This window comes from Nicotiana tabacum, chromosome 22 (genome assembly GCF_000715075.1).
Source record: "Nicotiana tabacum cultivar K326 chromosome 22, ASM71507v2, whole genome shotgun sequence".
NCBI classification, from domain to species: domain Eukaryota; kingdom Viridiplantae; phylum Streptophyta; class Magnoliopsida; order Solanales; family Solanaceae; genus Nicotiana; species Nicotiana tabacum.
Genome location: NC_134101.1, coordinates 117,039,335 through 117,111,423, shown reverse-complemented (window position 1 = coordinate 117,111,423; position 72,089 = coordinate 117,039,335). Strand labels below are relative to the sequence as shown.

Below are 72,089 nucleotides of genomic sequence, written 5' to 3'. Positions count from 1 at the left end.
AAATCAATGAGTCCCATAGCCTTTGCGCTTCAATGCAGCCGCTGGCCTGAGGCGCATCCCCTCCCACCTGGATATACTATCAGGATCATCCTCATCAAGTCGCCTCTTTATATAAGGATGTGTTTCAGCATGATCGTCACTGGGGCTGGCAGGGTCGGTAAAAGGGGTCGTCGGTCCATCAGCAACCTACAAAACAATAAGTAAGCTTAGTATATGAAAATGTATATTAGTAATGTACGTGTTAAGTCAAAAATATTTTCTTACCATGGTTTCTTCAGGCTCCTGAATATAAGCATCCATGGTGTCCTCAGCATCGCACAAAGTGGCCTCCATGACGGGCTGGGATAGAGCCTTAATAAGAAAATTAAAAATTAATTTATGGCAAATCATTGAGAAAAAAACAAATTAAAATTTAATAGTAATACAAACATACATGTGCCTGTGATAGATCCGCCGCACCCGACGACGATGAGCCAAAACTCAACCTGCGCCCACCATCCACGTCTCGGGTCGGCCGATCCTCAGCTACGGTCGATGGGCCTGGAAAGAACTGCTCCCAACCTCTGGTGAAGCTCGTGCCCGTAATCAACAATGGATCTGACGGGGTCACCTGCGATGCTGGCAGCACCGACTGAAGGCTGTATGACGGCATGCTGCTAGGATGCTCGTCTGGCTGAGGAATATCACCCGGCAAATCAGCTCCAACCTCCTCATTAGGTTCCTCAACAGGTGCCTCAACGCCCCCTTGCTGGGGACCACCTCCTCGCCGGCCCCTAAGACCCCGTGGGGCACCCCTGCCTCGTGGGACACCCCCGCCTCATGGGACAACCCTGCCTCATCCCTGTCCCCTCGGGCGTGCGGCAGGCCTACCCCGCTAGTGGTGCTCTAGCGCCACATAATCAGATTCTTGATCTAAGCGCTCGCCCTCTCTGGCTCGCTGTAGTGTCCGGAGAGTAAGCTCTGTCACCTACCGGCCATACTCAGCGACCGCAAGATCGTCGGCATGCTGCTGCATCTGCAGTCCCAACTGGTAGAATAAATGATGACTAATAGCCTGCACAACATTTAAAATATTAATTACAGAACGCTATATCACAGTTATAATTAAGAATACCAAATAACATACCAGTGCCTCGTGCCTCCTGGTGTATGGTCTGTACCGACCGCCAGCTTGATGAATGGGGTTCCCGATAAAAAGTCAGGTAACGCGGATGTACCAGGACATATACATCTGAATAGTCGCCGCTTGGATCTGTGATGGTGGGAGGAGGAATCAGGTCCTCTCGCTGGTCCCAAGTATGGACCTGCGCCTCTTGCCATGCTATAAATACGTCACCCTCCCTCGAACGATCATCTCGCTGATAATATGTAGCCTCCCATGTAGGCCCCCTCGGTATAGTCTGCGGACGACCAAACTGGCAAAGTACCCGCTATGTGGCATGATGCTCCACAATATCGAGGCACATCAGCGGGACGAAAGTGCTCCAAATTAGTCGGCCGGCCGAGCAATAATCGGGCAGGCCACCTATCAAGTTGTCGATGTATGGTGTTCAGATGAACTATCAAATAATAACATAAAAGTGAGTATGCACAACACAAGTGAATTTATAACAAGTAAGTTTAGGTACACATTTACCTGTGCGCCCTCCAACATATCCGACACATCCCTGATAAGGGGAGATTATGATGAGCATCAATGGCTCGGTAATTTCCATGCCGGAGAACCCACCTCATAGCTAGAGGGAGAAACAGAGGTTCTATATCCGGAGGTAATGGTGGTAGAGGTGACTGCAATTGCAGGAACCGCTCCCAAGCCCAAACCTAACATACAAGGTTGACGTAAAGCTTAAGAAATTTTTTGACTAGATAGAGTTGGAAGTAATGAACATAGTATTCGAATATGTTGTCATCTGTAAAGGCGGCAGAAAATCACATACGTTGCTCAAGGTGCCCATGCTCACCCGACACATATGCCTGTACAGGTAAGCGAGAACAACAACACCCCATCTGTACTGGGATAAATCATCTAGCTACTGAAGATGATGTAGAAATCGCAAACTCACTAGATTTACCGAAGTGTTCAGGAACAAGACACCCCCCAAAAGAAGGAGCAACACCAACCTCGTGTACCAGTGAATATGTAGATCATTTGTCTCGCCGGTGATGTCGGGGTGCAATATCTCCAAATGTTGTCTAATAGCTGTCAAAGCCATGCGACTGGCCCCTGAAGCTGCAGTCTTATCCTGTGGCCTGAAACCAGTGAACTGCTGCAGAAAGTCCAAATACTGGGCACACGACATAGATCTCATATACTGAGGCAGTGCAACGGGCAGTCCATCAGCAGGCAGTCCCATATAAAACCTCAATATCCTACAATGTGATGGTGGCCTCGCCAATGGGCAGGTGGAAAGTGTGCGTCTCCGATCGACACCGCTCTATCAAGGTCGTGATCTGAGACCAGTCGAGCTGTAGCCGCCCAATCTGAAAAATCCTATAGAAGCCCGTATTCCGCATGCGCTGGACTAGACGAGGGATGGAAATCTCTGCCCCTCATAAAGTCCCACAAGTCGTTTACTCTCCTGGCGCGGAGAGTCTGGTCCAGTAGCTCTCCCTCCCATATGTAGGCGGACCTATGATCGCCATGTAACACTAAGAGATCATCGGAGAAAGGTCCAGGATGCACAGGTGGCACGTCCATGTCATCTACTGTAAATTAAACAGTATTAATTGTGTGTTTGTTTTGTAAATAATTAATATTTAATTATTTAATTGGATAGAGTATATATCTATGGGTTCCAGACTCGATATTTGAGGCCCAGTAGCACCAAGCTATCCTAAATTCTTATGTGTGTCAATTTTAATTTTTTCATTTAATTGTGTGTTTGTTTTGTAAATAATTAATAGTTAATTATTTAATTGGATAGAGTATATATCTATGGGTTTCAGGCTCGATATTTGAGGCCTAGTAGCACTAAGCTATCCTGAATTCTTATGTGTGTCAATTTCAATGCTTTTCATAATTTTGTTTGTTTTATAAATTAAATAATTAATTTTTAATTGGACAACGTATATATCTATGGGTTCCAGGCTCTATATTTGAGGCCTAGTAGCACCAAGCTTTTCTGAATTCTTATGTGTGTTAATTTCAATATTTTTATAATTTTGTGTTTTTATTTTGAAAATTAAATAATTAATTTTTAATTGGACATCGTATATATCTATGGGTTACAGGCTCGATATTTGAGGCCCAGTAATACCAAGCTTTCCTGAATTCTTATGTGTGTCAATTTTAATATTTTTAGAATTTTGTGTGTTTGTTTTGTTTTATAATAATTAATATTTAATGGGACATAGTATATACCTATGGGTTCCAGGCTCGATATTTGAGGCACAGTAGCACCAAGCTATCTTGAATTCTTATGTGTGTCAATTTCAATATTTTTCATAATTTTGTGTGTTTGTTTTATAAATTAAATAATAATTTTTGTAAATTGTAATTGAACAGAGTTTGTGTTTGTTCTATCAATATAGTAGATACTTAAACTACAGAGATTCTACGCTAAAAGGCTCTATATTTTACTACGCTAAAAGACTCTATATTTTACTACGCTAAAAGGGCACTAGTCTTTAAGCAAATAAATAATCTAAACTAAATAAAAATAATAAAAATATTTTAATAATATAACATTCACGAAATTACATATAAAACAGTAAAAGAAATTTATGAACATTTTTATTAACAAAAAAAATTATTTCTCAACTTTTAACTATTTGTTTAAAACACTAATATCTTAATCCAGATAAAAATAACATACTAATTTAATCGCAAACAAAACACAAAACAACATGGAAACACATTCAAGACAACTAATATGCATTATTATACGAGTTTCGACATAAACTAAATCGGAATACCTCGATTTATTTTTTTAGAAAAGTCGAAAAATTAAAATTTTGAGCCCGAAACGAGGAAACCACAATAGTAGTGATTCTTATGTGCGTCAATTTCAATATTTTTCATAATTCTGTGTGTTTGTTTTATAAATTAAATAAGTAATTTTTGTAAATTGTAATTGAACAGAGTTTGTGTTTGATCTATCAATATAGTAGATACTTAAACTACAGAGATTCTACGCTAAAAGGCTCTATATTTTACTACGCTAAAAGGGCACTAGTCTTTAAGCAAATAAATAATCTAAACTAAATAAAAACAATAAATATATTTTAATAACATAACATTCACGAAATTACATATAAAACAGTAAAAGAAATTTATGAACATTTTTATTAACAAAAAAAAATTATTTCTCAACTTTTAACTATTTATTTAAAACACTAATATCTTAATTCAGATAAAAATAACATACTAATTTAATCGCAAACAAAACACAAAACAACATGGAAACACATTCAAGACAACTAATATGCATTATTATACGAGTTTCGACATAAACTAAATCGGAATACCTCGATTTATGTTTTTAGAAAAGTCGAAAAATTAAAATTTTGAGCCCGAAACGAGGAAACCACAACAGTAGAAGGCTTGGATTGGATGCGGGACCTACAATCTTATCTTTTTGTGTGACGGGTGGGGTCCACTCGAATTTTTTTTGGAGAAAAAGAAGGGTCGGGGGGGGGGGGAGGGAGCTTCTGTTTCTGTCGTGGGAAGAAGAAGTATTTTTTATTTAAGAGGTATAGCATGGTATTACTCCGCGCTATATATAATGCGGTACTACACTGCGCTATATATAATGCGATATAACACCGCGCTATACTTTAACGGCAGAAACACCGTTAAAGTATAGCGCGGTATAATACCGCGTTATATATAGAAAAGTATCTTCTTTTTAGGCAATAAAAACGTATTTTGAATCCAAAAAGTTGGCATTTAGGTTTCGGACTCAGCATTATAGATGACCTCACATCAAATAACATTTTCTTTCTGTTGTTTCCTGAGAAGCTTCATTCATGTAGCAGTTTTATGGAACTTACCAACAAACTAGTAATGTCACGACCCCGGTTCTCCCTCTGTGAACCATCGTGACGGCATCTAGTCTCTACGACTAGGTAAGCCTAAACTTGCTGAAGACAAAACTTGCGGAAGTAAAACAATTTAAAAACAGAAATAAGGCAAATAACAGTGTAAAATGTGCCGCTCGACATACACCATATTTATATAGATCTCAAAACCAATATCTAAATCCAAGACCCGGAAACCCACGAATCACAAGCTAAGAAAAAGAAATACTACATAGCTCTAACTCCGGAATTTGTCTAATAAGAACAAAAAGTACAGAAGGTCTAAATACTAAAAGGCAGGAATAGAAAGGGACTCCTCGGTCTGCGGACGCGGCAGATGTACCTCGAAGTCTCTAAGTAGTCGCCTCCCTCAAGGATGGTAGACCTGAGTAGAAGTACCTGGATCTGCACATGAAAAACATGCGCAGAAGAGGCATGAGTACACCACAGCGGTACTCAGTAAGTGCCAAGCCTAACCTCAGTTGGGTAGTGACGAGGAAAGTCAGGGCCCTACTGAGGTTAAATACAATATAAGGGTTAACAGTGTGGAATAAAACAGTAAATAAGTGTAACAGTAAGAAATAACATAGAATTGACAGAACAACAAAAACTAGAACAGAGACAAAACAAACCACGAAAAGAAATACAGCTCAACACAGAGACAACAACCGGAGCACCTTCCAGGATACCGTCCTGTAGTCCCAATTACAACTGTCCAGTGGATCTCCCGGGATACCGTCCCGTAGTCCATCATATATATGTCTGAAGGATCTCCCGGGATCCCGTCCCGTAGTCCAACTTGCGCGGGGATCTACCGGAATCCCGATCCGTAGCCCCAAATGTAAATACCCAATACTGGGGGAATCTACCGAGTGCATTCCCGTAGTTCCATATAATTGTGCAGGGGGATCTACCGAAAATCTAACCCGTAGTCCCAAAGTAAATGTGCAGGGGGGTCTACCGGGAATCTAACCCGTAGTCCCAAATTAAACAGACAAGGGGGAGCTACCGGAATCCCACATCCGTAATACCAAAATAAATACACAGCAGCAGCAAGAAGATAAATAGAAATGGCAAAATTTCATATTAAGGAAATAAGTAATTCTAGCCTAGCATTCTGCACAAAATTCAAGTAAGGCAGGTTTAATCAAATAAAGTAATTAAGTCACTTAGACATGCTTTCCAAAGCTAACAACAGGCTTAATAGTGCAAGAAATAGAAACATGAAAGGAAACATACTAGTATTTACTTAAAGAAAACCAGATTTCCAACAATTAGCACAAGTACGCACTCGTCACCTCACGTACAAGGCATTTCAATTACCAAATATATCAATCATAAGGGGAAGGTTCCTCACACAAGGTTAGACAAACTACTTACCTCGAACCGACTCAAAATCAACCCAACACCACGTCTTTGCCACGAGTACTCGACTCCAAATGGCCTAAATCTATTCAATTCAATTGCATAATGTAAATAACACTTCAAGTAACTGATTCTACAATTAAATTCTAAGCTAATACGCGAAATTATGTAAAATAACTAAAACGCCTCTTGAGCCCACGTCTCAGAATCGGGTAAAATCCGTATCCGTTGCTCTTAGCCTTGTTAGAATCCAATGTTAGAAGGAAGAATTCAATAGGCATCCCAATATCCATTTTCTTAGATAGATAAGAGATCAGCTAAAGTAATGGTCATTCCCCTCCTCCCCCTCCGTTTGAGGAAGATATCTCAGGTATTCACCTACGAGGTCTTCACATAATAGGTTGAAAAAATTCTTATTAGGAAGAAGACTTGGACAAATCCCACGTCTCGTAATCGGGTAAAATTCATATTTTCAGATTCCTCATACCCTTACGAGTCTAACCATACCAAAATTATCCAATTCCGATACCATTTGGTCCTTCACATCATCATTTTACATTTTTGAAAGATTTCACAAGTTTTCTTTCCAAATTCCATCGCAAATCATGAATTAAATGATGAATTCAATGATGGATTCATGCACTCTAGCCAAATCTGAGTTAGAATCACTTAACCCGATGAATTTCTTGAAAAGCCTTTGAAAAATCGCCAACATCCGAGCTCTCTAGATCAAAATATGAAATAAAACCCAAAATCTCGTATTTATAGAGCACCCCCCGGATTTCTACCACTTCGGACCGCACAAAAACGAGTGTTGTCCGCACAGGTTTTGACTGCAGTGACAGGCTTTAGTATTTTGGCCATAACTTTTCTCTACTGATGTCCAAATTGTGATTTCTTTACCATTCTGGAAACTAGACATGAAGGGATACAACTTTTGTTTTTGAATCATCCCAAAATGCCTTGTAAATCAAAAGATATGAGCTTCTGAAGTAGGACCGGTGAAATTTTCCTCTCCGCGGACCCCACTGCGGACGCACTGAATTTTGTCCGGACCGCACTGGTGGTTTCCGAGGCCTGCAACTCTTCTGGACCTGCAACAGCTATGATTTTCGACCTAGAACATCTCAGAACCTACCCGGAACTCACCCGAGTCCCCGGGACTTCAAACCAATTGTACCAACACATCCCATGATATCGTTCAAACTTGTTCAAAACTTCGGAATGCTCACAACAACATCAAATCACCAATTTAACATGAGATTCAAGCCTAAGAACTCCAAGAACTCTTAACTTATGCTTTCGATCAAAAAGTCTATCAAATCTCGTCCGAATGACCTGAAATTTTGCAAGCACGTCACATTCAACACTACAGAGCTACCCCAATTCTCGGAATTTCATTCCGACCCTTAGATCAAAATCTCACTATCGGACCGGAAACTTCAAAAATTTGACTCTCACCATTTCAAATCTAAATTAGCTACGAACCTCCAAAACACAATCCGATCACGCCCCTAAACCCGAAATCACCCAACGGAGCTAACGGAACCATCAGATTTCCATTCCGAGGCCGTCTTCACACCATTCCGATTACGGTCAACTTTCCAACACTTAAACTCTCATTCTGGGACTAAGTGTCCCAAAACTCTCCGAAACTCAAAACCGAACATCCCGGCAAATCAAAATAGCAGAAATAAACTCGGAAAATCAATTAATAGAGAATCGGGACGTTAATTCTTAAGACGACCGGACGGATCATCACAAGTAAATTCAGAAAATATAATTTTTTAATTAGTTAAACTTAAAAAAGTAAAATGTTCAAGAATATAATATCTTTTATTTGTCGACTTCTCAAGTTCATCGACCTTCAAATTGAAATTGGGTTCAATATAGACGTAGAAGCTGAGTGGCGCGATAGCAAAGTTGTTACTCCCTCCGTTTCAATCAATTAGATGACACACCTTTCTTATTAGTCAATTTCCAAAACGAATGACATATTTTTAATTGAAAATTATTCAACTTTAAATTTTTCATTTTTTACTCATTTTATCCTTAATGAGAAACTTTTATAATACCACAAAGCTTTTATCCTTTAAATTTTTAAGACCATAATTTTCAAAAGTATCCCTTTTTTCTCTTAAACTCCGTGTCGAATCAAATTACCTCATCTAAATTGAAACGGGAGGAGTATTATTTTTATTAAGTTGAACGCAAAACTAACCAAGTTCAGAAATGGTATGAGTAAGTAGTAACATGTTAATTCCTTCTAATCACATGAATGTTAAATATCAAAAGAAAAAGTGTCAATAGAAAAGTCATACGTAATAAAAAAAAATGAAACATTTTTTTCTAAGTAGAAAATTAAGAGGGGTCGGAGTGATCTCATGATAGCAAATTAACTAACTAGTTAATGATAATTAGCTTATGGATTGACTTAATAAACAACAATTATATTAGCATCCTTTCATGTCGGTTGTTTAATGCTCTGTTTTAAAAGGCAGAATTAGGATTCCCCGGTGCTCGCTCTGGGACGGGGCACTCGTAAAACGCCTCGGAATTATGTATGGGGCTTAGTTCCGTAAGACTTATGCCTCGGCTTTCGGGGCTTACGCCCAATGCCCAGCTTATAGGGCTCGCCTAAGAGAATTTTATACAATTATGTGTAACTAACCTTGTAAATCCTCATATTTTCTTAATAAATCGTTGACTATTCAAAATTACTTTTTTTAATCATAAATCATTAAGTTAGAGTATTTTATGTCATAATTAAAATAAAAATTATTGCACGTTATCCACTAAGACTGCTATGATAGTAAATTTTAAATAAATCTTTCATTTAAAAAATATTTATTTATTAACTTTTATTATGTCTTTATTATATAATAGTCCATAATTTTTTTATAATTATTTTTCTAAATATTATTTTTTTCACATTTACAGCTTTGACCGCGTGCCTGTTGAAGAATGAGCCGGCGACTCATAGGCAGTGGCTTGGTTAAGGGAACCCACCGGAGCCGTAGCGAAAGCGAGTCTTCATAGGGTAATTGTCACTGCTTATGGACCCGAACCTGGGTGATCTATCCATGACCAGGATGAAGCTTGGGTGAAACTAAGTGAAGGTCCGACCGACTGATGTTGAAGAATCAGCGGGTGAGTTGTGGTTAGGGGTGAAATGCCACTCGCACCCAGAGCTAGCTGGTTCTCCCCAAAATGCGTTGAGGCGCAACAGTTGACTGGACATCTAGGGGTAAAGCACGGTTTCGGTGCGACAGAGCGGTACCAAATCGAGGCAAACTCTGAATACTAGATATGACCTCAAAATAAGAGGGGGGCAAGGTCGGACTAGTGATACGATGAGGGATAAGCTTCATCGTCGAGAGGGAAAGAGCCCGGATCACCAGCTAAGGCCCCTATGCAATACTTATAATTTAATAGCTCAGTATTAGCTAGTAACTATTTACAAATAATTAGTTATCATGGTATAGTATGGTGAATTATGTGTCACTCAATTAACTTGTTGAAACTTAAAAATCAATGATACTAGAGAATCATATTTAAATTGTGAATTATGTTTTATACAAACTCTCTTTCAAATAGAAAGAATATTAAATAAAAGGAGTATTTAAAATAATTAAATTATAATAGAGAAATTCTTTCAAGATTCATTACTCCTTAAGAAATACATATAAGATTTCGTATCAAATACATCACTTTTGATGTTTGAGTTGTAACGACGTTGTAGTTAATTTACATATTATGATATATATATATCATACTTTTCGTATTATTCATAGATGAATTGTAATTTATAAATATTTTAAATAGATTATTTGTTATAATTTTGTGATTTTAATATAATTTTAATAATTATTTTTTATTTTATACTATCTTAAAATTCTTAAAATTAATAAAATTTAAAGATCCGTGGGACTTACGCCCCATGTCTCAAGGCTTACACCTCGTCTCGCCTCGTCAGAGGTAAACGTCTTTACTCATGTTCTGCATTTTAAAACATTGGTTTAATGTGTTGTTTTCACGTTCACAATCACATTGATGTTTTTGGAGGCTACTTATTATGTACTATACTACTCCTTTGAACCAAAAAAAAAAATAAAATCACATCAATGAAAATTGGACCAAATATTTATATGAGGGTCCAATAAAAGATAACGTATTTGTTCAAATCTTATCCACACAGTCACAAGTGGATAAGTTTGGCAAAAGAAGAAAAGGCAAACGAGGGAGTAATAACGACTTTTCTTGATTAGCAATCCATAAGTTTCCTTTAATAGTAAGAAAAGATTCTAGTCATGCTTCTTTATGGAGCATATGTATCTATACCCGCTTTTTTGTGTCACGTTTTAATTTGTGTCTGTTTTGCAAAAAAATTTACAAGTCTACCCGCTTTTTCGCATAACTTCAGCATACGAGGCTGAAGTAGTAAAGACAATCACGCAAAATTTTAGCATTTCTAGTAGACGGACCTGAAGTTCAGCTCTAAATCTGAAGTTTTTGTTTTGTAACTGGCGAAAAGTTTTCGTAGAGCTGAAGTTTTCTTAAAAGAGATCCCTTTTTCCTCTTGAATGTATGCTTTCACTGCAGCTATTGTATCCTCTTGAATGTATGATTTGCTTCGTTCGACTTAGTGACCATGGATCTATGACAGTAAACAAAAGATATAAGTTACTATTCCAATGAATAAAACAACATACATTAAGTGAATTATCTTTGTCTTTTCAGACACACAATTCCCTGCCAACTTTTGGACTAAAACTTAACAAAAGAACATGTAGAAAATTCGGACAGCAGCAGAAGAAAGAAGAAGAAGAAAAAGAAGAAAACGAAGGAGGAGAAGGAGGAGGAGAAAGGGGCCAAAATTATTTAAAAAATGGGTACAAATTAAAATTTTAAAAAAATGAGTATAAATTAAATAGGGGCGACCAAATAGGGCACCCCGTGCAATTTTTACCTTCTAATCAATCCATGCCAACCCTCCAAAAAGAAGGAACGAGAATTAAAAGGTTCACAGTATTTTTCTTTTGAGAATAAATAGTTTTCTCCGAATTGTCTTGGTAATTTGTAACAAGTTCTTTTGTTTATTTATCATTAATGCAAAAAATTTGAATCAACTCCTTGTTACTCCCTCCGTCTCTCATTATTTGTTATAATTTTTTTGTACATGTTTTTTAAGAAAAATTAATTAGGATGAGATTTTGACTACTTTATCCTTATTCTTATTTTAATATTCAATCTTTCTTCATTGGTATTTGAGCAAAGTTATCCACAATTAAGGTGTTTGTCGTCTTCAATGATAATTATTACTAAGGATAAACTATTTTTAGTAACTACGGCTAATAATATGAAACGAAGAGAGTAGTTATTAAATTCTAAGAATATCCTCTAGTAAAAAAAGTTCTTCTATAATATACTCTCAATGGTCTACTTTAATTGTTTTTTTTGTTACTTTTTTGTGGTCCATAATATTTGATTTTTTCAGATATCAAAAGAAATTAACTTCTTCTTTTCAAAGTTGCCCTTGGAGTAAAGAACCTAGGAGTATTTGTTATATTTTCAAGGAACAAATTAAGGTTAATATGGTTAATTTTATTTATAATTAATATTAAAAGGTGGATTCCTTAATATGTATGAAAACAGCCAAAAAATCAATTAAAGTGGACCGAAGCAAGTAATATATTAATTGCCTTCTTATAAGTAACCTACAATAAGCTTATGATTCGATTCCATTTGACTTGCACAAAAAAGATTTTGCGTATTGCATTGTTTCGACTAATGATTCAGATAGTTTTACATTTCTTGACATAAAATATATTCAAGGTTTATTCTCAAACATATCTAGCCAACTACTAACACTTTTGCTATCTCAAGCTTCCTTTTGTTAAGGAATTCTTTCCAATAAAATAATGACTTTAAATAATTGTAAATGTAAAGGCTGAAACAAACCTTTTTTTATTATTCTCTTCAATTTCTTTTAATGTGGTAAGGTAAGTAGGTAATGAAATGGAGTTTTTAAGGGTCTCTGCTGAGGAGTCTCAATAGAGTGATGCTGAATTGAGACATGTAAATGGCACATATATCAATTCTATATTGAATTTTGGTTAAGTCGTTCACTTACTATATCATGCATAAATGTAGCAATAAAAGAACCGTTTACGACGAGGCAAAATTAATTTAATATTTGGTCAGCTCAGCCACCACAATTAATTTACACCTAAATTGGAGAGGAAGTAAACGTACAAGACTTGAACATGTTGACTTTGTTATGGGTCCTTTTTGTACAGAGAAAAGGCACGTTTCCTCAATTGATTACCCTTTCTGCTCACTTTAATATAAGGATTTTCAAAAATTGTTAGCCCTTCAATTATGTCTTGTCAGCAACTCCTGTGCATTCAAAGTTTTACTCTTTACTTCAACTCAACGCGACCATTCTTGACTTTTCAAAGGTCCAATTAAACTTGATATGGACAGAAGGTGCATCACAGGCGCATTACATCATATACGACTGTAGATGATGATATTTTTTTTTTTTTTTTTTAATAAATTGGAGTGGGACGCGATTGGCACCAGAAAACTCCCAGATATAAGGATAAAGTGTGATGCACGACATATACATAACTTGTAATAATCAGTATTTGAAAAGAGGGCATAATTGTCCTTTAGCTAGAACTTAATTAAAAAAGACAAAAGAGGAAAATAAGATAAATAAACAAATAAATATATAATGAAAATTAGTTGGGTCAAGCCCACAAGAAAGAAAGGAACGTACTTCAGCACAACAAAGAAAAAGGATTAGGGTCTTTGGAATTGAGGTCAAAAATAACAATTGAAGATAGAGTTCAAAGAATTGAAGAGAACCAAAAACAGTGAAATTATCCCTATTTCACGAAGGAGAAAAATGTGCAAAACTTGACTCTGCAGAATTGTAAAGCCAGGAACGATATCAACACTCGGCAACATCTGCGAATTCAAATAACTTTTGATTTCTTCGGGTAGCATTTAAACTCCTTATTTGAGCCTTCATGATAAATTCTTAAATTTTCTTATTTGTGATAAAACAATAAAAGTAGAAGAACAATATTGCAGAGAAAGAGAGAGTAATTCTTATTGAATTTTGGGATGCTTTACAATGGGGTAAGACCCCTCTATTTATAGGGGAAAAATGACTTAGCCACAAAGTAAAACTCTCTACAAGATAGACATTCACTCTAAATAGAATTCTATTCATAACACTCCCCCTTGAATATCTACTCGATAAGTAATGTGCCTCATTAAAACCTTAACTAAAATAAAACCCAATGAGAAAAAATTCTAGAAAAGGAAAAAGAGTACACATGTTTAATAATACGCCTTTTGGTTGCCTCGTTAAAAACCTTACAAGAAAAATCCGGTGGGACAAAACCTTGTAAGGGAAAAAGAGTGCAACGCGCATTAACTCCCCCTGATGAGAGCATCAATTCACATCCTTGAGCCTTCACATCCCGATTTTGTACACTAGCTTCTTGAAGGTTGACGTTGGTAGAGATTTTGTGAACAAATCAGTCATATTATCACTTGAACGAATCTGTTGCACATTGATATCACCATTCTTTTGAAGATCATGTGTGAAAAATAACTTTGGTAAAATGTGCTTTGTTCTATCTCCTTTTATGAATCCTCCCTTAAATTGAGCTATGCATGTTGCATTATCTTCATACAAAATTGTGGGTAACTTGTCACATTTCAAACCACATTTGTCTCGAATAAGATGTATTATAGACATCAACCACACACACTCTCGACTTGCTTCATGAATAGCAATTATCTCAGCATGATTAGATGAAGTAGCCACAATTGATTGCTTAGTCGATCGCCAAGATATGACAGTGCCTCCAAAGGTAAATACATAACCTGTTTGAGACCGATCCTTGTGTGGGTTAGATAAATACCCAACATCAGCATAACCAACCAGATCGGGACTGCAATTATTGCCATAAAATAAGCCCATATCGGTAGTCCCTTTTAGATACCGCAATATGTGTTTGATTCCATTCCAATGTCTCCTTGTAGGAGCAGAGCTATATCTTGCTAAGACATTAACTGAAAAAGTTATGTCAAGCCTTGTAGTATTAGCAAGATACATTAGTGCACCAATTGCACTAAGATATGGTACTTCAGGACCAAGTAGCTCTTCATTCTCTTCTTGAGGCCGGAATGGATCCTTATTCACATCAAGTGATCGAACAACCATCAGAGTACTTAATGGATGTGCTCTGATCACGCCCAACTAAGCCTATTAAAAGACTACGCGGCGTTGCAAATATAATCCGGGGTATTATGCCCCAAGTCAAATCCCACAGGGAATTAACGTATCAAGAGAAGTCTTTGAAGTACTAAATTCTTATTAGTCAACCTCCTCAAACTTTGTGAATACAAGTGGTGTTATAATTACTACGACATCTATTTGAATTAATAAAATAAAGGTTAATTAATACGCAAATGTAGACAATTGGAATAAAGGCCTAAGGTAATGGCTTACCTCGTTGTAGATTTCCTTAGTCGTATATTTCTTATAGCTATGAATTAGTTATATCTATCAATCATGAACTCTCCAACTATCATAACTCTCTCTCAAGTAATTATGATAATTTACTAGACACACTCCCTCAAGCTACGCTAGCTATATTCGCATTACAATTCACTTAGATTGCACCCGAGGTATCGTTATCTCTACTCCAACCTCTAAACCCTCGGTTATGACTTCGCCTATACTCCGGGAGTGATGTTGTTCAAACAATTACCTAAATATGCACTCTTTCTCAAGTAGATACATAATAAATAGGCATGGCTAATTGAGGATCCTTTCAACTAACCAAATATCAAAACATAGTTGAACAAATAGAGATTAACAACTAACTCAAAACTATATTAATATCACAATAAGTTCATCCACAACGGGTTCAACCAAAACCTTAGATTAAAAGCGTTAGCTACTCATAACAATGATAAACATCATAATAAATAACTTCATTACAAATAATAAAAACAAAAGGAAGAGGAGAAGAACTTGACGTAGAAAACTCCTCTTAGCTCCTTGCCTTTCCTATTCTTGTTCTTAGCTAATAAAAGCTGCACACCTCTATTTTGGGAGAGCTTGACCTTCTATAGGTTAAGTGAATTTGCCCCCCAGACTTCCAAAATTACCCCTGACGATTCTGTTCCGGAATCTGGACTAGCGCGATCGTGCATGTGGGCGCGCTAGTCCAGGTCTCATTTGTTTGGTTCTTTTATTCTCGTCTTTTCGCTCATTCAGCTCCTAGGGGTCTTTCTTGCTTCAATGTAGCTCCAATCACAGCTTTAAGGCCTCATACAAGCTCTCCATTCCTCCAATACAATTTAGAGCTCATTTTTCATCATTTAATTATATTAGAGCATTGAAACATAACCAAGTTGGGGCAAAAACCATTGTCAAATGACAGATATCAAGCCTAATATCATGCTCCATCCATGTAAAACCGTTTCAATACCTTTTCTATGTAGGCATATTGATGAATAAAAATTTCGTTTGCCAAATGTTCAATTTGCAAACCAAGACATAATTTTGTCTTTCCGAGATCTTTCATCTCGAATTACTTCTTTAAATAATCAATTGCCTTTTGGAGTTCTATAGGAGTTCCAATAAGGTTTATGTCATCAACATATACGACAAGTACAACAAATTCCGATGTTGTTTTCTTTATAAAAACACATGGGCAAATGACATCATTTATATAGCCTTCCTTTAATAAATACTCACTAAGACGATTATACCACATTCGTCCTGATTGTTTTGACCATACAACGATCTTTGCAATTTGATTGAAAACATTTCCCGGGACTTTGAATTATTTTCGTTTGGCATTTTAAATCCATCGGGAATTTTCATATATATCTCATTATCAAGTGAGCCATAAAGGTAGGTGGTAACCACATCCATTAAATGCATTTCAAGCTTTTCATGGACAACAAAACTAATGAGATAGTGGAAAGTTATAGCATCCATAATGGGTGAATATATCTCTTCATAATCGACACCAGGCCTTTGTGAAAATCCTTGTGCAACAAGGCGTGCCTTATATCTTTGTACCTCGTTTTTTCTCACTCCTCTTGCGTACAAAAACCCATTTGTAGCCAACAGGCTTAACACCATTAGGTGTTTGGACTACAAGCCCAAAAACTTCACGTTTTGCAAGTGAGTTCAACTCTGATTGGATTACTTCTTGCCATTTTGGCCAATCAAGTCTTTGTCGACATTCTCCAACAGATTGAGGTTCAAGATCCTCACTTTCTTGCATAATGCTAGATGCAACATTATATGCAAAGACATAATCCACCACTATATCCACTCGATTCAACTTTGTCTCAATATCGATTGGATTTATTGATAGTTCCTTATTTTCTTGATCCTCAGGCTTAGTGGATTCCTCATGAATCTCAGAATTTATTAAATCGTGGATTTCTTCATGAGGTTCTTTAGTAGTGTCATTTTGATCATTTGTTTTCCTTTTTCTAGGATTTAGATCTTTGGAACTTAATGGTCTGCCACGTTTTAGGCGTGCTTTTGACTCATTTGCTATGACACTAGAAGATTGCCCAATAGGGGCATCAATACAGATTGGAACATTCTCTGCAAGGATATGTGATTTTGTTATCCTTTTCAAATCCGTAAATGCGTCTGGCATTTGATTTGCGATTCTTTGCAAATGGATAATCTTTTGCACCTCTTTTTCACAAATAGAGGCACGTGGATCAAGATGAGATAATGATGGATTTTTCCACAAAATTTCCCGTTTTGTTTCACCAACTTCTCCTCCTAATTTTGGGAAAAGTGTCTCATCGAATCGACAGTCTGCAAATCGTGCAGTAAACAAATCCCCTGTCAATGTTTCTAGGTAGCGAATGATGGAGGGCAATTCAAACCCAACATATATTCCTAACCTTCTTTGCGTACCCATTTTGGTGCGATATGGCGATGCTACAGGCACATATACTGCGCATCCAAAAATTCTTAAATGGGATGTATTAGGTTCATGACCCAAAACTAGTTGCAACGAGGAATATTTATGATAATTTGTCGGTCTGAGACAAGCTAGTATTGCTGCATGCAAAATGGCATGACCCCAAACAGAAGTGGGCAACCTCGTTTTCATGAGTAACGGTCTTGCTATCAATTGCAGACTTTTAATTAAAGACTCTGCAAGACTATTTTGAGTGTGAACATGAGCTACATGATGTTCCACTTTTATCCCAATTGATAAGCAATAATCATTAAATGCTTGGGATGAAAACTCAACAGCATTATCAAGTCTAATAGACTTAATTGGATTATCGGGAAATTGTGCCCGTAATCGAATTATTTGTGTCATTAATTTTGCAAACGCGAGGTTGCGAGATGACAATAGGCACACATGGGACCATCTAGAAGATGCATTTATTAAGACCATAAAATATCTAAACGACCCACTAGATGGGTGAATAGGTCCACAAATTTCCCCTTGTATACGTTCCAAAAACGCAGGGGACTCAATCCCAACCTTTTTTGGTGATGGTCTAATAATTAACTTGCCTTGATTACAAGAAGTGCAAGAAAATTCATCATTTAAAAGAATCTTTAAATTCTTTAATGAATGCCCATTTGAGTTTTCTATAATTCGTCTCATCATAATCGATCTAGGGTGTCCCAATTGATCATGCCAAAGTACAAAAGTATTGGAATCAGTAACCTTTGTTTTACAATAGAATGTGCCTCAATTGCACTAATTCTTGTCCAATACATGCCACAAGATAAAGATGAGAACTTCTCAATAACCCTCTTTTGGCCAGATACATTCTTGGTAATGATGAGATATTCAAGATTATTCTCATCTATTGTCTCAATATGATATCCATTTCGACGGATATCTTTAAAACTCAACAAGTGTCTCTTAGACTTGGAGGAGAACATTACATTCTCCATGATAAGTATTGTTCCCTTAGGCAGAGTTATAGTAGCTCTTCCAGAGCCTTCAATTAATTTACTACTACCAGAAATTGTAGTAACATCTGCCTTACACATGTTTAAAAGAGAGAAATATTTCTTCTCTTTGAATATTGTATGTGTCATACATGAATCAATTAAACAAATATTTTTACAATTGAACTTTGATCCAAGTTTGTTGTGTGGAATATTCATATTTGCTTCCCATTGTTTGACATACAAAAGAAATATACGAATAAATATTAGTATTTTCAGAGAAATAAACTAAGCTTACAAACAATTTGCTTGAACAAAACTATTAGAAGTGCAACATATTTTTCCGAATTACAATCGGCTTGTTCACTATTGTTCTTTTATCTCACAGAATTTCAATAATCCGAAACTTCCAAAATCAGGACTATGAAATGAAGTGAAAATAAATAAATAAAATTCGCGTGACCATTACGAAAATTCACATGGTCGAGTTATGTAGATTGACGCCTTATACCTTAACAATCAAAAAAGAGAAAACATCTACTTGGACAATTGTGAAATTTTTTTCTATTAATTTATACACATAATCAATTATACATAATTGATAACAAGGGTAAGAATTCACTAATTGAGTTGCTATTGTACATCTTACATCTGTAAGTTCCGGTTTTCGCTAGATTTTTTTTTCCGTTCCTCGATAAAAATAAATAAGCAGAACTAACTTTCAAAAGACTTACTTTAACAAGGCAGAACTAACTTCTATTGTTCAACTCCAGTAACTGATTTTTTTTCACATCACAATTACTTTAACAAATAATATATTAATCCTTGAAGACTAAATAAATTGAAACATCGTTTGCAACGAATACTAGAACTACATTTAATCAAAACGAACTAATACAATTTTATAAAACAAATAAAACTAATAACTACTACTCATGTAAAGAACTATGATTACATGATATTTATTCACTAACTACTATGAATAGGCAAAAATAAAAATTAAACTACCCAATCATCTTTAACAATGGATCCATCACCGATCAAGTGGTATATTTTCCCATCAGGGCACTCAAAGAAGTCTGCCACATCCAAGTGGGTGATGTCAAAATCATTGTCAGAGACAAAATTAGCTTCAGAGCCTTTATTCTTTAAAGATGTTTGGTAAAGCTCAACCAAATATCTTGGTACACGACAAATATTTGCCCAATGGCCTTTTCCACCGCAACGATAACATTCAGTTTCTGAACCATTTGTCTTTGGTTTCTAATCTTTCCCTTTCCACTTTTGGTGGTTATTTTTCTTTGGGGGGATATCAACACCAGGAAAATTTCTTCATTGTCCACGGCCACGGCCACGACCATGACCACGACCACGACCACGAATAGGGTCACGACCTTTTCCATGCTTAGCATAATGGGAATACACCTCATCCACTTCAGGCAATGGTGTAGACCTAGTGGGTCGATTTTCGTGATTTCTCATGAGCAAGTCATTGTTTCGCTTAGCCACAAGGAGAAGAGAAATCAACTTAGAGTACTTTTTGAAACCTTTCTCTCTGTATTGTTGTTGCAAGACCATATTGGAAGCATGAAACGTTGTGAACATTTTTTCAAGCATATAATAATCAGTGATAGTATCTCCATAGAGTTTCAATTTAGAAGTAATTCTGAATATTGCAGAATTATATTCAGAAACAGACTTAAAGTCTTTGAGCCTCAGATGAGCCCAATCATATCGTGCTTGTGGAAGAGTGACCATCTTTAAGTTGTCATATCTTTCCTTTAAGCCATTCCACAAAACAAATGGATCTTTGACTGTGATATATTCTATTTTCAACCCTTCATCAAGGTGATGACGCTAGAAAATCAAGGCCTTAGGACAGTCTTGGGTGGATGCTTTAGTTTTGTCTTTAATGACATCTCCAAGACCCATTGCATCTAAATGGATTTCAGCATCCAACACCCATGTCATATAGTTCTTGCCCGAAATTTCAAGGGCAACAAACTTTCTTTTCATAATATCAGTCATAATTAAAAGAGGAGAAAAGTTGTACCTTAATATTCTTGAGACGGTAGAGTCTCTTGCTGATAACGTGTGATAAAACAATAAAAGTAGAAGAACAATATTGCAGAGAAAGAGAGAGTAATTCTTATTAAAATTTGGGATTCTTTACAATGGGGTAAGACCCCTCTATTTATAGGGGAAAAATGCCTTAGCCACAAAGTAAAACTCTCTACAAGATAGACATTCACTCTCAATAGAATTCTATTCATAACATTATTCAGTTTACTAACTACATATTAGTCTATCTATATATTACAAAGAGGGCCAAACACACAGGTTTTTAATTTGGTGTAAAATAATGAGTAAATTTTATAAATAGTTAGAATTGACAGATTATCGACTGGTTGAATTACCCTTCGCATGGGTAAATATGATTAGATGAAGTTAGACTCAAACATGATTCCCGATGATTGGGTATTCTAAATTAGCTATGAATTAATCTAAATAAGAAAATTAACATGAGATCGATATTATATAATTATAGATATATTGGAGAAATTTATACGAATTGCTTGAGGTGAAGCAGCTGGTATTTCGGCACGAGTACTGGTGAGTAGTAACCTTACCGCAATTTGTGTTTTCATAACTTGCATGATTTACACATGACTTTTAATATGAATATGTTATCGATTATTTTGAGTTGTGTGATGACCCGAAAGGTCATCACTTGTTTAAAAATGAAATTCCACGTTCTAAGGCTTTAAAAACCTCTTTTAGCATCACCTCAATTTGCGTGCGCAGTCCGAACGCATAGTCGGAAAGCCTATATGTGAAAATCTGTGAAAAATGATAAATTTTGACTATAAAATGAATTAATTTGACTTCGGTCAACTTTTTCGGTAAACAGACCCGGACCCATGATTTAATGATTCCGGAGGGTCCGTATGAAAATGTGGGACTTGGGCATATGCCCGGAATCGAATTCCGAGGTCCCAAGCCCGAGAAATGAATTTTTGAAGAAAATTATTTTCTGAAATTGTTTATAAGGGTTGGAAATGAATTTTGATTAGAACATGTTGGTATCGGGCCCGTATTTTGGTTACGGCATTCGGTACAGGTCTTATATATGATTTAAGATAATTCTGTGAAGTTTGGTAAGAAACGGAATCCGTTTGACGTGATTCGGACCTTAAATGCAAATTTGATGTTTAAAGGAGTTTTGAGAAATTTCATTGATTTTGAAGTTTAATTCGATGTTCATGATTTTATTTTGGTGATTTGAGTACATGAATAAGTCCGTAGAATGTTTTTTAGGTTGTGTGTATATTTGGTTTGGAGCCCCGAGGGCTCGGGTGAGTTTTAGATAGGCCACGGGGTGCATTTTAAACTTAGAAAAATTGCAGAAAATTTGTTGGTATGATCAGGCCTGCAGGCTTCGCATTTGCGAAGTCTGTCTTGCAAATGCGATATCGCAAATGCGAGGGCTTGGTCGCAACGTATGCTGGGAAGGCTTGAAGTCGCAAATGCGACTTATTGTTCGCAAATGCAAAAAGCCCAGATTTCCTAAGGGTTCGCAAATGCGAGCTTCCCTTCACAATTCCCAAGCCAGCAGAGGTCGGGGTTTGCAATTGCGAATCCCTGTTTGCAATTCCCACATCTGAGACCTTCAACTTTTATACTTAGATGATTTTAAACTCATTTTTCACATCTTTTCAAAATACAAACTCCTTTGGGCGATTTTCCAAGAACAACTCTTCTTCCAAATCGATTGTAAGTTAATTTTACTCATTTCCCTCAATCATTAACATCTTCTAACATGATTTCAACTCAAAATCAATGATTTTCATGGGGGAAATTGGGTGTTTTGGGTAGAACCTAGGTTTTTCAAAAATTGGGGATTTGGACCTCGATTTGAGGTCCGATTTCAAATAAATTATATATTTGGGTTCGTGGGAGAATGGGTAATCGGGTTTTGGTTCGAACCTCGGTTTTGACCATGTGGGTCCGGGGGTGATTTTTGACTTTTTGAGCAAAACTTTAAAAACTTACTTTTATGCATTCAAATTGATTCATTTGGCGTTTATTGATGTAATTAAGTAACTTATGACTAGATACGAGCGAATTGGTGGTGGAATAAAGGGGTAAAGCTATAATTGAATCGTGAATTGTGTTCTTGGCATCGGGGTAAGATTTTGGTCTAACTTTAGCTTGAGGGATTAGGAGTTGAGTCCTATTTGCTATGTGGTAATTGTTGAGTACGATGTATAGACATGGTGACGAGTATCTATACGTTGGTGTCTAGCATGCCCACGAGTCTTTATATTGTGAATATCATGACTTCATTGTATCTTTCATGCCTTAGTGGCAGCTTTTATTTGTTGTACAAAGAGTGTGGAAGGAAATTGTGACCTATGAATATTGAGGAGCGTTGGCTCAAGTTGCATAACGAATTGTGAAAGTGCAAGAGATAGTTGAACCTCTAGAGCATTGGCTCGAGTTGTGAAGTGAATTGCGAAGTAAAAGTGAGTAAAATAAGGGATTATTATGTTTTCACCCTTGCCGGGCTATTGTTGACTTATTTGTTATCTCCCTTACCGGGATGTTGATGTTATTGATGTTGTTCCCTTGCCAGGATTTAATTGTCGACTTGTTGCTCCCTTGCCGGGATTCTTATTGCAAATTTCCTTTATTCCCTTGCCCTATTGTTTGTGATTGTTGTTTGGGTGAGGAAGAAAGTTAAAGCACGAAGCGTGATGCCGTGCATTATTTGTTTTGTGAGGAAAGAGTATAAAGCACGAAGGGTGATGCCGTGTATGATTATGAGGAAAGAGTGTAAAGCACGAAGGGTGATGCCGTGCCGCACGATGTACTATTCTGTGCAGATTATATTGATTATATGGTAAGGAAAGAGAGTAAAAGCACGAAGGGTGATGCCGTGTACATTTTTATTATATGATTGCTTTGGTGAGGATGAGAGAAAAAGCAAGAAGGGTGATGCCGTGCATTTGTTGATTTCTGATTCTTTGTTGATATCCGAGTTATATTGTTCTTTTCATTACTTGATGTCTTTCCATTCAAAATTGTTATCTCCCCTACAACATGCTACCCCTCCCATATTGACTGGTTGTTTCTGTATTTCTTTCCGCTGTATATGTATTTGAACTGCACAAGTTTATTTGGTAGTCTTGTCCTAGCCTCGTCACTACTTCGCCGAGGTTAGGCTAGACACTTACCAGCACATGGGGTCAGTTAGGCTGATACTACACTCTGCACTATGTGCAGATCCCGGAGAAACTTTTGGACCGTAGTGTGGAAGCTACCTTCAGTCCACCTGGAGATCCAAGGTAGACCTGCAGACGTCCGTAGGCCCTGACGTCTCCCTCTATACCTATTTCCTGTTTCATCTTCCTTCTATTCAGAAATAGTGTACTGTTATTTCTTCAGACTTTGTATGTAGCAATCTTAGACAGTCTGTGACACCAGGTTGTGGGTGGTTACGGCTTAAGTATTTTTATTAGATACATTTTTCATTTAGACAAGTTGGCTTGCTTAGCTCATATTAGTAATTAGACAAGTTGGAAAGGTAGAACTAGCATACCGTTACCGATTTTCCTCGAGTAAGGACTACCGTTATATATGACTTCTTGCAAAGAAGTCCACAGTTATACCGATTACATGATTCGTTCATTGAAACCTCCCAAAATTATACTACAAGAAAAGCGTGATGAGACTGAAAATTATTTATTGTTTCTGAAGGGACATTTTTATGTTATTTTTTTGTTTGAGATACTAGCATGTTTCTGACTTGTCCCCAATAAAAACGGTTGTAGTTAAGTGTTATTACTCACTGAGCTAGAAACTCATTCCCCACTAATTTTTTTTACAAAGACAACAATTGACGCGAGCGAGGATTTCGTTAATTAGAGCACACAAGTTGATAGTTCTTGGTGAGCCTTGTACTTGTTCGCGTGGGCGGAGATTTTATTTATTGTTATGGTCTTTTTTTAAACTCTTAGAGTCGCTCCATAGTCAATATTTTAGTGTCATGAGTATTATTTTGTTATTATAGTTTTATGTTGAGTATCGTTCTTTAGTATGAAAGTTGGAGATAATTAATATTTCTGGTTGTTAGTGGGTTAATTGGTAATGGTGGAGACTTGTTTTGGTAAATTGATAAGTTGTCAATTGTTTGGTATGATATTAGGATATTTGGTTGTTGATTTGAGACAAGAATTCTTTGGGATAGTCCAAAAATAGGGAAAACTCTGTCCGATTTTCTGTAAAATATCGATGAGGCTTACTTGGGGGCACTTGCTCCTAAGTGTCGGTCATGATCCTAAATTGGGTCGTGACAAAATTGGTATCAGAGCTTAGGCTTTAAGTCCTAAGTCATAGAGCAATGTTTAGTAGAGTCTTGTTCATGGGTATGTAGGCGCCCATACTTATGATCTCGAGGCTACTGAGCATTTAGGAATGTTTTCCCTTCTTTCATTCTTTGATCGTGTGTTGAGATAACTTGAGATTGACTTTGGAATATTTCTTTCGCAGATGGCTAGGCCTCGAACACCCTCATCTACTGGACGTGGTACTCCCCGGGGTGGAGGTCAAGTTGGGGTTCATCAAACTAGAAAATAAACTGCTCCTCAACCTCAAGTTGGGAACAAGGGTCAACTCCAAGCTGTTATGCTAGATCAAGTGCAAGGGCAGGGAGTTTAGGATGCTCCACCACCAGTGCCAACTGTTGTACCTACTGTTGCGTTACATGCAAATGCAGTGGTAAGGTTATTGAATGTGTTAGAGGCATTGGTGCCTACTCAGGGAGGAAGTTCATCTCCTCAGGCTACTTTACAGACACAAGCACCTGCACAGACTTGGACTTTGGGGAATAAGGAAGTATCCCTACAAGAGTTCCTGAAATTGAAATCACCAAAATTCACAAGTTCTGATAATTTAGCTGATCCTCAGAGTTTCTTGGATGGGACACTCAAGGCATATATGTGCTCTAGGATGTTCTAGTGAGAGAGCTGTGGAGCTCGTAGCATACAAACTAGAGGATATGGCCAACACATAGTATGAAACTGTATTGCTAGGAAGGCCAACAGGAGCAACACCACTGACATGGGATGAGTTCACTAAGTTGTTCAAGAATCATTTCCTTCCTGACAACCTGATGCAAAAATATGCTAGAGACTTTGAGAGATTGGTTTAGACTCCAGATATGGATGTGTCGACATATAACACTAAGTTTTGTAAGCTGGCTATATATGCTCCTTACTTAGTGCCTACTGAAGAAGCTCGAGTTCAGAGATTTGTTGATGGATAGGTTGGTCACCTATACACTGTGGTAGCCCCACAGATGAAGACTTTATCCTACTCTGATGTAGTTGACCTTGCTAGAAAGATTGAAAACAAGGGACGTGATGAGTGTGCAACTAGTGATTTACGTAAGAAGGCCAAGACATGAGGTTCTTTCAGTGGAGGTTTTAGTGAAAATTGAAGACTAGGAAATCAGGGACAACAACAACAGGGTTCTCAGATAGGGACACACATGTCTTCACAGTCCACATACAGGACACATTATAGGCAGGGTACTAGGGGACCATCAACATCTGGACATCGTAATTTTGGGCAGATATATGCCACTACTCCAGTCTGCCAGACCTATAGCAGATCACATTTGGGCCAATGTTGTATTCTAACTGGAGAGTGCTTTCAGTGTGGGCAGTTGGGACATCACTTGAGGGATTGCCCTCACCCTCCGAGAAATTTCAATCAGGCTTCTATTCAGTCAGCTGCACCGACTCAAACTACTCGTAATACTTCAGGTGCTACAGGTACAAGAAATAGAGGTCGATGTGCCAGAAACCGTGCTACTTTGAATCAAGGACAGGGGAATGCTAGTAGAGGCCAGGCAAGATTTTTTGCATTTACTAGACAGGATGCTCATGCCTCAAATGTGGTGGTTACAGGTATTCTTTATGTTTGTTCATTTGATGCACTTGCGTTGATTGATCCGGGATCTACTCACTCATATTTGTCATCGTACTTTGCTTTGAGGTTTAGTAGACAGCCTGAGCTATTGAATGATCCTTTTCTAGTTGCTACTCAAAGACTATGATTGTTCTATTTTATATCATCCTGGAAAAGCCAATGTGGTGGCTGATGCATTGAGCAGAAAATCTATGGGGAGTTTGGCATATTTAGCCCCTGCAAAGAGACTTTTGGCCAAAGATATTCAGAGACTAGAAGATATAGGTATCAGATTTAGTATCGGAAATTCAGAGGCATTGTTGGCTTGTGCTCAGGCTAAGTCTTCATTAGTTGAGCACATTAAGGCCACCCAATATGAGGATGAACGATTATGTAAATATAGATATGAGGTCTTAACTAGTACAAGCAAGGATATGATTGTTGAAAGTGATTGTGTTCTTCGAATGGGTGACAGGCTATGTGTAGCAAATGTAGATAGGTTGAGACATGCTATTCTTGAAGAAGCCCACAACTCTAAATACAATATACATGCTGGATCCACAAAAATGTACCATTACCTGAAGCAATTTTATTGGTGGGAAGGTATGAAGAAAGATGTTGCTAACTTTGTTTCTAGTTGTTTGACTTGTCAGTAGGTCAAGGCTGAGCATCAACGACCCGCAGGACTACTACAACGAATTGAGATTCCAGCGTGAAAATGGGAAATAATTACTATGGATTTTGTTACCAGGCTACCACGAACCCTTAGAGGTTATGACTCTGTATGTTTGATTGTAGATCGACTGACGAAATCAGTACACTTTTTGCCAGTGAAGACTACCTATGGTGGAGTGAGGTATGCACAGTTATTTAGTAACGAAATTGTACGACTTCATAGAGTTTCAATATCCATCATCTCTAATAGAGGATCACAATTTACTTCACACTTTTGGAAATTTTTTCAAGAAGCACTGGGTACACAAGTAGATCTTAGCACTGTATTTCATCTACAGACAGACGGGCAGTCTAAACGTACTATACAGATCTTGGAGGATATGTTGAGAGCTTGCATTCTTGAGTTTGGAGATAGTTGGGACGCTTATCTACCTTTAGTTGAATTTGCTTACAATAATAGCTTCCTCTCCAATATTCAAATGGCACCGTGCGGAGCATTGTATGGTAGAAGATGTTGTTCTCCTATCGGATGATTTGAAGCTGGTGAGACTAACTTATTGGGACCCGACCTAGTACAAGAAGCTATGGACAAGGTCCAGTTGATCAGACAGAGATTGCTTGCATCTCAAAGTAGACAAAAGCCTTATGCTGATAAGAGAATAAGTGATTTAGTGTTCATAATTGGGGACAAAGTGTTCCTTCGAGTCTCCCTTATGAAAGGTGTGATGCGGTTTGGAAAAAAGGCAAGTTGAGCCCCAGGTTTATAGGATCGTATGAGATACTAGACCGAGTGGGAGCTGTGACTTATCATTTGACACTTCCTCTTGAGTTGTCCTTTATTCATCTAGTGTTTTATATCTCAATGCTAAGAAAATGTATATCAGACTCATCGCAGGTGCTTGAAGTACCTGCTATACCGCTTGATGAGAAGTTGTCTTACGAGGGGGAACCGAGGGCTATTGTTAATAGGCAACTAAGAAAACTACGGTAAAAAAAATTGAGTTCGTAAAAGTCTTATGGTGAAATAATACAATTGAAGAAGCTACTTGGGAAATAAAAGATGCTACGCGAGTCAAGTACCTCCATTTGTTTCAGTCTACAGGTACGTACTTGAGTTAAATTCGAGGACCGAATTTTATAAGGTGGGAAGAATGTAATAACCCACATTTAAAAAGAGGGCATAATTGCCCTTTAGCTAGAACTTAGTTAAAAAAGACAAAAGAGGAAAATAAGATAAATAAATAAATAATTAAATAATAAAAATTTGTTGGGTCAAGCCCACAAAAAAGAAAGGAACGTATTTCAGCACATCAAAGAAAAGGGATTAGGGTCTTTGGAATTGAGGTCAAAAATAACAATTGAAGATTAAGAGAGTTCAAAGAATTGAAGAGAACCAAAAGCAACTCCATATTTGAGCCTTCATGACAGATTCTTAAATTTTCCAATTCAGTTTACTAACTACATATTAGTTTATCTATATATTACAAAGAGAGCCAAACGCACATGTTGTTAATGTGATGTAAAATAATGAGCAAATTTTATAAATAGGTAGAATTGCCGGATTATCGACTAGTTGAATTACCCTTCGCATGGGTAAATATGATTTAGATGAAATTAGACTCAAACAGGATTCCCGATGATTGGGTATTCTAAATTAGCTATAAATTAGTCTAAACAAGAAAATTAACATGAGATCGATATTATGTAATTATAGATTGATTGGAGGAATTTGTACGAGTTGCTTGAGGTGAAGCAGTTGGTATTTCGGCACGAGTACTATGAATAGTAATCTTACCGCAATTTGTGTTTTCATAACTTGCATGATTTACAAATAATTTTTAATATGAATATGTTACCGATTATTTTGAGTTGCATGTGGGATAAGTCTTTTACTCGATATGATACCGAAATAGTTATTTGAGATGAATACCGTGGTTTTAAATATTTTTGTTGTCACTAGATCTGTTTTACTGTTACTTGAATTTACAGTTATCAAAAAGAAATTATATGATTTGATTAGAACCGAAATGCCCTATATTATTTTAAAATATTTTCTACGAGTATATACGGATTATAGAGACAAGTATAAATGGGAGTAGATATTGAAGGATCCTGTAGCTAACGGCGGGCTCGTTAGACCTGGTGCACCTTGTAATTATCGATTACCATTATAGCCTCGCTAGTGAAAAGGTACACTACTAGAAAAACGCTAATTTCCGACTGAAAGTTTTTGTCAGAAATCTCCGACGGAATCCGTCGGAATTTTCAAAAAAATATTTCATATATATTTTTAAAAAAATTTCGACCATATTTCCGACCAAATCGGTCGCAACTTTTGGCGGAAAAGTTATTTTGACTGGTTTGACTTCATTTTCGACCGATTTGGTCGGTAGTTTTTTTTTTAAAAAAATAAAATAATATTTCCGACTGAATCGGTTGAAATTCTTTTTTAAAAACCCTACAACCCTCTCTCCAAAAAATAAAAGCTCAGTTTTCATTCTCTCATACCTCCCTCTCGTCCCCAAGGTCCTCTCGTCCTTCTCCCCTATCCCAAGCTCGTATGTTTGCCCTCTCTAGTTTCCTCCTCTCTTCTCCCTCTCCTTCCTCCTCCCTTTACCCCTTAATTAATTTTTTTTACTTTGTTTTGCAGGTGCAACTCGCGTGGTTGTCGGTGACGACAACAACTCCTCAGTCGACTTCTCTAGTATTTTTTCCGTCGAGGTAAGTGTTTCGTTGAATAACATTAAGTATTAGAAATCTCATTGTTTGATTGATAATAGAATTTTTTTGGTAATAATTATGAAAATTAGCATTAACAAAAATAAAATAATACACCTATAGAGCACTTTTTAGAATGATATTAAATGAGTCAATGAGTCTCTGCTGTTACTTTTTGGGAGGTTGATTGAAAATTTCACAAATTCTTTAAAAGTTTTGTTATTTGATTTCTAAGAATTTATGATCTTTGCGTTTGCGTGTAACAAGTTTTTTCTATTGGTCTTTATTACTGAAAGTTTTGCCATGTGTTATGCTTAGAATGTTGGTACGAGTTTTTCATCATATTCTTTGACTTTGATAGACTTGTAATTTTTCGGCATTTTTAGTTTCCTAGAATTTTCTTGTACATTTCCTAGTTTTATGTACTTTAAGACTTTAATCTAACCTTAAGGTTCTTCAACCACTTCCCCACCACAAAAGAATTGTACTGATTTTCTTAAAATCTAAGAAAGGTGTGTGAAGCTATATTTAACAGAGAATGGAGGTTTGTATAGTACTGTTTATACTGCTAGCTATAACTAGTTGATGGTAGTCAAACCATGGTATCATAAAGAACTTTCTTTTCGCCATGTCCTGTCTTCTTCCCACTATAGTGAAAGATCTTTCACTTCACCATAGCAGGAACCATTCCACTTGGAGTAGTTGTATCCTTCTATTTCATTTCGTTATCCCACATTGATAGTTGTAAAGATTGTGAAACTACATACTATGTGTAAGGATACTCTTAATGGTTTGAGGGCTTTTGAGGAGAAAATGACTGATGAATATTAATTTTTCCAAAAATTATAATAAAAAAACATATAAAATAATATAGTAATATTTCTATATTCACTTTTTAGAATGATATTAAATTTAATTTTTTCAGTTTCAACATTAACATTAATTTGTAAATTTGAGAAATCATTAATTAATTTGGATTATATGAACATTTAAGAAGCTATTCAAATTTAATTAGTATATTAAAAGACCTATATTATTTAGAATAGGGATTAATGTGAGATTTCTTGTGTTAAAAAATATTAATTTAAAAAATAAAATATATTAATTAAAGTGCTTTGAAAGAGTATAACTATCACGACCCGGATTTTTCACCATCGGGTGTCGTGATGGCGCCTACTATCGGAGCTAGGCAAGCCAAATGTTTAAAACACCTTTCCTGCTTTCTTTCAACAATATAATAAGTGAGACAAAATCTAAGCGGAAGACTTTAAATTTAAAACAACTGAAAACCAAAAGTGCGGAAGTTTGAACCAAAATGCTGCCCAGAGTTTGGTGTCACTAGCTCACGGATTACTACAGAATGCTACAAACAATGTCCGAAAGAAAAATACATCATGTTTGTCTGATACAAGATAAACAAACAAAAAACATGGAAAGGGACTTCGGCCTGCGAACGCCAGCTAGGCTACCTCGAGAGTCCCTGGACTGAAGATAGCTCCCAAAAGTCCTACTGCTGCGGTCCGAAAGCTGCTCCCTGATCTGTGCACAAAAATGCACAGAGTGCAGCATCAGCACAACCGACCCCATGTGCTGGTAAATGCCTAGCCTAACCCCGACGAAGTAGTGACGAGGCTAGACAGGACCTACCACAATTAACCTGTACAGATATATATAACAAGTGCAAGAAAACAATAACAAGATAATACAAAGTAACGCTGGGAGGGGACATTCTATCGGGGAGTAACAGATAAAAATGAAATATCGGAAATAAACAGAAGAAACTCCGGTTTCCATAATATCATATATAAGTGGACGACGTGCCACACGATCCCATAATATCATATATAAGTGGACGGCGTGCCACACGATCCCATAATATCATATATAAGTGGACGGTGTGCCACACGATCCCATAATATCATATATAAGTGGACGGCGTGCCACACGATCCCATAATATCATATATAAGTGGACGGCGTGCCACACGATCCCATAATATCATATATAAGTGGATGGCGTGCCACACGATCCCATAATATCATATATAAGTGGACGGCGTGCCACACGATCCCATAATATCATATATAAGTGGACGGCGTGCCACACGATCCCATAATATCATATATAAGTGGACGGCGTGCCATACGATCCCATAATATAGTATATAATATCTGACTTCATATAGTAGACCCCTTCAGGGGAGGATAAGAACTCAATACCTTTAATCCGACAAGGGTACAACTAACAACCCAAAATATCCCGACAAGAGAGAGTATATATCAGTCTACACACCCCGGCAAGGGAGTACTCACAACACATTCTCTTTTTAAATCACTTCTTCCTCAACTAACACATTCATGTTCGAGCTAACGCTCCAAAAGTACACCAATCACAATTCTACCTCAATCGTTCACATTATATGAAACTCATCAAGTAAACAAGGAGATTGTGTCACATTATTCGAATTAAAAGCAATTAAGACTCACGGTCATGCTAGACTCCGGTGCATAGATAACCGTCACCATGCCTATACACCGTACTCCACATTAGCAAGTAGCAAATAACATCTTAATCCTATTCCCTCAAGCCAAAGTTAGAACAAACACTTACCTCGATGCCTTGAACACCACTCAAGTCTCAATTATAGCTTTACCTCTTGATTCCACCACCAATCCGCTCGAATTTAGTCATAAGTTACTTAATCACATTAATAATTACTAAATGAATCACTCCCAATGCATGAAAATAGATTTTTACAAGGTTTTTCCCCAAAAGGTCAAAAATACCCCCGAACCTACGTGGTCGAAACTCAAGGTTAGGACCAAAACCCGGTTACCCATTCCCCCATGAATCCAAATATACGATTTGTTTTGAAATCGGACCCCAAATTGAGGTTCAACTTCTCCATTTGTAGAAAACCTAGGTTCTACCCAAAACACTCAATTTCACCCATGAAAATCTTTGATTTGAATTTGAAATCATGTTAAAAGATGTCAAGGAATAAAGAAATTAAGTTAGAAATCACTTACCAATCGTTTTGGAGAAGAAAAGTTGTTTGGAAAATCGCCTCTTAGGTTTTGGGTTTTTGAAAAGTGGAAAAATGACTGAAAATCCTGAGTTTATATACTATGCTGGGGGCTGGCACGGACCGCACAGAAATGCACCGCGGCCGCGTGGCTGCCAGCACGGACCGCGCGGAAATGTACCGTGGCCGCGCCGAGGGAGGGAAGAAGTGGGCTCTCTCTGAACCCACCCAGCGCGGACCGCACTGATCTGGTCGACCTGGCCACCCCCCTCTGAACCCTACCACGCGGACCGCACAGAAAAGTGCCGCGACCGCGTGGCCGCCAGCGCGGACCGCGCGGAAATGGCCGCGGCCGCGCCGAACCTGCAACACCTGAACCTGCATTTTTTTTAAGTTTAAGACCTCCCGGGCCCCACTCGTAACTCACCCAAGCCCTCGGGGCTCCAAACCAAACATGCACACAACCTTAAAACATCTTACGGACTTACTCGTGCGATCAAATCTCCAAGATAACATCATATACATAGAATCAAGCCTCAAAACACATGATTTTCTCTCAACTTTCATAAAACTCAAATTCCCCATTTTAAGTCCGAAACACGTCATATGACGTCCGTTTTTAGCCAAACTTTACAGATAATGCTTAAAACATATGTAAGACTCGTACCGGGTGTTGGAACCAAAATACGAGCCCGATACCACTGTTTTCCGATCAATTTTCTTCTTCATTTTCCTTAATTAATTTCAGAAAATAATTTCACACAAAAATTCATTTCTCGGGCTTGGGACCTCGGAATTTAATTCCGGGCACACGCCCAAGTCCCATATTTTCCTACGGACCCTCCGGGACTGTCGAATCACAGGTCCGGGTCCGTTTACCCAAAATGTTGACCAAAGTCAATATTATGCATATTAATATCAAAATCCATCAAATTTTTCACATAATTCATATATTCTAACATAAAAACTTTCCGGCTACGCGCCCAAACTGTGCATGCAAATCGAGGCAACTAAAAGCGAGGTTTTCAAGGCCTCGAAAGCATGGAACAAGGAAGAATTACGGTGATGACCCTTTGGGTCGTCACAATAACTTTGTAACCATTTTAAATAAATCAAATTACTTCAAATATCTCATTTATAGATTTCTATTTGTGTAGAGGGAATTTGTGCATCGTAGATGGATATATAATAGGAATCATCCTAACCGTGTGGGGTTGAGGGATGTATTTATTGAAGGGGTTGCTGAATTTATTGCTAAGGCCTAAACACTTGATGATTTTCTTATTGGAGGAAGGATTAGGTGTCCTTGTGTGAAATGTAAGTATGTTAAGTTATTGAAATCAGACAAAGTTAAAATCCATCTCTACAAGAAAGGGTTTGTAGAAAATTATTATATATGGACTGTTCATATTTTGTAATCAGAGAACTGTAAATTTTGTAATCAGCCTCGTTTTAAGGAAGTCACAAATGCCAATACAAAAAAGAAAGTTCCAATTAAAGTGTTGCATTACTTACCTCTTATACCTAGGTTAAAGAGGTTGTATGCATCAATGAGCTCTGCTCCTCATATGAGATGGCACTACGAACATAGAAGGCCACATGGTATACTCTGCCATCCGTCAGATGGAGAAGCGTGGAAGCTGGCAAAAATTTTCCTTCTTGGTTTTTTTGATGTAATGGAACATCTTCCAATTCACCTTGCACAAGAGACACGTCTTGGAGGGCCAGTTCAATGTAGATGGATGTATCCCTTCGAGAGGTAATGAAATTTAATCATTTACCTTTTGTATTTGCTTTAAAGATCGTTTTGTCTAAAAATACCACTATGCAGGACTATTGGCAATATAAACGGACTTGGAGGGAATGTACAAAGAAACATTATAATCGATTGATAATCGTCCCCCACAAGGATGGGTAAGAAGGTTCTTATACAAATTTTAATGTTTTGAATGTACTTTTAAATATGTTAACATAAAAAAATATTTATTTGAAATTAAAAAGATATTTATTAATTATATATATGTTAACTTTAATGCAGGTTTTTGCCATCCTTTCAAACTACACATTTGGTTATAGATTTTATGAAGCCATTTTATCATGAGTCATGGACTTCTTGGAGAAATATACCGTACAACATCAGAGAGCAAATGTGGAATCAATTTAGGGTAAAAATTAATTATATTTATTTAATAATTATCGTCTTCATCTAATATTACTTTTTTATATTGCAGACAAGGTATACATGGCATCCTCAACATCAAAATGCAATAAATAGTATTTTCGAGAAGAAAGCTGCTATAAGGATTAAAGATACTATGTGCGCTGCTCGAAATTCCGGTAAAATGCCGGACTGGTTAAGAGAAGATGTTTGGGATAAACTTCTTGAGAAATGGAATACCCCAGAATGGAAGGCAATGAGTGAACAAGCAAAGACAAATCGTGCCTCTAAAAAAGGTGGCTCATTGTACACAGGAGATTCGATTACTTTTGAGGCCCATAAACTAAGAATGATAATTATTTATAAAAAATTTCTTAGTTTTATATATAAAATTTTACGTTTGTAAAGTCTAACTCATACTTTTTCTTATGAAGGAAAAGGAAAGAGGGCGAGATATGAGTCACACTGAGGTCTTCGAGGAGTTGCATAAGAAAAAGAAGAAGGATGGTACAAGAGAACACTGGGTGGAGACGCGTGCGTCAGACACATATGTAAAATTCTAACTTCAGAATTATTTATGGTTTATTAATATTAGTTTGTTTACATAATAGTTATGTTTTTCATTTCAGGAAGCTTATCATAAAAGGTTGGAAGAATGGCAACATACTCAGCCTCTTTCAACTCAACCAACACCTGATGATATGACTTCATTGTGGACAAAAGCAGCGGGTGGAGAAAACAAAGGCAGAGTCTACGGACTAGAAGTACATCGACCTACAGGTCATCCAAAGCAACTCTTAGCCAATTCTTCTTCTCCTCAAAATCAAGAACAGATGGAAGATATGAGAAACGAAATTTGTGAATTGAAGCAACAATTTGACTCCCAATACGAAACATTTGTTAAGATATAGAAATTCATGCGTAAACATGGGCATGATTTATCTAATGATGAGGATGAACAAACTGAATCTAATATGTAATAGTTTAGTTGTGATGTTTTGGTTGATTGGAAAACTTGATTGTGAGAGACAACTTTATGTATTGCTTTTAAACTTGAATGTGGACTACTATTTAGATGTTTTATGCCCAATATTGTTAGGTTTAAAGGTTGGTATTGTTGGTTTAAATTGTGTTAATGGTTGGCATTGTTGGTTTATAATTTGTAAATGTATTGTTAATTTAGATTGTGTTAATGTATTGTTGGTTCGTATTATTGTATTAATGTATCGTTGGTTTAGATTGTTGTTAATATCTTATTGGTTGGTATTTTTTTGTTTGTGATAGTTTGACAGGTGGTGTAGCTCGAAATTGGGCAGAATTCTGTACAGTTTTATACAAAATTTTGACTGAATTCCGACGGAAACAGTCGAACAGCCCCCTAGATTTAACCATAAATTCTTAGATTTCTGACTGATTCGGTCGGAAATGTAAAAAAAAAATATTCAGAAATTTTCGACGGATTCCATCAAAAATTAAATAAAATTTAATTATTAATTTTCCGACTGATTCGGTCGGAAATTCAACCAAAAAAATTAATATTCAATAATTTTCGACGGATTTCGTCGGAAATTAAATAAAATTTAATTATTAATTTTACTTGTATTATTACGACCGATTCAGTCGGTAAATTCCGACCACTTTAGTCGAAAACGTGAATTATTTGGTTGTCTACTCTTTTTGAAATTTACGACCACTTTGTTTGGAAATCACCGACAGATTCGGTCGGAAATTGTTTTCCGACCATCATTTTTCCGACCGACCAATTTCGGTCGGAAAGTAGTCGAAAATACGTGATTTCCGACCGAATTCCGGCCGTTTTGGCCGTCGGAAATCTGCCATTTTCTAATGGTATAACTAGCATACCATTATTAATTTTTCTCGAGTAGGGACTACCGTTATATATGACTTCTTGCAAAGAAGTCCACAGTTAAACCGATGACATGATCCGTTCATTGAAACCTCCCAAAATGTGAATACTGATATTATACAATGGTTACCAAGCTTGTTACTGAATTGTTAATTATATTATACTACAAGAAAAGCGTGAGGAGACTGAAAATTATTTATTGTTTCTGAAAGGGTATTTTTATATTATTTTCTGTTTGAGATACTAGCATGTTTCTGACTTGCCCCAATAAAAACGGTTGTGGTTAAGTGTTATTACTCACTGAGCTAGCGACTTATTCCCCGCTAATTTTTTTCAGAGACATCAGTTGACGCGGGCGAGGATTTCGTTAATTAGAGCACACAAGTTGATAGTTCTTGGTGAGCCTTGCACTTGTTCGTGTGGGCGGAGATTTTATTTATTGTTATGGTCTTTTTTTGAACTCTTAGAGTCGCTCCATAGTCAATATTTTAGTGTCATGAGTATTATTTTGTAATTAAAGTTTTATGTTGAGTATCGTTCTTGAGTATCAAAGTTGGAGATAATTAATATTTCTGGTTGTTAGTGAGTTGATTAGTAATGGTGGAGACTTGTTTTGGTAAATTGATAAGTTGTCAATTGTTTGGTATGATATTAGGATGTTTGGTTGTTGATTTGAGAAAGGAAATTTTTGGGATAGTCCAAAAACAGGGAAAATTCTGTCCGATTTTCTGTAAAATACCGATGAGGATTACTTAGGGTCACTTGCTCCTAAGTGCCGGTCATAATCCTAAATTGGGTCGTGACATAATTAGAACTCTACTAGACAAGGGCAGAGCTAGAGCTTAGGACACGGTTCAAACGAACCTAGTAGCTTTGGTTCAAACTCTATATTTGTCTTTAAAAGTTCATTGAATATATACAAATTATCAATTAAAAACCTAGTAACTTAGAAGAAATGACTCATGACTCCATCTCTGCTACTCGACATGGCTCATGACTCTCTACAACATACTTGAACCTGGTTTTAATATCAACTTGTCACGGCCCAAAAATTTGGTGAACACCATTGACACCCAATCTGAACCATCCATCGAACAAAGATAGTATGCTGTCATGGTATTGGACCCTGCGTTTTATTTATTTCTTCTTTTTGTTACCAGGGTTAACCCCTAAGCCATAATGTCTCAAAATGGACAGCATAGAGAAACCCTCGTGCGTGTCATGAAGATTATGACTGTCTTAGGACCTCCCATTGTTGTATCATTTATGAGAAATCGGGTATCAAATCTAAACAAGGACGACATAGCAAAACCTTCCTTGCTGTAATAAGGACTATTATTTCTAAGGACCTTCCCTATATTTGGTTCTATCATTTAGGGGAAATTGGGTTCCGAGTCATGCTGCCTCCTAGGAGACATTGGAATCGACATTTTCTTGTTTCTGTCACTCCGCAAACAGTGAGAGTCCTCTCCTCTTAGCAGAAGCACCATGTACAGGCACTAAAACAACATCAAAGAAAGAAAGATGAATAATGCTTTGTCCTCTCTGTTGTGCTAAGCTCAATATTTTCATCCGGATCAGAAAGTCAGCTTGCTCCAACGGTTAACACAGTTGGAATTTCGTTCATGCTGCTTCTATCTCTGTCAAAAACAAAACAAAAAAAGAGAATTTTACAACATAAAGTTGCTATACTAAACATTCCTAAACTGGTGCCTCTCTTCAGAAACCCACTCTTTAATTTGATAATAACATGCACTCTATAACATGTTTGAAGCATGAATCAATGGGAAGAGAATTATTTCTAATGAGTAGAAAATGATCTTTCTCGTATCAATTGGGCAAATGTCTGATGAAAAAGGTCTTAGCAACTAATAAGGGGTCGATGGAGAAGGTACGCCTTTGGGATTTTACTCTTCCCCTAGATGGTCAAAGAGTTCTCTCCAATGAGACGCGGCTTCTTCTGGTGTTCGAAATGACCACAGGTGAGGCTTTGCTTTCTCACGTGTTTCCAAAATTTCCTGCTTCACAAGATCTAATGGTGAGTATGACAAACAAAACCAACAAAATAGTACAGGAAGCAGTAGTTACTTTACAAGGATACGTAGGAAAAGCAAGCAGAGGTACAACTAAATTACCACATGACAAATTTTGTATCCACTAATTTAGAAAAAAGCTTCTGCATCAACTAATCACATCTTCAGAAAAGCATCCAACCAAAAAGATAACTTTTGTAGCTCAGCGACCCCATTTAGAAGCAAATGCCATAGCATAGCTGCCTCGGTCAAGAATGTGGTTGGCGAATGAAATACCGATTCATTTATCAATCAGGTTCACAACTGTGGATGGGTTTGATTGTTATCACGCAGATTTGTGGCACAATGAGCGTAAATTGTTACTACTCAGATTTGAAGCACACCAAGTGTCCTGCACTATGCAGGATAAATGTTTAGCATGGATATCAAAATCAAAGGACAAGCCTACTACCTAGGAGCTGTAGTTAGATGCTTTTTTTGTAGTATTTAACAAATCAAAGACCTATATTTCTTTGACGACTTTGAAGACCTAGATCGATTTGGTTTTTGCCGAAATACAAGCATGGCACTTGAGTAACTGACTTCCAGTATGGTTCTCAAAGACTAATCAGAAATTTTTTAATTATTTATAACTGAGCCAAATGTCATGCAAGTCAAATTTCCTGATATCATGTAAACACCGACTGAAAAATTTTAAACCGAAATGAGAGATGGAATAAGGTTTAGGGAAAAGATGAGCTAAAACTTCAGCATCTCGGGAAAAAAGTGGAGGTGACGAGTCCACCAAAGGTAATTTATTATTATATCTCGTTCAGTCATTTGCTAACATAATTGAGCTTCTAAGCCAGTCAACCAATTGCGATTCAACTTGAAAATAGAAGCAGATTTTCAGTACTGTAAATTGCACTTAAGATTCTCAAGAGAGTGGAAAGTTCTAGGATAACATGCTACAATAGTAAGTACTTGTTTAATCCCAAGGCAAGCACATAAAAAGTTGAAAATGAGTATACCAAAAAGGCAGTTTAGTATAGCAGCAACAATGCATGCTGAAGCAAAGAATGTAAAACCAGAGTTGTGAAGCAAACTTCAGATGAGAAAGAAAGAACTATAAGAAAAAGGGTGAATAAGTGAGGCATCACCTCTGGTTTGGCAAAACTAAATTAACCTTCCCATAGTTTGTGAAACATCTAAGACTTACCCTCTAGTTTAATGTCATTACAAAGATCTCCTTTACTGCCAATCTCCAGAATTCAAATAATTAAATGCAAATATAAGCATATTAGAATTGTTTTCAACTTTACCTTCCGACATGATTTTATTTCCCTAAAACAACAATAAAGTCAAAAAGGAAAGATGCACATTCGAAAACCTTGTATCCTAGACCTTCCCATTCGAGAAGTTTCTCCTTAGTATACCTCCTCTTCAGACATACAATTTTTCTAATCAAAGAGATGATAATTTGGAGAAGCCTAAGATTAAACAGGCAAAGCATCTAAACAAAGGAAGTTATATTCCTCATCCTATACTTACCTTTTTTTCATCTCTATTTAATGCCTCCTGTTTTTTTTACTGGTTCAAAATCTCACATCATATATTGCGAATTTTTTATGCTCATTTTATTTTTCAATCTACACTATTTCTCGGGGAAAAAAAAGAGACAGAGAGAGAAACAAACAAGTATGAAAATGTTTGTTACGAATCCGTCCGATGCACAAATTTTGAATGAAAAATTTAGAGAATTGAATCTTGTAGGTTAAAAGTCTGCAGCATCACCATGTACATTTGTAGTGACAACTCATGAAGAAGAAAGTTTTCACCAGCTTACCCCATATGAATTCTCCACATGTTAGAATGCTCATCAATTTACAGCTTCTATGAATTTTCCCAAGTCAAAACGGAAGAGAGGAGAGGAGGCAGGGAGGAATTACTGATCTTGGACTAAGTTAGCTTCAGTCAAATCCGCAAAGGGGAGGTAATCTTCTAGACAACAGATGTTATATGTGCGGAAAGAAGATGGAAGACACAGACCATCTATTCTGCGTTGCTAGATTGCTAGTCAATTGTGAAACCGATTTCTAAACCTTTGAAATTGACAATGCCAAAGACAGCCAATAGTATCTAGACAGGTAGAAACAGAGTGTCAGGGAGCAAATGAAACAAGGAAAGTTGAAGCATACAGGACAGTATTTGCGCAAGTAATTTTTTGGGTTGTTTGGAAGGAGAGAACCAAGCAGTCCTTTGAACATAAAGCAGTTTCAAATACATATGCTTGCATCTTTTGGTTGTTTTGCTGTACAATGAACAATGTTCATAAAAGAATCTTTATTTGACTTTATCAATTCCCAACCTCAATAAGGAATTGAGCTTCCTCACTGTATATAGCTAGCACACACTTGTTGATGTGATATAACAGTACTCCCTATTTTCCGCTTTATATAATACTATTACTATTAGGGGAATTAAACAGCCTTTTTTTACTATAACTTTTTGATACGTCCCTCAAATACTTTTAAAATATAAAAGTTGTAATTTAGAGTACTTTTTAACTAGTTTCTAATTATCTAAATTTTATTTTAAAAACTATAGAAATCGATGTTTGAATTGAGACCTAAAATTAAAAGGTTTGACCCTTGTCTCCGAACCCTTTCATTCTTTTTGAAAATGTAACTCAGGAGAAACACCCCACCACCCCGCCAGTCCTCCCTCCCCTCTCCCCGCCTTCCTCTCGATCTCGATGTTTATACTATGTACATACCTGGCACCAACTTAGTGCTGTTACATGAATAAAATGATATTTACTTATCAAGAAAAAAGTTCAAAATGTCATTCTAGAAATGACAGGTAACTCCAGAAGCAACAACTTGAAATCAAAAAATATAGTCCCATAATTGATAGCTGTCAACGCCAGGGGCTATCTAATTGGTCAAGGATCAGAGTAAAACCTGTACTTCCTTAGATCAAATCATGCTATCATCTCTTCTCCTATTTTATCCCTCTTTAGCAAGGAGAAACGGACATCCGTGGTGGTTAGTAAGTATTACTGGTTCTCATATGCTTGCTATCATACAGTAAGTATTACTGGACGATTCAAAACTCACCAACTATACACGCCACATGCCCTTTCAAAAAGGGTAACAGGCATAACTCAAGAAAAACATCAATGTGCCTTCTCCACATATTCGTTTCTTTCCATAAGTTTTATTTTGGTTTTTGGTTTTGAGTTCTATCAGAAATTCAGAATGTCAAGCAACAAGCAGATATTGCTTATTAGATCACTTTGATTGATGCCACAATAGAAAACATAGTTCAGGCAAGTGTTGTGCTATCCTGTAAAATATTGAATAAAAATTAGCATAACCAGGAGGAGCAGCCTTGCAACCTTGTAGCATATCCTGTATGAATCTAGACTTCTAGACATCTGAGATTGGTAACACCCTTCTCAAAGATAATATTAATAACTATTCAGGTTATATTTCAGTTTGTAAACCTTAACTGATCATCGCTATGCTAGCTATATATCAATTCGGATACATCATGCTCTGAGTCAAGCCTCCTTACTGGTCTAAAAGAATAGCTTAACAAGACGGTGGCGGAAAAGGAAAATAAAGTATTCAATACACAAGCAGCAGATTAAAGTTGAAACAAGTTAATTGAAAAATGAAAACGGACAAACTGGGGAGAAGCCACCCACAATTTGGATTTTAGTTCAGCTGGAGACAATCATGGTACATCAAGAAAAAAACTGATCCATAGCCACCAACCATAGCTTACGAGTAAGTGAACAATTATGTCCAAAATAACTCCAAATCTATGACTTTAAGCAATCTTACAAACAACACAAGGTTTATTATTAACTTGTAAAATTTACTCTATTAGCATATTTGAATAAGTCAGAAGAAAAAAAGAACATCGTGAAACAATCCAGACTAAGATGCAAGAGAGCACTGTACCTCCACTTCAGAAGACCTTTTGGTTTTTAAAGTCAGACAATCAAAAAGAGCACTCCACTTCTGACTACAATTATCAAGGACACCAACTCTATAGTACTGCTGCATTTGATGGACTGGAGCTGCCATAAAATAATTCTACATCAGCCTAAGAAATTCTCAATGAAGAAATTGCACGTAAGAACAGAAGACAAACAGATCTCGTATCAATCCCAGTGATATCAACTTTGGTTTCGTTCCTTTTGGGCTATTGATAAATTCATCTAGATAGTACAACCAAAAAAAATTGTTAACAACAGCAACATAACAGAAGGTATGGTGGTGAACCTTCTACTCAGAATCTAGAGTTTAGAAGCTTCCAGTCATTTCCTTCCTTAATAAGTATGGAAGAAGAACAAAGAGAAAAGGGGTGGCCAGAGGTGAAAACTGAAAATAGTAGCAAACAATATCAGAAGTGTCATCAGAAATCACAGAGCAAGACTCGCATCACTTCAGATAAAGCGAGTTACCAGTAGTCTATGATACTGTTGTTCAATAGTTCACCTCAGTTGCAGCGGATTGGCTAATGCTACTAATGGCAAGGATGAGCGCATGACTTGTGTTTTGAAGCCCCACTTAGCTAAACAACAATCTAGATCCTTGAAGAACCTGAGCTTGCAAAGCTCTCTTCTGACAACCCCAAGAGCAGTCTCTATTTTGCTAGTATCATCGCGCTACTAACTAATATATATAAACAATTCACCAGCCTCCTCGGTCAACAATTTGTTTGATCATTCACTAAATACTTATTTAAGGCATTCACGTGTTACAAACAGTAATCCTTTCAATGGAAAAGATAATTGAATGAAATTCTGTAATTGTTTGGCCATCTATCCAACCTCTTTCTCCTTTCGTCATCTAGAATAAGAAAATGGTGAGATCCTATTAGTGGATATTGGCATCTCGAAACAATGTTAACGACTAATTGAATCCTGATATAAAAATTGATACCAAAGGGACAAAACTATTGTGATCCCTAACAATTAGGTTCTCCAAACTTCCCCAATTTGGTTACTATTATTAAGTCACGATTAAGAGGATTTTGATACCTTTAACAGAAACCCCTGCACCCTAAGCTTATTTTAGGTATGCGATAAGAAAGGAATGATTTGATTAAGAATAGAAGCAATTAAATACTGTGAAAATATATAAATCAAGCAAAAGATTGATGCAAACAAAGATACAACTCAAGTCACACAAATAAAGAATAGAGCTTGTAAATTATTTTCTTTTTTTAAATGCGGAATAAATCTAAGGGGAAAGGCAACATACAGTAGCAGAACCAGAGGACATCAAAGTAAGGGGGGCATGATACTCGTCGTGGTTGCTTTTCTGAACTCATCTGTAAGGTTTGCTGAATTCGCCGGTAGAAACGTTGATGGCTTGGCTGTGTTAATAAGAGAAGAAAAGAAAAATATGGTAAACTCGGAAGCCCCTAATCTATTTAAAAAGTCGTATTTGCCTCATTGTGTAATTTTATTTTCAGTTTTCACCCTCCATAAACCATTTTAGAGGGTGGAATTATTCAAATGTGGTAAGAGCTTTATTTATTATCAGAAACATTAACACAAAGTGATTAGTCGTTGGGAAAAAGTATTCATAAAATAAGAAAATATAATATAACCTATATCTATCAATTTAAATGTACTAGTATCTATAAATGTGCGTGCACATTAATAATGACACGTGATGGTTTAACCATTTAAATCATCTGAAAGCTGAAAAATATTATTATATTAGCATGATATGTGTATTCAAAATAAAAGGATATCATCAGAACTTACGCAAATGATCAATTTAGTTATGTTAGTTAAATAATTACATATTATAGATTAACAGTATTTAATTTGATGGTATCTTACCGAACACTTCTTTGTAGATGATTTTTTGTGTGTGTGTTTCCTTCTAATGCTTTGGTTGCTCTGTTATAACCAGAACTCTTGTTGTCGATATTGATATTCATTCCTCTTGAAAGTGCAACATATTGTTGTTCGTGCAAGAAAACATATTGCGATAAATATAGTCTAATATTTAGGAAGTTTATCCTTATGCTTTATTTATTATAATTGCAAAATATAAACATATCGAAAATTATCCTTGTCAGTTAAATCTTTTTTATTTGAGGTCATAAGTATAATTTTGTAAAGCTAATTTTTATAGTCTCTGATTTCGTCGATTTTGTAACTATTGATAGTACATGACAGAAATCACCTTCCAAGCCATTAGCTTTTCACCAATGGTTCACTGGTATTCAATATATATCCGGGGGCAATTATTTCGATCATTTAACATTAGCCATAAGCGCTTCATCACATAATATCAATTTTGTTTTCCTTATAAATTTAGCATTGTTGTTATGCTATTAGTTCATCTCAGATTCTTATTATTAGTTCATCTCATGTTTTAAAGATTTAATCTTAATTATAATTTTATCCACCATAATTTTTTTTTTAAAAGAGTAAAAAGATCGATCTGGCATTTCACGTTTAGATCTATTTCTCACACATTTATATTAAATATTTTCTTAGTTGTTGTTTAATAATTGGGTATATTTTTTAATAATTGATTAAAAATATATTATTTGAGTAGAAAAACAGTTCAAATATAATATAAAAATATATTATGGGGATATTTTTTCTCAATTTCAATGGCTTGTGCAATCCATTTTATTATTTTTATTTTCCCTAAGTATTATATATTATGGAGTGGTAATGTAGTATCAATATGAAGAATTCTTGTGAAATTAATTTTATTAAACCTTCCTACATATTTTTAATAAGAAGTTAATAGATAAATTTAATTTTAAAATATTAAATATTAAAAAATTTAATAGAAGGTCATGTAGTCCAAAAAATATGTTATTTTAGTTATGTTCTTTCCCTATGAGTTTTTATATTTCATATTTTAAGACTATCTTGGTCTATCAATATTGTATTCATGTTTTATAATAATATAGACTCTCCTTTTTCTAAATGAATTTGAACAATATAATACATTTTCAAATTAAATAGTAACAACACATCATAATACGTTTTCAAATTAAATTAGTAATAGAAATTTTTAAGAAGTATATCCTAAAAGTAATAGGATTACATGCCTTAAAATATGTCTCTATCCCAAAAGTAATTATGCTAATAGAAAAACTAGCGTGTTGCTAAAGATATTAGGTTTACATGCTAACATGTAGTATTATATGTCTATGCTCTAAATTAATTATACTAATAGGAATCCTAAATGTAATCATGTAGGATTTCTAACTTGTAATATTATGTTCTAAAACTAATAGGATTACAAATGTCTAGAATTCTGGGTATGTCCTTTTATTGTGAGTTATTATGCTTAATATTACAAGGTTATTTTTGTAAACCGACATTATATTCAGGCTTTTATAATAATATAGATAGATAAATGGATAGATAATATAGACATAGATTATTAGCAAAGTCTAGAGCTTATTGTTGGAATTCCCAAAATACAGGTTTAGCGGCCTAAAGGTACACATATAATATTACTTTTAGTTGAATTCAAAGTTTTAAATATTGGATTCTTAAATATTACAATATTATCTAATATTAATTACCATTTTTATCTAATATTATCTAATTACCATATTATCTAATATTGAACTATTTTTTAAAATATTTTATCTTTCAAATCATAAAATTAGATCAATAGCACATAATAAATTCAATTCGAATAGAAGCATGCACAAGAGTGTTGTTTTCTTTGTTGTTAATTATCAATAGAATTCATAAAGATATTTATAAAAGTTGAATAGATTCGTATATCATTAGGTTTTGGAATGTAAGTTGGAATCCTACGAATCTTCCTACACACGGGCTACATTAATATATTTTTGTTGAAAAAAAAAAGCCTAAACTAAATTAAAAACCAAATCGGATACAAAAGGAAATATTACAATTATGTCCAACACTATACCTATATTTATGGCTATTTTGGTAAATTTGTGACGACCCGACCCGTCGTCTCCTGTAATTCCGTCCCGTATTCCCCGTTATATGCTTATTCGTGCTTCAATATGTGTACTTGGTGAATTTGAGTCAATTCGGATCGAGTTTGGTAGAAATTGGGACAAATAGTCTTTTTTAATGAAGAATTAGTTTGGAAAAGTCAACCGGAAGTTGACTTGTGAGTTAGAGGTCTCAGAATTTATTTTCGATAATTCGGTTAGTTTCGGGGGATGATTTAAGGATTGGTAGCGCGATCGGAAGTGAATTCGGATGTCCGGAGGTCATTTTGAAGTCATTTGGCTAAGTATAGAAATTTGAAGGTTTTTGAGAAAAATTCGATCGGAAGGGGAAATTTTGACATCAGAGTCGGAATGCGAATCCGAAAGTTGGGGCAAGTCCGTAATGTCGAATGTGACTTGTGTGCAAAATTTGAAGTCATTTCGGAATGATTTTGGTAAGGTTTGAGACACTTAGTCTCTTTTAAGGAAGCTTAAGTTGGAAAAGTCAACCGAATATTGACTTATGTGTTAGAGAGCTCGAAATGCGAATTTTATGGTTCGGATAGCTTTGTTAGGTGGTTTGGGACTTAGGAGTGTGTCCGGAATATTTTTGTGATGACCGGTGTAGAATTAAGCTTGAATTGGCAAAGTTAGTATTTTGGCGAATTCCGGTTGATAGGTGAGATTTTGATCCGAGGGTCGGAATGGAATTCCGAGAGTTGTTGTAGCTTCGTTATTTCATTTTGGACTTGTCTGCAAAATTTGAGGTCATTCGGACGTGGTTTGGTTGGTATTTTGATCAAAAATGGAATTTGGAAGTTCGTGAGATTCATAGGCTTGAATCCGATGAGGATTTGATGTTTTGATGTTATTTTGGGTGTTTCGAAGGTTGGGACAAGTTTGAATGATATTGTGGGACATGTTGATATAATTGGTTAAGGTCCCGAGGGCCTCGGGTGAATTTCGGAAGGTTAACGGAATGAAATTCGGACCAAAAAGAAAAGAAAAAGCTGCAGAAATTTCTGCTGCAATTTTCTGTAGAAGGTCTTTGGACTGCAATCGTGGAGCGTACTTCGGAGGCCTATACCTTTTGATCTACAAGGAATTTTGAGATGGTTTAAAAACAACAGTTGTAGCCCTTTATGTCTAGTTTCCAGAAAGCTAAAGACATTGTAATTTGGACATCTGTAGAGAATGTTACAGTCGATTGAATATGACTGGTGGAGCTCGTTCTCTAGAATTTTCTGATTCGGGGAGCCTACTTTAGAAGCTCATATCTCGGGATATATAAAGATTTATATAGTGTACAACCTATCAAATTAAAGATCTTCGAGTCTAGTTTCTAAATATTCAATCCGTTTGTCATTTGGATACTTATACAAGACGTTATGATTGTTTAAACAGAAGGTGTCCGACAAGGAAATTTTTTAATAGGATGTACAACTTGTATAGCACAAGTGCAAGGTACAACTCGACGAAGCACGGACAGATTCTTTTAAACACGGATTTGGCTTATTTCTTTCATTTCTTTCATTTGGCTTGGATTATTTTGGAGAGAATTTCAAGGGGTATTTCATCAAGCATCAAAGGTGAGTTGTTTCTACTTATTTCCAAGTTAAATACATGGATTAGAGCTGAAAACTCAAGTAAATTATGGACAAAAATGGTGGTTTAGGGCTTGAAACTTAAGAGAATTAAATGGTGATTTGAGGGGTCAAATGAACTCCGATTTTTGTGAATTTGGTATGTATAGACTCGTGGCGAGATAAGGGTCGTATTGATGTAAAAATTTCTGAATTTTGAGACGTGGGCACGGGGCTCGGGTTTTGCTAATTTCGGGATTTTCGACATTTTTCGAGTCTTTTCGATTGGGTTATATTCCCTTAGCCTATTGTAACGTATTCGTTGTGGTTTTGACTAGATTCGGCGCGCGAAGAGGTCGATTCAAGAGGAAAGGGCATTGCGGACTAGTCTACGGCCGGTTAGAGGTGAGTAATAGATGTAAATGCTGTTCTGAGGGTTTGAAACCCCGGACTTTCACATCGTAACGCTATATTGAGGCGTGACACGCACTCCATAGCGAGTGCGGGGTCGGATACTATTGGGGATTGTGACTTGGTCCATCCCGTGTGATGTTTATACTATACTGGTGATTGGTACACATACTTCATTGATATTACTGGGCTTGATGCCATGTTTGGGGCCTTGTGCCGATTTGTAAATTCTTCGAGGATTGGTATTACTGCTTAGCATGATTTGCATATCATTTAATTTCAGTCCAAGGTTTTAAATGCTGTTTTGCAAACTCAGCCATAATTCTAAGTGTTGAAAACTTAAATGATATTTTTAAATGTATTCCGGGCTGGGAACTTCTATTTTTTAAATGCCCAAGGGGATTATTATATTATTTTTTTTGGACTGATTATAAAGTGACTTGAAACAGTGGTAACAATGACACTGTGTGATATACTTGAAACAGTGGTAACAATGACACTGTGTGATATACTTGAAATAGTGGTAACAATGACACTGGATGATATACTTGAACAGTGGTAACAATGGCACTGTATGATATAAATTGGTCAGGTAACAATGGCTGACCGGTCAGGTAACAATGACTGACCAAGATATTGCGCTTGGGCTGTAGGAGCCCCTCCGGAGTCTGTACACACCCCCAGTGAGCGCCGTCGACGATAAATAAATATGGATGGCTCGGGCTGCACGCCGCAGTGGGTACTGGAATGTACCATCATATGCATTGCATTGTATTCATGTATTTGTATCTATACTGTTGTTTAGCTGTTCAGTTCCATATGTTGCTGTATATTTGGATTTTAGCTTACTTTGTGTATTTACTGGATTTTCTTATCTTCGGAATGTAGTTACTTTTATTACTCACTAGGTCGGAGTACTCACTTTACTCCCTGCACCTTGTGTGCAGATCCAGGGCAATCTCAGGCACAGTAGATCCAGTTGATCAACGGATCCAGCATTTTGGGAAGTATCAAGGTAGCTGTACGGCGTTCGCAGCATTGATTTCTTCCCTCCTATCCTTTCTTTTTTTTTATTTCCGCATTATTAGACTTTGGATACACTATGTATTAGGATGATATTCTGTACTCTAGAGGCTCAGATTCGTGACGCCGGGTCCTAGTGAGATTATGTTGTGTATTTTGTTAAACTCTTCAGTACTTTGATCTTGAATTAATTGATATTTTCATCCGCTATTTTTGATAAATTGAGTTAAGTGTTGAATAATGGTCGGGCTTGCCTAGTAGTATGTTGGGCGCCATCACGACCGGGATTTGGGTCGTGACAAGTTGGTATCAGAGCCTAAGTTATTTGGTCTCACGAGTCATGAGCCGGTTTAGTAGAGTCTCGCGGATCGGTACGGAGACGTCTGTATTTATCCTCGAGAGGCTGCTGTAAGCACGTGATTTTTGCCCTATATGAGAATTACTCCCAAAAATTCAAAATAAAATGATTTTCCTTGGTGTGCAATTTTGAGAATTTTTGTGACATTTTTGGATAATTATTTGTATTTTGTCTGTGCATGTTTATTTTTTAAATAATAAAAAATACAAAATATGTCGCATTTTGCATGTAGGATTTAATTCTACAATTGTTAGTAATTAAATTTGTTTTACAAAAATTAAAAATTACAAAAATAGGCATCTTTTGCATTTTTAGCATTTAACGTCCAAATATACAATTTTATGCTTAATTATTACTTAATTGTGCGTTAATTGTTATTGGGAGTTAATTTGCGCTTTTATAACTTAATTTAGTTCTTAATAATAATTTAAGGATTCTTAGAATTTAGTTTTAGAAAAATAAAAGAAGAAAAGAGAGCAAAAATACAAAAAAATCGGAATTAGGCCTCTTCTTCAAATTCAAGCCACAGGCCCAAAAAAATACCCAACCTTCCCCATGACTCGGTCCATTTCAAACCGGGTCGACCCATTCCATAACCCAACACCCCTATTTCCCTATCTTTCAAAAAAAAAAACCTAATAGTCTTTTCTTTCACTGTTGAAGCCTGCCCCCCCTCTCTTTCCTTCTTCTTCCTCAAGCTCCAAGCAAGCCATCAATGGCTACCCTCTTCACCATCTCCACACACACACACCCCCTCATCTCCACGCCACATACACAACCACGTCGACAACACACACACGCACACAACCACGGCGACGTAACACACACACACCCGCGGCTTCACCAACATGAACGACCATCCATGAACGACCACGACCTCGTCGCCTTTGCTCCAAAGCCAAGCGGCTTCTGCTGCTCCTGCTGCATCTAGATGGTCGAGCAGTTGGTTCGAATAACCGACCCCGTCACTCCAAACGACCAGCCCGTCGTTGCTGCTCCATTCCAGCTGCCTCGTCGAGCTGCTACTGCTTCACTGCTCCAGCAGTGTTACTGCTGCTTGCTCCGTCGAGCTCCACCATGAAAACCCAGTCTGTTGTTGCTTCATCTTCTCCATCTCCTCCGTGCTGCTGCTGCTCACGTTTCTGCTTCTGCCCCCCGCTGCTTCTGCTGTTGCTTCATCTTCTTCGTTTCGTCGAGCTCGAGTTGAGTGGTCGAGCTCCCGAGCTCCAGCCATGGACGTGAGGCTTCGCTTCACTTGTCTCCATCCAAATGACCAGCTGTTACTGCTTCTTATTCACTACATACCCCATCGTTGTTGCTTCACGTTTGCTTCACCTCCTTCAGTTGCTTCTTAGGATCGTCTTCATCGTCGTTTGTGCGAGTTTTGGTTGGGGTTGTCAAAACAGTCCATACGAGTTCGTCGTTGGTCAATCATTGTTCGTCGTTTCGATCCGGTTAGTGGGTTTTGAGTTTTATTTTTGTCCGTATTTCATTTTGATATTCTCGAATCTAAAATCGGTAAATTTTTGTTTTGTTCGTGTTCATTGTTTTGTTAATTTTTCAGTTGTTTATGTGAAATTGTTAGTTTAATGTTTGTTAGATTCAAATTAAAATTTAATTAATTATTTCTTCAATTTGTTTCATGTGTTTTATGTATTTTTCAGAAATTGTTAATATTGTTAGATTCAAGTTTAAGTTCATAATTGTTTCTTCTTCGATCTTGTTATTTGTCTAAAAGAATTTAGTTGTAATAGGAAAATATGTTGGTTTAATCATGTGAATCCGTCATGTTTTGTTGTTTAAAATAGATTTAATTCATGTTCATCTTTGTTTGGAGTTCATTTTTAATCCAGTGATTTAATGTGAGTTTATGTTTTTGATTTGTTGATTTAGTTTGAATCATGTGTTGTGTTGTTAATATTGTTTGTTTCCTTGCTCATCCATTGTTGGTCTAAGTTAACCAGGATTGGTTCCCAATATGGTTGATTTATTCACATTAATTTGATGTTGTTCATCTGTGTTCATATGAGTTGTTGTTGAATTTGTTTAGAAATTAGTCATATTGGCTATATTTTGGTTAAGTTTGATTAATTGATTGGTTATAGATGATGGGGTAGTTTGGTAAACCGCAGTACGTTCAGGGGTAAAATGGTAATTGCAATAAGGTCGGAGGTAGTTTGGTAATTGAACATTTTGTAATTCTTTATGTTAAGCATGGGGGACAAAATGTAATGGAGAGTGGGTGATATAATTGTTTAACATAAATGGGGGACAAGACATAATATAGTGGAGGGGAATATGATAATTGTTTATGTTAGGCATGGGGGACAAGATGTAATGAGGTGGAGTTGATATATTTGTTTAATGTAGTGGGGGATGAGTGGGAAGATAGTGGGTTTGGTAGGAGAAAATGGTTGTTATTAATTGATTAAAGGGTTTGGGATGGGAAATAAATAGAGAGACTTGAATCAGATTTAAGGAGAAGACAGAATACAGAAGAAAATTTTAAGAGAGAGGAAATTCCGAAAAATACTAATACTTTAGAAAATAAAAAGAAAAACATTCTGGAAATTCAAAAGAAGAAGAGTATACACCTGATATACAATCCAAATATTCTGATATACGAATTCAGAAATTAAGGGTTAAACACTAACTAGTCTTTCAAAATCTGAAAAGATTCACTTTGCTTCTGTCCGTTGATTGTTGTTGTTGTGTCTGGATTTTTGTCTTGATTTTAAAATCTGTCACTAAGTTTCTCGTTGCTGGTTGTTACTGGTTGCTGGGGTTGCTGTTGTTGTATGCTACTGAATTTCTGCTGATCTCCCTTTTCTTTTGCCTCCAATATCAGGTACACAACTGACACGCTGATTATTGTAAACTGAAACAGGAAGCATGAATACGAAAAAATGAAGAGTTGAAGTTCTAAATTTATTTAATTATATTCTGAATTTTATTTGTATATATAAATTATTTAGCTTACAAAAATCAGAATCATGTAGCTATTTAATATATATAGTGGAACATCTGACGATAGCTTAACGGATGAACTATCTATATATATTGCCTAAAAATAAATGAATGGTGTAGCAACTCCGTCTAGTTAAAAATCAAATGAATAGGCCATTTCGAACTTGTAGGAATATTGTTTAGTTAAATAATATTGGTTAATTTCAGCATGTAAATGGTTTAGGATTAAAATTAGATTGCTAAGTTTTTTTTAATTTGACAAACTGAGAACATGCCTAGTATAATGTAACTAGGTAGTAACATGTGAATAAGACGGCCCAGGTCTAGTTTTATGTCATATACGTTGGGCCTGGGCCCGCATTGGCAACGGACTGCCCTGCTTGCATCATTTTCAGAATTTATGAATCATATTCGAAACCCAACTATAACAACTCAAGCATGTAAATAAATTAAGACCTTTTCTCTTTCATTTTATAGAGACATAATAGAAAAATGTAGTCATTGTAGGTTTATCCTTTCTTAAAATGAGACGAGCCTCACCAAATAAAACAATGCAAATTGCGGGGCCCTCAATAACTGGTCATAATAAAATACTTAGAATTTGGGGTGGACTGTTTAGTGAATTTCACTGCCTTCCCCAAAGACATTAAACGCGTTAGACTCTTTAGGCGCGACTTAATTAAATTACATTCTTAAACTCGGGTGCGCATTTATGTGACCCAAATTCAAATCTCAACGGAGTCGGAATGTATTAACAACCATGGGTGCATTGACTGTGACGTGGTTCGAGACGCATTTTCACGACGTTGTAATTCTATAAAAATGATAAATAATAAAAGCGGTTTAAACTTAATGAAAGCACATAAGTAATAACATGTATTAAATCAGATATCTAGCCATTATAATAATTTAAGCGACCGTGCTAGAACCACGGGATTCGAGGGTGCCTAACCCCTTCCCTCGGGTCAACAGAATTCCTTACTTAGAATTTCTGGTTCGCAGACTTCATTTGGAAAGTCGAATATTTTCCTCGATTTGGGATTCAAGATAAACCGGTGACTTGGGACACCAAAAGCCAAACCTTTTCCAAGTGGCGACTCTGAATTAAATAAATAATCCCATTTCGAATATTGTCACTTAAATTGGAAAAACTCCCTTGCGCATTTTACCCTTCGGGGCGGGCGCGCAAAAAGGAGGTGTGACAGCTGCAGAACCTTTAGGAAAACTTCATATTCTTGAAATTCTTGTCGTGCAACTTTGTTGATCCGAACACTAAAAATTTCTATCATTCTATTCTCTCGCAGATGGCGAGGACTCGTGCTACTGGACGAGGTGGACGACCACCAGTGCCACCCACTGATGCCACCAGAGGCCGTGGACGCGGTCGTGGGCGTGGCAGAGGTAGAGTAGCGCGGGCAGCACCTGTTAATCCACCAGCTGCCCCAGTTCCAGATCAGGCTCCATCAGCTGTACCAGTTCAGGCACCAGCTATGCCTATTGTGATTCCGGGTCTTCAGGAGACCTTGGCTTAGATTTTGACAGTTTGCACTGGCCTAGCTCAGGCGGTCTCAGCCACTACAGCCGCAGCTACTTCACAGGCCAGGGAAGGCACCCAGACTCCTGTTAATTGCATAGCTGAGCAGGTTGTGCAAGGATTGCAGACACCGGAAGCTGTTCCAGCTCAGCCAGTTGCACCAGTTCAGAACATTGTGGTCCAAGCTATGCCAGACGATGAGCAGCGTCGTCTTGAGAGATTCAGCAGACTTGCACCTCCTCCTTTCAGTGGTGCTCAGGGCGAGGATGCCCAAGGTTTTCTTGACAAGTGTAGACGCATGTTGCGGACAGTAGGGATCTTGGAGACTAGCGGTGTATCCTTTACTACTTTTCAGTTCTCAGGTGCAACCTTCACTTGGTGGGAGGCATATGAGCGGCGTAGGCCGGTAGGTTCAGCACCCTTGTCATGGCAGGAGTTCTCCACTCTCTTTCTGGAGAAGTGGGTACCGCGATCTCAGAGAGAGGAGCGGTGCAGGCAATTTGAGTATCTTCGTCAGGGAGATATGACCGTATCTTAGTACGAGGTGAGGTTTTCAGAGTTAGCTCGTTATGCTCCATGGATGGTCCCAACTGATCGGGAAAGGATTAGGAGGTTCGTGGATGAGCTTATTTATCCCATTCGTATCCTGATGGCTCGAGAGAGGATTCTGAGCCATACTTTTGAGGATGCAGTCGATATTGCCCGAGATATTGAGGCAGATCATCGTCAGGAGAGAGAGAGGAGCGGGAGGCCAAGAGTCCTCATGGATCAGGTAGTTTTAGTGGTGCTTCGTCCAGGAGCCAGTTTCAGCAGAGCAGGGGTCGTTCTTATAGGCCTCATCAGTCGGCTCGTTCTGAGTATCGAGGGGCATCTTCAGGCCGTGGTCATCAGGGATTTCAGCTGGGTCAGTCTTCTTTGGGTGCCTTTCCAGCACAGAGTTCATCACATGCTCCTTCAGTCCAGGGTTCTTCGGCGCCGAGTGCATCAGCTAGTCACTTTGGTGCGAGGGATTCCCATCAGTTCCCTTATCCAGCATCGGGTAGTTGTTACGAGTGTGGAGAGTTTGGTCACATGAAGAGGCATTATCCTCGGCTTCGTGGCAGTCAGTCTCAGTAGAGGGGCCAGTCATCATCTTCTGCACCATTTACTTCAGCACCCACTCAGTCAGCTAGGGGTGAGGGTTAGGCAGCTAGAGGTCGCCCCAGAGGGGGAGGTCGATCGGGCGGTGGTCAGGCTCAGTTTTATGCTATCCCAGACAGGACAGATGCTCTTGCGTCAGATGCTGTTATCACAGGTATTATCTCAGTCTGCCACACAGATGCCTCTGTCTTATTTGATCCCGGATCCACCTATTCTTATGTGTCTTCATATTTTGCTCGTCATTTGAGTATACCGCGGGAGTCTCTTGCTTTACCTGTTCATGTGTCTACCCCGGTAGGCGATACTGTTATTGTGGATCGTGTGTATCGGTCGTGTATTGTGACTATTAGGGGTCTGGAGACCCGAATTGATCTATTGCTGTTGAGAATGGTAGATTTTGATATTATTCTGGGCATGGACTGGCTATCTCCGTGTCATGCTATTCTAGACTGTCATGCTAAGACAGTTACTTTGGCTATTCCGAGTGTTCCGAGGATCGAGTGGCGTGGTATGACTGATTATGTTCCTAGTAGAGTAATTTCTTTCTTGAAAGCCCAACGTATGGTTGGGAAAGGCTGTTTATCATATTTGGCCTTCGTGCGTGATGTGGGAGCTGAGACTTCCAGTATTGATTCTGTCCCAGTTGTGAGGGACTTTCCTGATGTATTTCCTGCAGACCTGCCGGGCATGCCGCCGGACCGGGATATTGATTTTGGTATTGACCTGGTGTCGGGCACTAAGCCCATTTATATTCCGCCATACCGCATGGCACCAGCGGAGCTAAAAGAATTGAAAGAGCAGCTTCAGGAACTCCTAGAAAAGGGGTTTATTCGGCCTAGTGTGTCCCCGTGGGGTGCACCTGTGTTATTTGTGAAAAAGAAAGATGGCACAATGAGAATGTGCATTGATTATAGGCAGTTGAACAAGGTAACAGTGAAAAACAAGTATCCTTTGCCTCGCATTAATGACTTATTTGATCAGCTTCAGGGAGCGATGGTGTTTTCTAAGATCGACCTTCGTTCGGGTTATCACCAGTTGAAGATCAGGGATTCAGATATTCCTAAGACTGCCTTCAGGACTAGATATGGCCACTATGAGTTTCTAGTCATGTCTTTTGGGCTGACCAATGCCCCAACAGCGTTCATGCATCTAATGAACAGTGTATTTCGGTCGTATCTGGATTCTTTTGTCATTGTATTCATTGATGATATTCTGGTATACTCGCGTAGCCAGGAGGAGCACGCCCGACATTTGCGTGTAGTGTTGCAGAGATTGAGGGAGGAGAAACTTTATGCTAAATTCTCCAAGTGTGAGTTTTGGCTAAGTTCTGTGGCATTCTTGGGACACATAGTGTCCAGCGAGAGTATTCAGGTTGATCCAAGGAAGATAGAAGCAGTGCAGAGTTGGTCTAGACCGTCCTCAGCCACATAGATCCGGAGTTTTCTTGGGCTGGCAAGCTATTATCGCCGGTTTGTTCAGGGATTTTCATCCATCGCATCGCCCTTGACCAAGTTGACTCAAAAAGGTGCTCCATTTGTATGGTCAGACGAGTGCGAAGAGAGCTTTCAGAAGCTCAAGTCACTTTTGACCACAGCTCCAGTGTTGGTGTTACCATCAGCTGCAGGTTCATACACGGTATATTGCGATGCTTCCAGAGTTAGGATTGGTTGTGTGTTAATGCAGGAGGGTAGAGTTATCGCTTATGCTTCTCGTCAGTTGAAGCCCCATGAGAAGAATTATCCTATTCATGATTTAGAGTTGGCTGCTAGAGTTCATGCCTTGAAGATTTGGAGGCACTATTTGTACGGCGTATCTTGTGAGGTATTCACTGATCATCGCAGTCTTCAACATTTATTTAAGCAAAAAGATCTTAATTTGAGGCAGCGGAGATGGCTTGAGTTGCTTAAAGACTATGATATTACTATTCTGTATTATCCGGGTAAGGCCAATGTAGTGGCCGATGCTTTGAGCCGAAAGGCAATCAATATGGGGAGTTTGGCTTACATTCCAGTTAGGGAGAGACCTCTTGCAGTTGATGTTCAGGCTTTGGCCAATCAGATGGTGCGGCTAGATATTTTTGAGCCTAGCCGAGTGTTGGCGAGTGTGATTTCTTGATCTTCCTTATATGATCGCATCAGAGAGCACCAGTATGATGATCCACATTTGCTTGACCTTAGAGATCGGGTTCAGCGAGGTGATGCCAGAGATGTGGCTATAGGTGATGATGGTGTATTGAGGATGCAAGGCCGTATTTGTGTGCCTGATATTGATGGGCTTAGAGATTTGATTCTTGAGGAGGCCCACAGTTCGCGGTATTCCATCCATCCGGGTGCCGCGAAGATGTATCAGGACTTGAGACAGCATTACTGGTGGAGGAGAATGAAGAAAGACATTGTGGGATATGTGGCTCGGTGTCTCAACTGTCAGCAGGTGAAATATGAGCATCAGAGACCGAGCGGTTTGCTACAGCAGATGGTTATTCCTGAGTGGAAATGGGAGAGAGTTACTATGGACTTCGTTACTGGTCTTCCTCGGACTTTGAAGAAGTTCGATTCGATTTGGGTCGTTGTGGATCGACTGACTAAGTCAGCGCATTTCATTCCAGTATGTACTACATACTCCTCGGAGCGGCTGGCGAGAATCTTTATTCAGGAGATTGTGCGGTTGCATGGTGTTCCAGTTTCCATCGTTTCGGATAGAGGTACTCAGTTCACTTCTCAGTTTTGGAGGACTTTTCATCACGAGTTGGGTACTCAGGTGGAGCTGAGTTCAGCATTTCATCCTCAGACGGACGAACAGTCCGAGCGTACTATTCAGATATTGGAGGATATGTTGCGTGCTTGTGTGATTGATTTTGGAGGTTCTTGGGTTGATTTTTTACCACTTGCAGAGTTTTCCTACAACAACAACTATCAGTCCAGTATTCAGATGGCACCGTATGAGGCTTTATATGGGAGGCGGTGTAGATCTCCAGTTGGTTGGTTCGAGCCCGGCGAGGCTAGGTTGTTGGGGACGGATTTGGTCCAGGATGCCTTAGAAAAGGTGAAGGTGATTCAGGAAAGACTTCGCACAGCTCAGTCGCGTCAGAAGAGTTATGCGGACCGGAAGGTCCGGGATGTGTCATTTATGGCGGGTGAGAAGGTTTTGCTGAAGGTTTCACCCATGAAGGGTGTTATGAGATTTGGAAAGAAAGGAAAGCTAAGTCCGCGATTTATTGGACCTTTTGAAATACTTAGGAAGGTTGGAGAGGTGGCCTATATGCTTGCCTTGCCACCTAGTTTGTCGGGTGTTCACCCGGTATTCCATGTTTCTATGCTCCGAAAGTATGTTGGGGACCCATCTCATATATTGGATTTCAGTACAGTACAACTAGGGGAAGATTTAACTTATGATGTGGAGCCAATGGCTATTTTGGGTCGACAGGTTCGAAAATTGAGGTAGAAAGATATAGCATCAGTGAAAGTACAGTGGAGAGATCGGCCCGTGGAGGAGGCTACTTGGGAGACCGAGCAAGAGATGCGGAGCAGATACCCACACCTATTTGAAACTCCAGGTATGTTTCTTAACTCGCTCGAGGACGAGCGTTTGTTTTAGTTGGGGAGAATGTGACGACCCGACCCATCGTCTCCTGTAATTTCATCCCGTATTCCCCGTTATATGCTTATTCATGCTTCAATATGTGTACTTGGTGAATTTGAGTCAATTCGGATCGAGTTTGGTAGAAATTGGGACAAATAGTCTTTTTAATGAAGAATTAGTTTGGAAAAGTCAACCGGAAGTTGACTTGTGAGTTAGAGGTCTCGGAATTTATTTCCGATGATTCAGTTAGTTTCGGGGGATGATTTAAGGATTGGTAGCGCGATCGGAAGTGAATTCGGATGTCCGGAGGTCATTTTGAAGTCATTTGGCTAAGTATAGAAATTTGAAGGTTTTTGAGAAAAATTCGACCGGAAGGGGAAATTTTGATATCGGAGTCGGAATGCGAATCCGAAAGTTTGGGCAAGTCTGTAATGTCGAATGTGATTTGTGTGCAAAATTTGAAGTCATTCCGGAATGATTTTGGTAAGGTTTGAGACACTTAGTCTCTTTTAAGGAAGCTTAAGTTGGAAAAGTCAACCGAATATTGACTTATGTGTTAGAAAGCTCGAAATGTGAATTTTATGGTTCGGATAGCTTCGTTAGGTGATTTGGGACTTAGGAGTGTGTCCGGAATATTTTTGTGATGACCGGTGTAGAATTAAGCTTGAATTGGCAAAGTTAGTATTTTGGCGAATTCCGGTTGATAGGTGAGATTTTGATCCGAGGGTCAGAATGGAATTCCGAGAGTTGCTGTAGCTTCGTTATATAATTTTGGACTTGTATGCAAAATTTGAGGTCATTCGAACGTGGTTTGGTTGGGATTTTGATCAAAAATGGAATTTGGAAGTTCGTGAGATTCATAGGCTTGAATCCGATGAGGATTTGATGTTTTGATGTTATTTTGGGTGTTTCGAAGGTTGGGACAAGTTTGAATGATATTGTGGGACATATTGATATAATTGGTTAAGGTCCCGAGGGCCTCGGGTGGATTTCGGAAGGTTAACGGAATGAAATTCGGACCAAAAAGAAAAGAAAAAACTGCAGAAATTTCTGCTGCAATTTTCTGCAGAAGGTCTTTGGACTGCAATCGTGGAGCGTACTTCGAAGGCCTATATGTTTTGATCTACAAGAAATTTTGAGATGGTTTAAAAACGAAAATTGTAGCCCTTTATGTCTAGTTTCCAGAAAGCTAAAGAAATCATAATTTGCACATATGTAGAGAATGTTACAATCGATTGAATATGACTGGTGGAGCTCGTTCTCCAGAATTTTCTAATTCGGGGAGCCTACTTTTGAAGCTTATATCTCGGGATATATAAAGAGTTATATAGTGTACAACCTATCAAATTAAAGATCTTCGAGTCTAGTTTCTAAATATTCAATCCGTTTGTCATTTAGATACTTATACAAGACGTTATGGGTGTTTAAACAGAAGGTGTCCAACAAGGAAAATTTTTAATAGGATGTACAACTTGTATAGCACAAGTGCAAGGTACAACTCGACGAAGGACGGGCAGATTCTTTTAAACACGGATTTGGCTTATTTCTTTCATTTCTTTCATTTGGCTTGGATTATTTTGGAGAGAATTTCAAGGAGGATTTCATCAAGCATCAAAGGTGAGTTGTTTCTACTTATTTCAAAGTTAAATACATGGATTAGAGCTGAAAACTCAAGTAAATTATGGACAAAATGGTGGTTTAGGGCTTGAAACTTAAGAGAATTAAATGGTGATTTGAGGGGTCAAATGAACTCCGATTTTTGTGAATTTGGTATGTATAGACTCGTGGCGAGATAAGGGTCGTATTGATGTAAAAATTTCTGAATTTTGAGACGTGGGCCCGGGGCTCGGTTTTGCTAATTTCGGGATTTTCGACATTTTTCGAGTCTTTTCGATTGGGTTTTATTCTCTTAGCCTATTGTAACGTATTCATTGTGGTTTTGACTAGATTCGACGCGTGAAAAGGTCGATTCAAGAGGAAAGGGCATTGCGGACTAGTCTACGGCCGGTTAGAGGTGAGTAATAGATGTAAATGCTGTTCTGAGGGTTTGAAACCCCGAACTTTCACATCATAACGCTATATTGAGGCGTGACACACACTCCATGGCGAGTGCGGGGTCGGATACTATTGGGGATTGTGACTTGGTCCATCCCGTGTGATGTTTATACTATACTGGTGATTGGTACACATACTTCATTGATATTACTGGGTTTGATGCCATGTTTGGGGCCTTGTGCCGATTTGTAAATTCTTCGAGGATTGATATTACTGCTTAGCATGATTTGCATATCATTTAATTTCAGTCCAATGTTTTAAATAGTGTTTTGCAAACTCAGCCATAATTCTAAGTGTTGAAAACTTAAATGATATTTTTAAATGTATTCCGGGCTGGGAACTTCTGTTTTGTAAATGCCCAAGGGGCTTATTATATTATTTTTTTGGACTGATTATAAAGTGACTTGAAACAGTGGTAACAATGACACTGTGTGATATACTTGAAACAGTGGTAACAATGACACTGTGTGATATACTTGAAATAGTGGTAACAATGACACTGGATGATATACTTGAACAGTGGTAACAATGGCACTATATGATATAAATTGGTCAGGTAACAATGGCTGACCGGTCAGGTAACAATGACTGACCAAGATATTGCGCTTGGGCTGTAGGAGCCCCTCCGGAGTCTGTACACACCCCCAGTGAGCGCCGTCGACGATAAATAAATATGGATGGCTCGGGCTGCACACCGCAGTGGGTACTGGAATGTACCATCATATGCATTGCATTGTATTCATGTATTTGTATCTATACTGTTGTTTAGCTGCTCGGTTCCATATGTTGCTGTATATTTGGATTTTAGCTTACTTTGTGTATTTACTGGGTTTTCTTATCTTCGGACTGTAGTTACTTTTATTACTCACTGGGTCGGAGTACTCACTTTACTCCCTGCACCTTGTGTGCAGATCCAGGGCAGTCTCAGGCACAATAGATCCAGTTGATCAACGAATCTAGCATTTTGGGGAGTATCAAGGTAGCTGTACGGCGTTCGCAGCATTGATTTCTTCCCTCCTATCCTATCTTTTTTTTATTTTCGCATTATTAGACTTTGGATACACTATGTATTAGGATGATATTCTGTACTCTAGAGGCTCAGATTCGTGACGCCGGGTCCTAGTGAGATTATGTTGTGTATTTTGTTAAACTCTTCAGTACTTGGATCTTGAATTAATTGATATTTCCATCCGCTATTTTTGATAAATTGAGTTAAGTGTTGAATAATGGTCGGGCTTGCCTAGTAGTATGTTGGGCGCTATCACGACCGGGATTTGGGTCGTGACAAGTTGGTATCAGAGACTAGGTTACTTGGTCTCACGAGTCATGAGTCGGTTTAGTAGAGTCTCGCGGATCGGTACGGAGACGTCTGTATTTATCCTCGAGAGGCTGCAGAACCTTTAGGAAAACTTCATATTCTTGAAATTCTTGTCGTGCAACTTTGTTGATCCGAACACTAAAAATTTCTATCATTCTATTCTCTCGCAGATGGCGAGGACTCGTGCTACTGGACGAGGTGGACGACCACCAGTGCCACCCACTGATGCCACCAGAGGCCGTGGACGCGGTCGTGGGCGTGGCAGAGGTAGAGTAGCGCGGGCAGCACCTGTTAATCCACCAGCTGCCCCAGTTCCAGATCAGGCTCCAGCAGCTGTACCAGTTCAGGCACCAGCTATGCCTATTGTGATTCCGGGTCTTCAGGAGACCTTGGCTCAGATTTTGACAGTTTGCACTGGCCTAGCTCAGGCGGTCTCAGCCACTACAGCCGCAGCTACTTCACAGGCCAGGGAAGGCACCCAGACTCCTGTTAATCACACAGCTGAGCAGGTTGTGCAGGGATTGCAGACACCGGAAGCTGTTCCAGCTCAGCCGGTTGCACCAGTTCAGAACCTTATGGTCCCAGTTATGCCAGACGATGAGCAGCGTCGTCTTGAGAGATTCAGCAGACTTGCACCTCCTCCTTTCAGTGGTGCTCAGGGCGAGGATGCCCAAGGTTTTCTTGACAAGTGTAGACGCATGCTGCGGACAGCAGGGATCTTGGAGACTAGCGGTGTATCCTTTACTACTTTTCAGTTCTCAGGTGCAACCTTCACTTGGTGGGAGGCATATGAGCGGCGTAGGCCGGTAGGTTCAGCGCCCTTGTCATGGCAGGAGTTCTCCACTCTCTTTCTGGAGAAGTGGGTACCGTGATCTCAGAGAGAGGAGCGGCGCAGGCAGTTTGAGTATCTTCGTCAGGGAGATATGACCGTATCTCAGTACGAGGTGAGGTTTTCAGAGTTAGCTCGTTATGCTCAATGGATGGTCCCGACTAATCGGGAAAGGATTAAGAGGTTCGTGGATGGGCTCATTTATCCCATTCGTATCCTGATGGCTCGAGAGAGGATTCTGAGCCATACTTTTGAGGATGCAGTCGATATTGCCCGAGATATTGAGGCAGATCATCGTCAGGAGAGAGAGGAGCGGGAGGCCAAGAGGCCTCATGGATCAGGTAGTTTTAGTGGTGCTCCGTCCAGGAGCCAGTTTCAACAGAGCAGAGGTCGTTCTTATAGGCCTCATCAGTCGGCTCGTTCTGAGTATCGAGGGGCATCTTCAGGCCGGGTCATTAGGGATTTCAGCAGGGTCAGTCTTCTTTGGGTGCCCTTACAGCACAAAGTTCATCACATGCTCTTTCAGTCCAGGGTTCTTCGGCGCCGAGTGCATCAGCTAGTCACTTTGGTGCGAGGGGTTCCCATCAGTTCCCTTATCTAGCGTCGGGTAGTTGTTACGAGTGTGGAGAGTTTGGTCACATAAAGAGGCATTGTCCTCAGCTTCGTGCTAGTCAGTCTCAGCAGAGGGGCCAGTCATCATCTTCTGCACCATTTACTTCAGCACCTACTCAGTCAGCTAGGGGTGAGGGTTAGGCAGCTAGAGGTCGCCCCAGAGGGGGAGGTCGATCGGGCGGTGGTCAGGCTCGGTTTTATGCTATCCCAGACATGACAGATGCTCTTGCGTCAGATGCTGTTATCACAGGTATTATCTCAGTCTGCCACACAGATGCCTCTATCTTATTTGATCCCGGATCCACCTATTCTTATGTGTCTTCATATTTTGCTCGTCATTTGAGTATACCGCGGGAGTCTCTTGCTTTACCTGTTCATGTGTCTACCCCGGTAGGCGATACTGTTATTGTGGATCGTGTGTATCGGTCGTGTATTGTGACTATTAGGGGTCTGGAGACCAGAGTTGATCTATTGCTGTTGAGAATGGTAGATTTTGATATTATTCTGGGCATGGACTGGCTATCTCCGTGTCATGCTATTCTAGACTGTCATGCTAAGACAGTTACTTTGGCTATTCCGGGTGTTCCGAGGATCGAGTGGCGTGGTATGACTGATTATGTTCCTAGTAGAGTAATTTCTTTCTTGAAAGCCCAACGTATGGTTGGGAAAGGCTGTTTATCATATTTGGCCTTCGTGCGTGATGTGGGAGCTGAGACTTCCAGTATTGATTCTGTCCCAGTTGTGAGGGACTTTCCTGATGTATTTCCTGCAGACCTGCCGGGCATGCCGCCGGACCGGGATATTGATTTTGGTATTGACCTGGTGCTGGGCACTAAGCCCATTTCTATTCCGCCATACCGCATGGCACCAGCGGAGCAAAAAGAATTGAAAGAGCAGCTTCAGGAACTCCTAGAAAAGGGGTTTATTCGGCCTAGTGTGTCCCCGTGGGGTGCACCTGTGTTATTTGTGAAAAAGAAAGATGGCACAATGAGAATGTGCATTGATTATAGGCAGTTGAACAAGGTAACAGTGAAAAACAAGTATCCTTTGCCTCGCATTGATGACTTATTTGATCAGCTTCAGGGAGCGATGGTGTTTTCTAAGATCGACCTTCGTTCGGGTTATCACCAGTTGAAGATCAGGGATTCAGATATTCCTAAGACTGCCTTCAGGACTAGATATGGCCACTATGAGTTTCTAGTCATGTCTTTTGGGCTGACCAATGCCCCAGCAGCGTTCATGCATCTAATGAACAGTGTATTTCGGCCGTATCTGGATTCTTTTGTCATTGTATTCATTGATGATATTTTGGTATACTCCTGTAGCAGGAGGAGCACGCCCGACATTTGCGTGTAGTGTTGCAGAGATTGAGGGAGGAGAAACTTTATGCTAAATTCTCCAAGTGTGAGTTTTGGCTAAGTTCTGTGGCATTGTTGGGACACATAGTGTCCAGCGAGGGTATTCAGGTTGATCCAAGGAAGATAGAAACAGTGCAGAGTTGGTCTAGACCGTCCTCAGCCACAAAGATCCAGAGTTTTCTTGGGCTGGCAGGCTATTATCGCCGGTTTGTTCAGGAATTTTCATCCATCGCATCGCCCTTGACCAAGTTGACGCAGAAAGGTGTTCCATTTGTATGGTCAGACGAGTGCGAGGAGAGCTTTCAGAAGCTCAAGTCACTTTTGACCACAGCTCCAGTGTTGGTGTTACCATCAGCTGCAGGTTCATACACGGTATATTGCGATGCTTCCAGAGTTGGGATTGGTTGTGTGTTAATGCAAGAGGGTAGAGTTATCGCTTATGCTTCTCGTCAGTTGAAGCCCCATGAGAAAAATTATCCTGTTCATGATTTAGAGTTGGCTGCTATAGTTCATGCCTTGAAGATTTGGAGGCACTATTTGTACGGCGTATCTTGTGAGGTATTCACTGATCATCGCAGTCTTCAACATTTATTTAAGCAAAAAGATCTTAATTTGAGGCAGCGGAGATGGCTTGAGTTGCTTAAAGACTATGATATTACTATTCTGTATCATCCGGGTAAGGCCAATGTGGTGGCCGATGCTTTGAGCCAAAAGGCAATCAGTATGGGGAGTTTGACTTACATTCCAGTTGGGGATAGACCTCTTGCAGTTGATGTTCAGGCTTTGGCCAATCAGATGGTGCGGCTAGATATTTCTGAGCCTAGCCGAGTGTTGGCGAGTATGATTTCTTGATCTTCCTTATATGATCGCATCAGAGAGCACCAGTATGATGATCCACATTTGCTTGACCTTAGAGATCGGGTTCAGCGAGGTGATGCCAGAGATGTGGCTATAGGTGATGATGGTGTATTGAGGATGCAGGGCCGTATTTGTGTGCCTGATATTGATGGGCTTAGAGATTTGATTCTTGAGGAGGCCCACAGTTCGCGGTATTCCATCCATCCGGGTGCCGCGAAGATGTATCAGGACTTGAGACAGCATTACTGGTGGAGGAGAATGAAGAAAGACATTGTGGGATATGTGGCTCGGTGTCTGAATTGTCAGCAGGTGAAATATGAGCATCAGAGACCGGGCGGTTTGCTACAGCAGATGGTTATTCCTGAGTGGAAATGGGAGAGAGTTACTATAGACTTCGTGACTGGTCTTCCTCGGACTTTGAAGAAGTTCGATTCGATTTGGGTCGTTGTGGATCGACTGACTAAGTCAGCGCATTTCATTCCAGTATGTACTACATACTCCTCAAAGCGGCTGGCGAGAATCTTTATTTAGGAGATTGTGCGGTTGCATGGTGTTCCAGTTTCCATCGTTTCGGATAGAGGTACTCCGTTCACTTTTCAGTTTTGGAGGACTTTTCATCACGAGTTGGGTACTCAGGTGGAGCTGAGTTTAGCATTTCATCCTCAGACGGACGGACAGTCTGAGCGTACTATTCAGATATTGGAGGATATGTTACGTGCTTGTGTGATTGATTTTGGAGGTTCTTGGGTTGAATTTTTACCACTTGCAGAGTTTGCCTACAACAACAACTATTAGTCCAGTATTCAGAAGGCACCGTATGAGGCTTTATATGAGAGGCGATGTAGATCTCCAGTTAGTTGGTTCGAGCCCGGCGAGGCTAGGTTGTTGGGGACGGATTTGGTCCAGGATGCCTTAGAAAAGGTGAAGGTGATTCAGGAAAGACTTCGCACAACTCAGTCGCGTCAGAAGAGTTATGCGGACCGGAAGGTCCGGGATGTGTCATTCATGGCGGGTGAGAAGGTTTTGCTGAAGGTTTCACCCATGAAGGGTGTTATGAGATTTGGAAAGAAAGGAAAGCTAAGTCCGCGATTTATTGGACCTTTTGAAATACTTATGAAGGTTGGAGATGTGGCCTATATGCTTGCCTTGCCACCTAGTTTGTCGGGTGTTCACCCGGTATTCCATGTTTCTATGCTCCGAAAGTAAGTTGGGGACCCATCTCATATATTGGATTTCAGTACATTACAACTAGGGGAAGATTTAACTTATGATGTGGAGCCAATGGCTATTATGGGTCGACAGGTTCGAAAATTGAGGTCGAAAGATATAACATCAGTGAAAGTACAGTGGAGAGATCGGCCCGTGGAGGAGGCTACTTGGGAGACCGAGTAAGAGATGCGGAGCAGATACCCACACCTATTTGAAACTCCAGGTATGTTTCTTAACTCGCTCGAGGACGAGCGTTTGTTTTAGTTGGGGAGAATGTGACGACCCGACCCGTCGTCTCCTGTAATTTCGTCCCGTATTCCCCGTTATATGCTTATTCATGCTTCAATATGTGTACTTGGTGAATTTGAGTCAATTCGGATCGAGTTTGGTAGAAATTGGGACAAATAGTCTTTTTAATGAAGAATTAGTTTGGAAAAGTCAACCGGAAGTTGACTTGTGAGTTAGAGGTCTCGGAATTTATTTCCGATGATTCGGTTACTTTCGGGGGATGATTTAAGGATTGGTAGCGCGATCGGAAGTGAATTGGGATGTCCGGAGGTCATTTTGAAGTCATTTGGCTAAGTATAGAAATTTGAAGGTTTTTGAGAAAAATTCGACCGGAAGGGGAAATTTTGATATTGGAGTCGGAATGCGAATCCGAAAGTTTGGGCAAGTCCGTAATGTCGAATGTGACTTGTGTGCAAAATTTGAAGTCATTCCGGAATGATTTTGGTAAGGTTTGAGACACTTAGTCTCTTTTAAGGAAGCTTAAGTTGGAAAAGTCAACCGAATATTGACTTATGTGTTAGAAAGCTCGAAATGCGAATTTTATGGTTCGGATAGCTTCGTTAGGTGATTTTGGACTTAGGAGTATGTCCGGAATATTTTTGTGATGACCGGTGTAGAATTAAGCTTGAATTGGCAAAGTTAGTATTTTGGCGAATTCCGGTTGATAGGTGAGATTTTGATCCGAGGGTCGGAATGGAATTCCGAGAGTTGCTGTAGCTTCGTTATGTCATTTTGGACTTGTATGCAAAATTTGAGGTCATTCGGACGTGGTTTGGTTGGGATTTTGATCAAAAATGGAATTTGGAAGTTCGTGAGATTCATAGGCTTGAATCCGATGAGGATTTGATGTTTTGATGTTATTTTGGGTGTTTCGAAGGTTGGGACAAGTTTGAATGATATTGTGGGACATGTTGATATAATTGGTTAAGGTCCCGAGGGCCTCGGGTGGATTTCGAAAGGTTAACGGAATGAAATTCGGACCAAAAAGAAAAGAAAAAGCTGCAGAAATTTCTGCTGCAATTTTCTGCAGAAGGTCTTTGGACTGCAATCGTGGAGCGTACTTCGGAGGCCTATATCTTTTGATCTACAAGGAATTTTGAGATGGTTTAAAAACGAAGGTTGTAGCCCATTATGTCTAGTTTCCAGAAATCTAAAGAAATCGTAATTTGGACATCTGTAGAGAATGTTACAATCGATTGAATATGACTGGTGGAGCTCGTTCTCCAGAATTTTCTGATTCGGGGAGCCTACTTTAGAAGCTCATATCTCGGGATATATAAAGAGTTATATGGTGTACAACCTATCAAATTAAAGATCTTCGAGTCTAGTTTCTAAATATTCAATCCGTTTGTCATTTAGATACTTATACAAGACGTTATGGGTATTTAAACAGAAGGTGTCCGACAAGAAAGTTTTTTAATAGGATGTACAACTTGTATAGCACAAGTGCAAGGTACAACTCGACGAAGCACGGGCAGATTCTTTTAAACACGGATTTGGCTTATTTCTTTCATTTGGCTTGGATTATTTTGGAGAGAATTTCAAGGGGGATTTCATCAAGCATCAAAGGTGAGTTATTTCTACTTATTTCCAAGTTAAATACATGGATTAGAGCTGAAAACTTAAGTAAATTATGAACAAAAATGGTGGTTTAAGGCTTGAAACTTAAGAGAATTAAATGGTGATTTGAGGGGTCAAATGAACTCCGATTTTTGTGAATTTGGTATGTATAGACTCGTGGCGAGATAAGGGTCGTATTGATGTAAAAATTTCTGAATTTTGAAACGTGGGCCCGGGGCTCGGGTTTTTCTAATTTCGGGATTTTCAACATTTTTCGAGTCTTTTCGATTGGGTTATATTCCCTTAGCCTATTGTAACGTATTCGTTATGGTTTTGACTAGATTCGACGCGCGAAAAGGTCGATTCAAGAGGAAAGGGCATTGCGGACTAGTCTACGGCCGGTTAGAGGTGAGTAATAGATGTAAATGATGTTCTGAGGGTTTGAAACCCCGAACTTTTACATCGTAATGCTATATTGAGGCGTGACACGCACTCCATGGCGAGTGCGGGGTTGGATACTATTGGGGATTGTGACTTGGTCCATCCCGTGTGATGTTTATACTATACTGGTGATTGGTACACATACTTCATTGATATTACTGGGCTTGATGCCATGTTTGGGGCCTTGTGCCGATTTGTAAATTCTTCGAGGATTGATATTACTGCTTAGCATGATTTGCATATCATTTAATTTCAGTCCAAGGTTTTAAATGCTGTTTTGCAAACTCAGCCATAATTCTAAGTGTTGAAAACTTAAATGATATTTTTAAATGTATTCCGGGCTGGAACTTCTGTTTTGTAAATGCCCAAGGGGCTTATTATATTATTTTTTTTGGACTGATTATAAAGTGACTTGAAACAGTGGTAACAATGCCATTGTGTAATATACTTGAAACAGTGGTAACAATGACACTGTGTGATATACTTGAAATAGTGGTAACAATGACACTGGATGATATACTTGAACAGTGGTAACAATGGCACTGTATGATATAAATTGGTCAGGTAACAATGGCTGACCGGTCAGGTAACAATGACTGACCAAGATATTGCGCTTGGGCTGTAGGAGCCCCTCCGGAGTCTGTACACACCCCATTGAGCGCCGTCGACAATAAATAAATATGGATGGCTCGGGCTGCACGCCGCAGTGGGTACTGGAATGTACAATCATATGCATTGCAGTGTATTCATATATTTGTATCTATACTGTTGTTTAGCTGCTCGGTTCCATATGTTGCTGTATATTTGGATTTTAGCTTACTTTGTGTATTTACTGGGTTTTCTTATCTTCGGACTGTAGTTACTTTTATTACTCACTGGGTCGGAGTACTCACTTTACTCCCTGCACCTTGTGTGCAGATCCAGGGCAGTCTTAGGCACAGTAGATCCAGTTGATCAACAGATCCAGCATTTTGGGGAGTATCAAGGTAGCTGTACGGCGTTCGCAACATTGATTTCTTCCCTCCTATCCTATCATTTTTTTTTATTTCCGCATTATTAGACTTTGGATACACTATGTATTAGGATGATATTCTGTACTCTAGAGGCTCAGATTCGTGACGCCAGGTCCTAGTGAGATTATGTTGTGTATTTTGTTAAACTCTTCAGTACTTTGATCTTGAATTAATTGATATTTCCATCCGCTATTTTTGATAAATTGAGTTAAGTGTTGAATAATGGTCGGGCTTGCCTAGTAGTGTGTTGGGCGCCATCACGATCGGGATTTGGGTCGTGACAAAATTGATATTGTATTCATGCTTTTATAATTATATAGATATGGATAGATATAGGTTCTTCTTTTTCTAAATGGATTTGAACAACATAATACCTTTTCAAATTAAATTAGTAATATGACATTATAATAGGTTTTCAAATTAAATTAGTAATAGAAAATTTTAAAAAGTATATCCTAAAAGTAATAGGATTACATGACTAAAAATATGTCTCTATCCAGAAAGTAATTATTCCAAAAGAAAACCTAACGTATTCCTAAAGGTATTAGTTTACATGTTAATATGTAGTATTATATGTCTATGCCGAAAGTAATTATACTACGTATGGTATATGTCCTAAAACTAATAGGATTATAAGGTTAATGTCTAAAATTCCGGTTATGTCCTGCTATTGTGCTTAATATTATAAGGTTATTTTTATAAATCGATATTGTATTCATGCTTTTATAATAAATATAGATAGATAGCTAAATATAGATATAGATAGAATAATTTATTAACTTTCATTTTCATAAAGACAAAAATTATTTATCGTTGATTTCCTTTTCACCTTCTAATAAATTAAAAGGTATGATCAAAAGCATCACAACCTTTTTGGATGAGCCAAAACCTAATTTGTAAGACGACAAAACATTTTAATAGGAAATTTTACGTTACAATCTTTTGCTAAGACCCAATAGTACTCCAATTTAGTCAACCAAAATACTAAAAAAAAAATAAATCTAACGTATTAGGTTTACATGCATGCTAACATGTAGTATTAAATGTCTATGCCCGAAAGTAAGTATACTAATAGGACTCCTATAGGTGTGGTATATGTCCTAAAACTAATAGGATTATAAGGTTAAGGTCTAGAATTTCGATTATATCCTTTTATTGTGAGTTAATAGGACTATAA

At 38.2% G+C, this 72,089-nt stretch overlaps 2 long non-coding RNA genes across 2 annotated transcripts; one reads left to right on the top strand and one right to left on the bottom strand.

The window, feature by feature from the left end:
* Positions 1-37,659: 37,659 nt before the first annotated feature.
* On the bottom strand, positions 37,660-44,098 carry LOC107800669 (uncharacterized). The gene is made up of 4 exons (XR_012705155.1): positions 44,079-44,098; positions 42,771-42,889; positions 38,923-39,211; positions 37,660-38,805 (listed from the first exon to the last, which is right to left on the bottom strand). It is a non-coding gene; the product is annotated as an uncharacterized LOC107800669 (long non-coding RNA).
* A 4,216-nt stretch (positions 44,099-48,314) lies between these two features.
* LOC142176748 (uncharacterized) lies at positions 48,315-49,984 on the top strand. The gene is made up of 3 exons (XR_012705501.1): positions 48,315-48,365; positions 48,698-48,764; positions 49,718-49,984. It is a non-coding gene; the product is annotated as an uncharacterized LOC142176748 (long non-coding RNA).
* The last annotated feature ends 22,105 nt before the right edge of the window (positions 49,985-72,089 follow it).